Here is a 66584-nt window from a genome sequence, read left to right as displayed (position 1 = left end):
GGCTCCCTGCTGAGTGCAGAGCCCAATGTGAGGCTCAATCCCATGACCCTGAGATCACGACCTGCAATGAAATCAAGAGTCAGATGCTCAACCAACTGCACCATCATGTGCCCCACCTCCATTTTATAGACAGGAAAACCACTAAGCAGTCCAAGTGACTTGCCCACGGCCACACTAGTGGTGATTGGCGCAGTTATGATTTGTTCCCGCATCTGCCAAATGGTTGTGGGCACTCGTTTGGAGTCAGACCGAGGTCCTGGTCCTGACATTGCTACTGACCAACTGTGAGCCCTGTGAATGTTATTTAACCTCTAGAAGCCTCCATGTCTTCACCTTAGAATGGGACAACTAAGACCGACCCGGTGGATCATTTTGAAGATCACAAAAGATGAAGGCGCGTAGAATGCTCAGCATGTGCCCGAGGTGGAGTAAGAGTTTAAGAAATGTAAACCACCAAGCGGGCTGCGTGCTGTTTGCCACAAAGGCAAACGCTCAACCGTTCCTGAAAGCCAACCAGAGCTTGGACTGGGGCTTCTCTCGCTTGCCAAGTGCATTCCAACCTAGATGTCCAACTCCTTCTAGCGACCCGTACCGCGTCTGCATTGGCCCTCAGCCACGAGGAGCGTAGGTGGGGGTGCGCACCCTCCGACAGGTGCCCTGAGGAAGGGTGACCTAGGATCACTGTCAAAGACAAGGAGCGCGCTGTCGGCTCTCACCTGTTGTACATATCGGCCATCATCTCCACCTCCAGCTCGGCAGCCAGCTGCTGGGCCCTGAGCGGATCCATCTCAGCGCTGCGCCGTGGGAAAGATCTCCTGGCCTCCTAGTCCTGGGAGCGGACATCACCGTCAGCTTCGAGCCCTCCCGTTCCGTTTCCCATCCCAGGGGGACGTAGAGGATGCGGAACAATCATAGGACACCGGGCGGGCAGGGGTCACTGACCTCAGTGGGCTCAACTATCCCATCTCACAGATATGGAAACTGAGGCCCGGAAGGGGAACACAGCACGTCAATGGAGGGGCTGGAAATCGAGCCCTGGCGCCCCAGCCCCTCGTGGCCACTCTACCCAGGAAAAGATCTCGGGACCGGAAAGGAACACTGAACCGCGGGGCCTGAACCTCCAGGGCCCTGGGAATTCGATCACACGCGGTGCTAAAGGTCCACGGGTCCCGGCCCAGGGGCTGCACCTCTGACGTGGCGGCGAGGTGCATCGGGGTCACCTTGAAGCGAGCGGTCACTTACCACGGCCTGGGGCCAGTCACTGTGCCCGCGGTGTCCTCAACTTCGCGCAAACGCTAGACAGCCGCCGCACGCCCAGGTAGGCTAAGGCGGAAGCACGTGGGTCACTTCCGGGAGGGAAGTCCCGCCTCCCCTTTGATCGGACTCGCTTCCGGAGTGAAGCCCCTACGAGGCGGCGCGGGGAAATCGGCTACCATAGAGAGGAGCCGCCGGCCGTGCCCGAAGGCGACTTGCAAGGGCTAGAGGGGACGCCAAAATACCATAGAGGCTTGGGCGCAGTGCAGAGCGCCTGCAGCCTGGCGGTGCCGTCCCCAGGGTTTCGGCGGAGAGGTCACAGTGCGACTGTCTGTAGGCGGGCGCCGGAGGGCGGGGCTCCGCGAAGCTTGGCCGCAGCCCCCGAGGCTCGACGGCGGGTCACAGACCCCGGCGCGGCGCGGAGAAGGAAGGACGCCCTCCAAGGCCGTAGTGTCTGTGCTGCTCGTTACGGTCGCCCGGGCCGCTCCCAGTGCCCCGATGCCCATGCCTCGCTTCATACCAAGCAAATCAGAACCTCTGGGAGCAGGACGCAGACTTCAGTAAATGTTTCAGTTGACCTCGGGCGGTTTCTTGGTGCAGCCGAGGTTGCGAGCCAGAGCTCCCCGGACGGAGGGAGCGCAGCGGCCCGCAGGTGCTAAGCTGTCTCCGGGCTCGCAGGAGGACGAGCCGGGTCCGCGCAACTTCCAGACGCCCCGGCCCAGAGAGATGAACAAGAGCAACGTTGGCTGCCGCCGGGGCTAACCTAGTGCATCAGAGCGAGGAGGAGGAAGGGGCTGTGAGCTGCTCTCTCCAGACCCCGTGCGTGCGTTGCTCCATCTGAACCCCTACACCACAGAAACCCGCCCCCAATCCTTTTGTTTCTCAAGGGATTTCCCAGTAAACAAAGTGTACAAGATGCAAAGCGTCCGCTGCCCATTGGAGGAGGTGGGCCGGACGCTGTATGGCTGGTCACTGTATGCTTCCCTCACTGCCCAAGAAAGTCAGGATCCTAAATTCAGCCCTCATGTCTCCTCCAAGGACTCCTCTTTCGCAAACCCGGTGCCCCAATCCTTGAAAATTAAGCTAGAGGTGCCTGGGTGGCTCGGTCGGTTCAGGGTCATGAGACAGAGCCCTGCCCTGGCCCCCAGCTCAGTGCAGAATGGGCTTGAGATTCTCGCCCTCTCCCTCCTCTGCCTCTCCCCACGTGCACATTTGAGCGCGTGCGTTCTCTCTCAAATAGATAAAATCTTTTTTAAAATTAAGGTATAGAAAAAAAAAGTAAGGTATAGGTCTGCCCCAGTGGCTCAGCGGTTTAGCGGCGCCTTCAGCCCAGGGTGTGATCCTGGAGACCTCGGATGGAGTCCCACATAGGGCTCCCTGCATGGAGCCTTTCTCTCTGTGTGTCTCTCATGAATAAATAAATAAAATATTAAAAAAATAATAAAATAGGGGCGCCTGGGTGGCCCAGTGGTTGAGCATCTGCCTTTGGCTCAGGGCCTGATCCCAGATTCCGGGATGGAGTCCCGCATCAGGCTCCTTGCATGGACCCTGCCTTTCCTCTTTCTGCCCCCCTCTCTCTGTGTCTCTCATGAATAAATAAATAAAATCTTTAAAAATAAAAAAGTTAAAAACTAAAAATAAATAAAATAAATATTTCTCAATTCATAGACACACACTTTAAAAAAAATTTAAGGTATAACAGGGGCCCCTAGCTGGCTCAGTCAGTAGAGTATTCAACTCTTGATTCCAAACCTCCCCCCACCCCCCACCCAGCCATCCTCCTGAATTTGAGCCCCACCTTGGGTGTAGAGGTTACTTAAAAAAAATTTTTTTTCAATAAAATTAAGGTATGACATCTATACAGGAAAATGACTAAAATACATAAAATTTAAGCTTAATTTTTAAATATATATTTATGCTCATAAGCACCACTCAGATCAAAATACAATGTATTTCCAACACCCTTAAAAGTTATCTTATGTTCCTGACCAGTCAATACCGGCTCTCCCAAAGTTAACCAGTATTCTGACTTCTATTGCCTATTCTTGAACTTCAGGTAAATGGAGTCATACACTATTTGCTGGTTTGTGCCTGACTTCTTTAGCTCAATGTAGCGTCTAAGATTTCATCCACATTGTTGTGTGTAACCATTATTCATTCTTTTTTATTGCTGTCTAATGTTAGATTGTATGAATGAGCCACAGGTAATTTATCCATTCACTGTTGATAGATTTTTGGGTTGTTTCCAGCTTGGGGCTGTTAGGACAATGTTGCTGTGAATACTATTGTATGTATGTTTTAGTGGACACATGTTGTAGTGGTTTTTGCTTTTAATAATATAGTCAACATATTATGGAATATAATTGCATGGGAGGGACACCTGGGTGGCTCAGCGGTTGAGCTTGCCTTCAGCTCAGGGCATGATCCCAGGGTCCTGGAATGGAGTCCCACGTTGGACTCCTTGCAAGGAGCCTGCTTCTCCCTCTGCCTATGACCTTGCCTCTCGTGAATAAATAAATGAAATCTTTAAAAGAAAAAAGAAATCGCATGGGAAAACGAGTTCTTACAAGTGTAATCTGTTTCCTCGATAGGATTTTTATTAGAAAAAAAAAAGGATTTTTATTAGGTGTTACGAAAGCATACTATATAATTCCATTTAAATAATATTCTCAAAATGACAAAATTATAGAGACAAAGAGATTAATGGTTACCAAGGGTTAGAGCCATACAGGTGAGAAGAGGGAGGAAGGTGTGCCTATAAAGGGGTAGAACAAAGGAGATCTTTGTGGCAATGGGATGGTTATCCACCCAGATTGTGGAGATATTTATATGAATCTTTCTTTTTTTTTTAAGATTTCATTTATTTACTCATGAGAGAGACACAGAGAAAGAGAGAGAGGCAGAGATACAGGCAGAGGGAGAAGCAGGCTCCATGCAAGGAGCCCAACGTGGACTCGATCCTGGGACTCCAGGATCATGCCCTGGGCGGAAGGCAGGTGCTAAACTGCTGAGCCACCCCGGGGTCCCTGTTTATATGAATCTAAACATGTGAGATAAGATGTCATAGAACTATATACACTATTGTTCCAGTGTCAATATCTTGGCTTTGATATAGCATATAGTTATGTAAGATTTAACCTTCAGTACTGTCTCTGTACTATTTATGCAACTTCCTGTAATCCTACAATTATGTCAAAATAAAAAGTTAAAACAATCCTTACAAAAATGAAAAATAAAAAATGCACTAAAAGCCCCTAGTCCATGGCAGATGCTCAATAAAAAGAAATCATTGTTCTCATTCTTTTAATTTTTAGACTTTTATTAGAGCAAATTAAAAACATACAGAAAAGTGGAGAGCACAGTATACTGAATTTCCACATACCCATCACCAGACTTTAACAGTTAACATTTAGCCATATTTTCATCTGTTTTTACCTCTAACAGATAAAGTCCTTTTCCACAATGCCATTTTTTTCATGCCTTCAAAATTATAGTAATTTCTTAATATAATCTTATGCACATATACAATTTCTCCCAATTTCTCAAAAATGGCCCCTTGTGGGGCAATTGGATGGCTCAGTCAGTTAAGCATCTGCCCTGGGCTCAGGTCATGATCCTGGGGTCCTGGGACCAAGCTCTGCTTGGGAGTCTGCTTCTCCCTCTCCCTCTCCCCACAGCTTGTGCACATTTTCTCTCTCTCTCTCTCTCTCTCTCTCTCTCCCTCCCTCAAATAAATAAATAAATAAATAAAATCTTCTTTAAAAAATGGCCTCTCTTTGGGGACACCTGGCTGGCTTAATTGGAGAAGCATGTGACTCTTGATCTTGAGGTTGTGAGATTGAGCCCCATGCTGAGTGTACAGATTACTTAAAAATAAAATCTTTTTTTAAAAAAAGGACCCCTTTTTTTATGTGGCAAGAACACCTGACATGAGATCTACCCTCTAAACAAAGTTTTAAGTGCACAATACAGTTTTGTTAACTGTGTGCACAATGTTGTATAACAGATCTTGAAGACTTATTCATCTTGAACACCTGAGACTTTATTCCTATGGAATAATTCTGCACTTTCCTGCTCCTCCAAGTGCCCAGGTAATCATTGTTCTTTCTGATGATGATGTCATGGCTATTATCTACTATGAGATTGTGTCTTCCTTCCTATACTTACATGGTTGAGGATTTGAGAACCCATAGGTAGGAATTCCAATTATTCCTGTTAAGTTTCTTCTTATGAAAACAACAACAACAACAGTTTATACAGCCCCAGCTTCCAAGATCTCTTTGGAATCCAGATGTGTCATCTAAAGTTGTTGACCTCTGTCCTGAGCCTCTGGCCTCTTGCTCTACCGTGTTCCACCCCTCCCACCCTCCCAGGCTCCCAAAAGGGAGTTGTGTATTTGCTACTCACCATGGATCAGTATTGTCCTCTTGGATGGGACCTCAACCCCAAAGGAAAGGATGCAGGGTTGTCACCTAGAATCTTATATGGGCCCTGACCACTCATGAGAGACGTAGAGAATACAAAGACAGCCTAGGTGGACTCCCTTAAGAAGAGCAGGAGATAACAGAGCAAGAATGTCAGTGGCTTGAGCGGAAGGGTCATTCTAGTGGCTTGGAGACAAAGCTGGCACAGTCTTGATCACTGCCATCCACTATTACCATTCCTCACCACATCTCCTCACCTTCAGTGCTGACCATCCGGTCCAAGCCACCACCATCTTGCACCTGAGTTACTGCAGTAATGCCCTGACTGGTTTCCCTACCTCAGCTCATGCTCCCCCCTCAGTCTATTCTCAAAACGGCAACCAGAGTCATCTCGTCAAAAACTAAAGTTAGATCATGTCCCTTCACAACCTGAAAGGCTCCACTGGCTTCCAATCACAGAGCAAAAGCCAACATCCTTAGAGGGGCCTTAAGCCCCACAGGACTGTTTCTCCCCCACATGACTATATATATATATATATATATATATATATAGGCAGGATATATAGTATTTATATATATATATATAAAACCTCATATGAATCAGGCAATTTGCTAGGCCCTGGGCACATAGCCATGGGCATGATAAAAAAAAAAAGTCTCCGCTTTCGTGAAGCTTAGAGTCCAGTGAGAGTCAAGTAATAAGGAAATGAACAAGCTAACTTTGGATTCCAATAAATATTGTGAAGCAAATAAACCAGGCCGAAATGATGGAGAGGGACTGAAGCTGCGGAAGCCTCTCTGAGGGAACACAGTTTGAGCGGAGAGCAGGATGAGAAGGAAACAGTCTTGGAAAGAGCAGAAGCAAAAAGGTTACAGCCTTGAGTGTGGAAAGGAATCCATTTATTTCAGGAACAGAAAAGAGGCCAGTGTGGCTGAAGTGGAAGGAACTAGGGGAGGCAGCTGGGGGGGAGTCCCAGGCTTCGTAAGGGATAGGGGTTGTCCCCTGCACACATTCTCCCAAAGTAGTACCTCTCTGAGATCGCAGGACACATAAAGAAGATACAGATTTGTTTTTCTGGACAAAATCTCAATTCAGGGGCACCTGGCTGACTCAGCCCGTAGAGAGCATACAACTCTTGACCTCAGGGTTGTGAGTTCAAACCCCATGGTGGACATAACATAAAGATTACTTAAAAATAAAATCTTAAAAAAAAAAATCTCAATTCAGTACAACAATTTGTTCAGAGCCTCCTAGGTACCAGTCACTTCAGCTGCCCTTGTATTTTCTGAATGCTAAGCCCAGCGTTCCATCCGAGAGCCAGAGCCTCCTCACCTGTTCACGCCTCCCCTCCACATCTCTCTGCACTGTGTGAGCCCCCAGACATCCCCCTGTTGGCAGCTGTCCTGTTCACCCCCTCTGCAGCCCACCCTTCAGCAGCTGCTTCTGTCCTTGGAAGAGTAAAGGACTATTTAAAGGAACATGGGGTGAGGGGGGCAAAGGGAGCAGAAGAGGCCTAGCCTGGGCTCCGGCTGGGCAGGCGAGGCCAGAGAGCTGGTGACCATCTCCCACATGGGCCTGCAGGTGGTTTTCAGGGTCCCCAGGGCCAGGCGGGTACATTGGGAAGAAAGATGGCCACAGGATGGATACCGCTGGGGTCAGGGCAGGAAAGACGCGCTGTGATTGAAAGGTGCCACCTGTCAGATCTTCACGGGAAATCTGAGCCTCCTAGGCCAAGGGGAAGTGTTGTACCAACAGGGCGGTAAACAATGCTCTTCTTCGGCTGAAGGCTCTTGAAGTGGGGGTGGGGTGGAGTGGAAGGGGGGAGGGAGGTGGAGGCGGGCAGACGGAAGAGCTGGGGGCTAGAGGCCGCTGGCTGGGGCTAAAGGCAGCCCAGGAGTGAGGCCGGTCAGCAGGAAGGAGACAGCTCTGAGACCCCAGGCCGAGGCCCCGCAGGTAGGAGAAGCCCCGGGGCGCCTTTGTAAGTGGCCCCTCCCGCTGCCCATCCCTCTCCTGCCTTCCAAGGGCCAGAACCTCCATGTGGAGGCCCAGCATTGGGGAGACCGAGGCCCTCTGCTAATCCTCTCCACCTCTATGTCAGCTCTCTTTGGATACCAGAAGTCAGGGACCCAGCCCCAGGGTGCTGGGCAACTTGAGATCACCCACAGAGTAGCCTGCAGGTGGCCATCCACAGGGAGGACCTGGCAGGGGCAGAGAGGGCCTGGGGACTTCTGTCCCCTTGGGGCAGGAGGCAGACTCTAAGCAGTTGAGAGCGGTGTCTCCAGGGGAGGGTCACTGGCTGGGATGAGGGATGGTGGCAGCGTCAGGAGCACAGAAGACAGACTGGGGGTGGGGGTGGGGGGATCTTAACAGAACCACCAAGCGTCCTCTACACTATTCAGGGCTTGGAACTCAAGCTCCTGGGTTCTTGTTCTCCCAGCCAGCCAAGAGACAGGGAGAGGGAAGGGGAGCTGTGTGCAGCGCTGCTTTGGACAGAATAGGGTGCCGTAGGCTTCCCCTTCTCGGGAAGGAAGGAGGAGTAGAGGTGGTAAGGGAGGGAGGGCCGGAGGACAGGGCTTCCCGTGCACGTGGAGAGACAGCTGCCCTCCTCAGCCACCCCCAGCTGCCCCTGGGCATCAGTGGGGTGCCCCTGGGCCTGGGCTAGAGCCTCTGAAGGGGACACTGGCCGAAGAGCTGGTGGGAGCAGCATAGCATCTCTGGCACAAATGCCAGCTTGGTTGTCAGGAGCCCCAGATTCTGGGTATGGGTGGGCCCTCGAACCTTCCTGTGACTTTACTTAGGGGACTTCAACTCCCCAAGACTCAAATTCCTAATCTGTAAAATGGGTGAGATGTGCAGGGCACTGCAGGGTAAGCTGGCAACTTGCCGTAGAATCGCTGGTGTTGGGGTAGGTGCTGGTCTCCTGGCTTCTCACACTCTGGGGTTCTTCACTCTTTATCTACTAGGACAAGCGTGGGGGGTGTGGAAAGCTGAGGTGATGAACACCCAGGATGGCCGAGGAGTGTGTGTGTGTGTGTGTGTGTGTGCCCACGTGCACCTGCCTTCCCTCCCTCCCCCCCACCCTCTGCAGTGTGCAGCATGTAGACAAAGGCAGGATGGCTACAGCGCTCTGCTAAGTCTTAGCCAAACACCACCGCACTTGGAGGCATAAAAGGAGCCTGTTGTCATCTTACTGGTGTTCAGTCCTCTTTGCCTTGTCTTACCAACCAAATGCCCTCACGACCCCGTCAGGGCCAACATTAACAGACAGAGGCCAACCTGCAACTTCCAAGCTGATTTGTGCTAAGGGCTCCATTCGGGGGCGCCCGGCTGGCTCCAGGTAGGGCATGCGACTCTTGATCTCAAGGATGTGCCCATGTTGGGCGTGGAGCCTACTTAAAAATAATAGCAATTATAAAATAGAGTCCCAATGCTCCATTCATGCCAGGTGCGCCTCAAAATACTTTCTGTGCATTGGCTTCCCTAATCATCCAAGGGGATTTTTATCTCCAGAAATCACAACCCAGAGAGGACAGGATAACTTGCTCAAGGTCAGCACCGTGGGAGCTGGGATCTCATGGTGGGAAGACTCCAGAACTGATGGTTCTCGCCACTGCTCCACATCACCTTCCAAACAAGAGCACAGGGCAGGGAGGGGTTGTGCGGATCACTCAGGCCAGCACTTGCCACACTTTCCTCTGAGAACCAGGGCATGGTTCCAGATGGCAGTCGAGGTGTCTCAGGAAAAGCAGAGCAAAAAGAAAATAAGGCAAGAAAAAGCAAATCCATGATCAAATAGTTTCGGGGAACAGTGAGTTAAACAAAGCTAAGCCAAGTGAAGGCTTCTTTTACTGTGGAGTATCTGAAACCCACTTACGTGCCAACAAAGTTGTGTGTCTCTCAAGGGGTGGAGAGTAGGCTGTTGCTGGAACAGCCTCAGCCAGAGAATACATCCCTCCCCTCACCCCAGCTCCTATTAATGTCTTGGGAGACCCTAGTTTTCTGCAGAAGAGTTTGGATAAACCTGATCTAGACCAGTCCTGTCATTGTCAGTGGAGCCTGAGGATTCGGGAAGCCACGGGTCTGCTCAGGCCTCAGAGTGAGTGGCTAGGAGTTGGGGGTCAAGCCAGCTCCCGCCTAATACACTGCTGGGGCTGCTGAACCGTGAAGGGGCTCTGGCAGGAGGGGTGCAGTTGGAGGACGTCTTCGCACATCCCAGCCTGCTTCCTCGGAAATCCTGGGAGCACTGACTCCAGGACTCCCCGGGCCCTGCCCTGAGGGGCATGCCACCAGCCCGCCCATCGTCCTGCCTCTGCCCCAATTGCTCAGGTGCCCCGGGTGCCACCACCCAGAGTGATGGCAGAGGGCAGGAGGTATTTTTAGCCAGTGACAGGAGTACCTACTACTCTTACTGCCTGAGTCATGCCCTGAACACTATTTGAGGATTGTTTTCTTTGTAAACAGATACCCAAGAAGGGCAGGGGGATGAGGGAGCTGGCCCCGTCCCCCCACCCACCTGTTTTTCTAGATCCTACAGTATATACAGTACTCGAATAGGAGAGCTCGTGTCAAGGTACATTAATCTCCCTCTCCCCGCCTCACCCTGGCAGTTAGAGGGTCAGATTTCTCTGGCAGAGGTTAACGAGAGTACGTTTCTATTCTTCCCCCGAATAAACTCTTCCAGGTCCAGGCCCACCTTTCCTGAGAACCACAGATGGAGCCGCGGCAGCTGGCGGGGCTGACAGAGGCCCAGAGAGCAGCTGGCCCAGGGGTTCCCAAATTGCAGGCATTTTTACACCACCCCCGGGATTGAGGCACATCTGTACCACCTGTGCTCCGCTTTGGTGAATGTCTTCCTTTGAGTTAACTTATTTTTAAACCCGATGAATACATTTTTAAAAGAAGGTTTATATCACCATTAGAAATGGAAAGTCAATTATCAGGGGCCAGAAATAGAAAGTAACTGTAAAAATAAATACAACGGAAACAAAGCAGTGCATTAGATTCTCTCTAGATACTCCCGCCTGCTTTGGGCTCCGGGCCTGAGGCTAGCTACCTCCATTAAGATTTTATTTAGTTATTCATGAGAGACACACAGAGAGAGGGAGAAGCAGGCTCCCTGCAGGGAGCCCGATGTGGGACTCGATCCCTGGACTGGGATCACGCCCTGAGCCGAAGGCAGACACTCAACCTCTGAGCCACCCAGGCACCCCTAGCTACCTCCATTAAAAGGGGAGAAGGGCAATTGTTTCCGGATGGCAGGATCACATTGTAACCATCTCATTGGCATAATCAGAAAGAGGCAAAATCATTGAAAAGGCATTATGTGATCTAATGTTCTTTAGAGCCCAAGCCACAGCCTGAACACCATCTAATGTCAAGTCAACTTGGCCCAACACCTCACCCTGGGGGAAGTAGCGCTGCACCCCTTCATTTTACTGCAGGGAAAGTGGATGCTCAGGTCACATGTCCAAACGGTGAGGGACCCAGGACTGAACAGCAGGACTCCAGCCCCCCTCATCCCCCCACCCTCTGGGGCCAGCACTCTGTGAGGGAGGAGTCTTCACTTGATGCAGGGAGGGGGCATGACCAGGTTTGCTTGTCCCCACTTTCCAGAGATGGAGCAGAAGGAAGGGAAGCCCACTGAGGATGGCACCACCGTCTCCCCAAACACAGAGGCCCCGGAAACACTGGGAGGTGGAGCCTCTGCAGAAGAGGCCAAAGGCTCAGTGGAGCCAACAGTCAAAGAGACACCTCCAGTTGGAGCAGGAAAGCAGGAAAGAGCAGCAGCTGAGGACGGCACATCACCTGAACTTCAGGGGGAAGCAAACGGGTTGGATGAGGTCAAGGTGGCAGCCAAAGTGGAGGCTGAACTGCACAAGGAAGATGGCGGGAAGGAAGAGAGCACAGTGGCTCCTCAGGAGATGACTGATGGGAAGGAAGAGACCCAGCCTGGCCCCAAGGAGGCTGAGGAAGCCCTGGGGACCACGCTGGCCTCTGGGAAGCAGCAAGCTGACGAGAAGGAGGCCAAGCCTGAATCTCAGGAGGAAGCCCGTGTGAATGATGAGGCCAAGGCTGAGCCCACGCAGGCTGCTGGGGAGCAGGAGGCCAAGACCGGAGCCAGGGAGGCTGACGGGAAGGAGGAGGCCACAACAGCCTCTCAGGAGAAGAGCGACAAGACCGAGGAGCCCACGGCTGAAGCCCAGGAGAAAGCTGGTGCCCCGGAGGCTGGGTCAGATGCACAGACCAAGGCTGCTGTGGAGGCAGAGGCCGAGGCTGAACCTCGGGAGGCTGATGCGATGGAGGAGGCAGTGAGTGAGGCAAAGGGGAGGAGGGAGGAGGCCCCCACAGCATTCTGGAGTCCCCGGTACCCCAGGAAGTAAGCCCCTCGCCCCCACTGTATTCCTCTGGGCAAGTCCAGTCTTCCCAATGACATCAAGAGCCGGGCTGGGGGTGCAGCCGTGTGAGCCCGGGCTGCTTTCCAGATCTCCCTGAGGTCCCCCCAAAGCCTTGGGCAGGTGTCTGTGGGACCATGAACCCACACAGATCATGTTCATTCCAGGAGCCAGGTGGCCCCAAGGAAGAGCAGGACCAGGGCGTGGAGAGAGAGTCGGAGGAGGGCGCAGGAGCGGTCCCCAGCTCCCCTGAGGAATGGCTCGAGAGCCCCACGGAGGAGGGCAGCGGCCTCAGCCCGGGTGAGTGAGTCCAGGGGCCGGTGGGGATGGGGTGCTGCAGGGGCTGCCCTGAGGGGGTGTGCAGGCAGCTCATCATGGTTGCTCCAGCCTCCCTCCATCCTTCCCGTTCCCTCCTCCAGACGGGGTGGGTCCAGATGCGGCAGCTTCCGGAGAGACCAGTCCTTCAGCCAGGTAATGTCAAATTCTGGGCCCTAGTCCCCACTGCCTTGCCCACATGCTCCCTTCAAAGTCCACCATTGCCTGGACCTGACCTTGAGACTTTCCAGGACTCCTGGCATTCAGCCTCCATCCCAGGGCAGAGCCCAGGAAACCCAAGGAGCCAGGAGGATGGGAGCAAAGGGAGCAGGAGGCATACCTGGCCCGCTCCCTCTCCACTGCTAACGCCTCCTCCTCAGCATCCTTGGCAGATCGTCACGGGGCACCTCATCTTGTGGCTTGGCCTGTTTCCGTGGTGCCATCACTACCCACAGAGCATGAGCAGAGACCCTGAGTTCAGACAATGACTCTGCCACTTAACACTGTGTGACCTTGGTCGTGTCACTATTCTCCTCTTCTGTAACTGTCCCTACCTCGTAGGATCATTGTGAGGCTTCCATGACATAAAATATGGAAGGTGCTTGGGTGCCCGGCTGGCTCAGTGGGTAGAGTGTGTGACTCTTGATCTCAGGGTCATGAGTTTGAGCCCCACGCTGGGCATAGAGATCAATTTTTAAAAATGGTATAAAGTGCTTAACACAGTGCGTGGTACCTGGTGGGTGCTGGGTAAAGTGAGAGACTTCTCTTGCCATTACATAACTTAACTCATTGGAAGAATCAACCTATTTTGACCTGAAATTCACCTCCGTGCCACTTGCTTTCTTTTTTAAGATTTTATTTATTTATTTATTTGAGGGAGAGAGTGCAGCAGCAGAGAGGAGAGGCCGAGGGAGAAGGAGTAGCAGGCTCCCCGTGGAGCAGGCTTGACCCCAGGACCCTGAGATCATGACCCCAGCCCAAGGCAGAGGCCTAACCGACTGAGCCACCCACATGCCCTCTGTGCCACTTTCTTAGGGAAAGATAACAGGTCAATGTTCACTGAGCACGTGGCCGGTTACATGGCAGACACAGTTGGGTGCTCTCCACGCCCCTTCCTTCTCAAGTCCTAGAGCCACCTTGTCAGGTAGCTGCTCTTGTCCTCAGTTCACAGATGAGGGGGCTGAGGCTCAGAGAAGTGTCATGACACAGCAAATAAGAGGCAAAGCCAGGATTCAAACTCGGGCCAGACCTCAGACTTGTCTTAGCTCTGCCCACACATCTCAGCAGACCACACGCTCCCCAAAGCTAGACTGAGCCCCTTCTTCTGCCTCCAGCTCCTCCCAGTGCTGGGCACAGAGGAAATGTGTGCCGGGAGTGGGGGCCACAACTTCGTATGCCTCTTTAGACCGCAGGGAGCTCCCACCCTAGCCAGCCCCCTGCCCCCTGCCCCTGCCCCCTCCCCGTGCCCTGTAGGGGCTGCTCCCAGCCCCTCTCACACTGCTCTGAACCTCCTCCATAGTGAGTCTTCACCTAGCGATGTGCCCCAGAGTCCCACAGAGCCCCCTGCCTCCCAGGAGAAGAAGAAAGAGAAGGCACCAGAGCGCAGGGTGTCAGCCCCTGCCCGGCCCCGGGGGCCCCGTGCACAGAACCGCAAAGCCATCGTGGACAAGTTTGGCGGGTAGGGTGCTGGCTGGGCTGGGCCTTCCCCAGGAACCGTGGGCTGGTTGGTGGGGTGGGGAGGCCTGAGGGCCCGAGGGCCTGGGAACAGCCCAGGCCAAGGTAGGGAAGACTGATGTCTGGGGCTGGGGATCCTCCTTGATGGGGCCCCCTGTGGCCTGTCACCTGTCTGGTCTGGCTGTGTTCATCCCTCCCCTTGCAGGGCAGCCTCAGGCCCCACGGCCCTGTTCCGAAACACTAAGGCAGCGGGAGCAGCCATTGGCGGTGTCAAGAACATGCTCTTGGAGTGGTGCCGGGCCATGACCAGAAACTACGAGGTAGGCATGGAGCAGGTGGCTGGAGTGGAGCAGGGGACTCTTCTCAGGGCGGCAGGGCCAGGGAGGGTCTGAGTGGCACAAAGCCCCAGAGCGATGCATCCAGGCCGTCCGGCCGGAGGCTCACCGAGGCCTGCCCTGGGCCCGCTCTCCTGCAGCACGTGGACATCCAGAACTTCTCCTCCAGCTGGAGCAGCGGCATGGCCTTCTGCGCCCTCATCCACAAGTTCTTCCCTGATGCCTTTGACTATGCTGCCCTGGAGCCCACGCAGCGCCGCCACAACTTCACCCTGGCCTTCTCCACAGCAGAGTAAGCCTCAGCCACAGACAGCAGCCTCAGGGGGGTGGAGCTCGGGGCTGCCAGGGCGCAGCTGGGCTCGTGGGGGGTGGCTAGTGGGGTGGTCAGACGGCCACACGTTCGGGAGTCCAGCAGACACTTTTGGATCGCCAGGATACGGCAGTGGGTGAACCCGGCAAAGTCTCATGTGTCTACAGGGCAAGGCGGGTCATAAACACACACCCCCGTGTGAAGTGTAATGGGGGGCTCGGGGAGGTGCCCTAAAGGAAATGCAGGCAGGGTAAGAAAGAGAGAAGAGGCAGGCCTGCCATTAAACAGGGTGGTGACCGGGATTTGGGGCCATTAAACAGGGTGGTGACCGGGATTTGGGCCCATGGGCAAATTGGGGATTTGACTCGGCCATTTCTTAGCTGTGTGATTTTGAACAGGCTCTGGGACCTCTCTGAGCCTTTGCATTCTGATCTTTAAAATGGGCATGACGTTTCCTCTTCCGCAGGTGAGAAGTAAGTAAATAATTAGGTGAAGTCACTATCATAGCAAAAGCTCCAGAAAGAGAATCTTAGTGGTTGTTCCTCTGTGATGATGGAGGGTAGCACTGTTTTTATGATCATTATTAACCCCCTTGGAATCTGGAAGGGGATTTATTGCTGAGGCTCACAGGGCTGGATGCCAGGGGTGGTGGTGGGATGGAGACAGGGGTGGCTGTAAAAGCAAGATGAGTGTGAGGAACAGCGCGGCCCAAGGAGGAACCTGAGAGGGAAAGACCTGGCAGGTGGGAGCAGGTGCTCCCACCACCAAAGCACCGGAGCCGGCCTCAGCGAGAGGCCTCTGTCTACTGATTGGGGAGGCCTGATTGCACCCTGATGGCCTTAGGGCTCCCAAGGAGCACATGCCAAGGAGCACCCCTTCTCTCCAGCCCAGGGAGAGGCTCCTGAGCCACCTGGTAGAAATGGACAATGCATAGGATGCTGCCAGTGGGGTCAACTCTGATGCCCCCAGGGGACAGATGAGTGCACCTCCAAAGGCCTGGAACGGGGAGTGAGTCACTGGGGACATCAGCAACACTTTGGGCTGGAACGCTGAGCCCTCCAGTCTAGCCCAGGCCTGGCCACCGACCTGCGAGGAAGCCTAGGGTAGCAACGTTCCCCTCTCTGGGCCTGCGCGTCCCCCATGGGCAAAACGAGAGGTGCAGAGCAGAGCCGTGCTTTGCGGTGGGTTCTTTTTCAGCAGATTCCTCAAGCGAACGATTAAGTGAATGCTCGATGTGTAAAACAGATTACAGGGGGGCCTTTTCATTTTTATTTTTTTAGAACTTTAACCAAATCACACTTTTCTTATGCAACATAGATATTGCTTCAAACATTAGCTCATTTGTAGAGCTTGACGTTCGTGGCTCTAACTCGTACGTGATGAAACTGGCACAGCGGGCGCAAAGCGTGTCCTAACCCAAATGGTAATTGTCCGCAGCCTGGATGACATTGGACGAAGTGACCCGTTAAGAGGAATCATTACAACCCACTGGCCTTTTGGTCATTTGAGCTGATCGCTCTTCTCCTCAGCCACCTGCTCATGGTTATGACCTAGAGGTTTTGCCAATAATTGTACCGCCTTTAAAATCCTGGCTTCAGACCGTGAGCTCTCTCCCTGTCCCCACCCCTCTCCTCTAACTCACTTAGGTCAGCACCCCCGCTCCAAGCGATTTTTTTTTACCCTGTGGGGTCTTCTAATCCATTAACCTCACAATTTTCCACTTTCTGTCGCTTCCTTGTCTTCACTCCCCAGCTTGGAGTTCATGGGCTATCAGTGTCACCCCTCAAAAGGGAACCATTCTAGGCTGGGGGTGGTTCCTGGAGCGCACCAGCTCAGCGCCCAACACCCTTCCCAACACGTTCCCTGAGGCACATGCACGGGGCCCTAGGGCACCACGGATGCAATTAGAAAACCACCAGGCTTGCTATTCCAGAAGATTCCTTCCAGTTTCACATTTTCCCACCACGGGATGAAGTGAATGCCCTGGGGTGGGCAGCCGAGGGGGTCAGGAGGGCCTTGTCCTGCTCTGGGTTCAGAAACACCTTTAACGATGATGACAAGCCCCACGAACCATGGGTCATTAGGTGCCGGGCCTCCTGCTAAGGGCTTTCCTCGGGGCATCTCATTCTGTCCTCTTGGCGGCTACGAGTAGTGAGGTCCCTCGACACCCCAGGCTCCCCCAGGAGGGTCCTGGCAGAGCCGTGGCACAGAAGTGGGACTCCCAGCGGGCGCTGAGCACTCTAAGTGAGCAGTGGGAACTGAGTGTCCCCGGCCTCCCACAGCTGCCCTGCCGTGGTCCCAAGCCAGGCCGAGCCTTGTGCAGGCAAAACGGATCATTGGGTGACAACAGGCTGCCAGGAGGCCTGGGGCGGCAGTGAAAGGGAAGGAGGCGGGTAGGGACGCAAGTGGTGCAGGATGGTGCAGGATGGAGGGGCTGACCTGCTGGATTTGTGTCTTGCCCCTCCTCCCTGGCTCTGGGACTCTTGGCAGCCACTTCCCTTCTCTTCGGGTTTTATGTGAAGATAACGTGTGCAAAGTAAGGAGGCCCCTGCCACGGCCATCACCCCCTCTGCCCCTGTTCTCGAGCCCACCTGATTCCCACGGAATCCTGGGAGGTGGGAGCACAGCACTCGCCCCTCGGTGGGCTCAGTCAGCCGTGCTGCCAGAGGAGCCCGGCCCTGCCCCTCGGGCCCGGGGTAGGGAAGCTGCTCCCGTGTAGGGCGACAGCACCCTGACCCCCAGCAGCAGAAATCAGCACACTGGCTGCGGCCAGCGCGTCCCGTCCTTGGGGATCCTCCAGCGTGTGCCGTCCCCCGGCTCTCAGGCCAGTCCAGCGCGGGTTTCAGCCCAGCTGTCTCTGCTCCGAGACAGGGTTTCCGCCAGAACCCTGGACCCTCCTACTGCCAGGCACCCGTTGAAGTTTGACAGGCTGGGAGGCCCTACTTTGGGGCAAGGACCCCAGAGGCAGGCCTGGGATTGAGTCCCAGCTGTGAGGACATCACCAAAGTGCTCTGAGTCTCCAGCTCCTCTTCCACTCGTTAGGACAGAGGATAGACGTAAACGAGACCACTCAAGGGCAAGAAGGTGATAAAGCACCTGGCATGTGGTGGCAAGGCCCGACAGTGGTTTGCTCGGGTTATGGGCCTCGGCAGAGCCAGGAGCAGCACGCGGCCCCGAAGAGCAGCTGGGAAGTTACCAAAACAGAACTGGCTGCTGAATTCCATGTTCCTCACACACACCAAGCAATCCTGCCTCAGGACCTTTGCACATGCTGTTTCTTCCATCTGGAATCCTCTTCCCCTAGACACGTACATGATTCACTCTTTCTAAGAGGTCTTCCTTGAGCTCTCTGCTAGAAAATGCCCCTTAACACAGGGACACCCTTTCTCCCTTCCATGCCTTACTTTTCTCCCTAGCACCTCTTGCCACCTGATATACCATCCATAGCACGTTTGATTACTGCCTATCTTCCACTATGAGAATGTCACTAATCTGAGAGTGGGGCACTTTTGGTTTTGTGTGGTGCTGAATCCCCTCAGAGAGTGACTGGCACATAGTAGGTCCTCGATAAAGAGGCAGAGACTGAATGAAGGATGGAGACCGTGCATCTGCTGACTTTGGAGATGGTGCAGCTGCAAGCTGCCCTCCAGCCAGGATTGGAGCTCCATCCTCTAACCACCCCCCGAGGGGGGTGGGCTGGCCTTCCGGAGGGCAGATGGGACGAGCACATGGGAGGGGTGGGTTGATCTAGACTTAGAAACCAGGGGTCCCCCTCCCACATGAGGACACACGGTGCACTCACAACTCGGGCTTTGGGGTCAGACCAAGCTGCTCTGGAGTTTGGACTGTCGGGGGCTCAGTTACCTCATCTGTACAGTGGGCCGGTTGACCTAGACGACCTCTCGGCTCTAACAAACACGATTCAGTGGGTTTCACCCTTGGGCCGTCCCCCCGCCCCCCTTCCCCTGGCTCCCACATCCTTCAGCTTTGGCTCTACTGCTCAGCCACCCCACCTCTGCCCCTCAGGAAACTGGCCGACTGCGCCCAGCTGCTGGAGGTGGACGACATGGTGCGGCTGGCAGTGCCCGACTCCAAGTGTGTCTACACCTACATTCAGGAGCTGTACCGCAGCCTTGTGCAGAAAGGACTGGTGAAGACCAAGAAGAAATGAAGAGCTGGCTGGCCCTGTGGGTGGAGGTGGGCAGGGTGTCCAGCTGAGCAGCCGTGGACAGGAGGCAGCGGAGCTGGGGCTGGAACAAGGGCAGGTGGCACCGGAGTCTTAAATGCATTAAAAGTACTTTTATGGGGTCACTTGGGGGACTCAGTGGTTGCGCACCTGCCTTTGGCTCAGGCTGTGATTCCATGTCACAATGGGATTGAGTCCCACGTTGGGCTCCCTGCAGGGAGCCTGCATCTCCCTCTGCCTATGTCTCTGCCTCTCTCTCTCTCTGTGTCTCTCATGAATAGATAAATAAAATCCTTAAAAATAAATAAATAAATAAATAAATAAATAAATAAATAAATAAATAAAGTACTTTTATAAAACCCTGTCTGGCCCCTCAGTGCACCTCCATCCTCCACCCAGGAACCTCACTCACTCTGGAATGATAAACCCCGGCCACTGGGGCTCCTCACCCAACTCAATCTTCTCACAGTCAGGACAGACATTCAGGAAAGGACAATGGCCCGGGTCCCATGGCTAAGCAGCTATGTGACGTTGGGCCAATGAGTTAACCTCTCTGAGCCTCAGTTTACCATGTGAATAGGGAAAATAGGAGGTGTTGTGAGGGTTGAATGAGATAATGAAATGAGCAAAGGGCCTTGTCCGGCCTTTTCTGGTGCCTGTCACTGAAGTATTCCATAGGTGAGGCCAAAAGTCAATGCATTTGTACATTTCAAGCCTTTGGTGGCGCTTTTCCCAGTTCTCTTCCCTTTCCACACTTCTCTCAGATTAGAAAATCCAGGGCAGGTGCTAGAATAGAAGATTCTCTAGAAATCTCAAACTAGGTTAGCAGGGCCTAGGGTGAATCCCTCACCCCACATTCTGTCTCTTGCAAGCAGCGGCCTCCAGCGGCTTAGCACCACCGCCCGCGGAAAGTCCCTCCTTCAGGTTGTTAGTCCCTCCAGTGAGGGCTGAAGTTCTGGCTTGTTTTTGCTTTTCCACTGTTCATTAGAGATGAAGCCTTGAGCTGCTTATAATTTCCTGCTAATAGTCCTGTCTCCCTCTGCCAGCCATTTGGAGCTCATGGGCTGGTAAGAACAGCTCATGAAAAACACAGAAACAAAAACCAGCCAGCTCGGTACTGTGGCAAGAGGTGTGGGCCCTGCCCTGACTGGCAGAGCAGACCTGGGCTTCCACGGAAGCACCGTGTGCCTCAGTAGTCTCATCGGCAAAACGGGGGCGCTACCCCTGTGGACGTGTTACCAGCCTAGTCCCTCGTGGCCAGCCTTCCCCATGGTATTTGGGGTTACACAAGGCTCAAAGCCCAGCGAGCCAACGGGGTCACACTTTTTAGTAGATGGGAGCTAACCCTCAGCCTCACTTTCTCCTGAGGAGACCACTCCGTCCTCTCAACAAACACTCAGCCAGGCTCCAAATTCATCCTCGACTTTGATGAGTGGACAGCAGATGGTTCCTGTGGTCTCTCCAGACTGGATGGAAGGGGACATTCCTCCCAGCGTGAAGGCTAGCCCCTAGGAACTGGCAACCGAATGGGATTGCAAGTGGTCTCAAAGCCATGTAGTCGGGAGCGTCTGGGTGGCTCAGCCGGTTAAGCATCCGACTCTTGGTTTCAGCTCACAATGATCTCGGGGTCGTGGGAATGAGCCCCGCCTCAGACTCCACATACGGCCTGGAGTCTGTTTGAGAGTCTCCCTCTCTCTCTGCCCAGCCCCCTGCCCACATGTGCTCTCTCTCTCTCTCAAATAAATAGTCTTTAGAAAAAAAAAAAAAAGTTTAAAACCACGTTATCAGGAGCGCCTGGGTGGCTCAACTGGTTGAGCATCCAAAGCTTGGTTTTGGCTCAGGTCATGATCTCAGGGTCGTGAGATCCAGCCCCGCCTCGGGCTCTGCGCTAATCAGGGGGTCTGCTTGAGATGCTCTCCCTCTCCCTCTGCCTCTCTCCCTACTCATGCTTTCTCTCTCAAATAAGTAAATAAATCTTAAAAACAAAAACAAAAAAACAGAACCATGTAATCAGATTTCCAGGATCGAGATTCTTTATTTTGTGATTTATCAGTAGAAAAGGAAACATTTAATACTGAACCTAAACATACAGTACACCTATTAGCGGTCTGACTTCAATCACTCAACAAATTGCTCAACTGTAAAGACAAATCCTTCTCCCATGCACACTCCCCATGTCCCCTCTGCCCCCTGGGATGCCAGGGCCCCATGGAGATTCTAGTTGCCTTCTGGGCTTGTTTCCTGCCACCTGGCCCAAAGGTGACCTGTGTCTGTAAGACAGAGCAATTAGTGAGACCAGATTTTCAGGCCACAGAGTGCTGGAGAGCTGGCCTGTCACTGCACAAACGTGAACTCCTCTGGCTCTGGGGTAAAAAAGAGAGCAGGAAAGGCTCACCTGTGGCCAGGTGAACCTGGGAATGGGACCACACACCACACACACACACAGACTAATGATTAACAACCCATGAAGGAAAACATGAAACAAACGAGAGGGGCTCTAGCACCCAGTCTGTCAAACATGTCGTCCATCACACAGAGGACCCAGCAACAGAGAGGGGTCAGAACCAGTTAGGAGGGCCGGTCCACTCCATACTGGAGGGTGAACTCTTGGGCCTTTCTGTTGAACAGCTCTGGGTCCCGCGTCAGCAGGTCGGCGAGCTCCACCCGAACTGGCTGCCCCAGGTCTGGTCTATTCACCAGCACGCTGAGAGCCTCCAAGACTGGGGAGAGAGGCCAGATCAGGACATTAGGATGAGAGAAAGACCGTGGGAAGGAGGCGATGGCAGCCCACCCCTAGGTCCCCCGGCATCCCATACTCACTCTGTGGAGGACTCCCAAGGAGGTTCCATCTCCTTGGATGGAATGACCATGATAACTCTATGACCAAGTCAAATGGCCCTCATTCCTCACTGATGGGGCCCAGAGCCCTGACCGGCTGCACCAGTGCTTTCAAACCACGTTCTGTGGCTTCAGAGAAGCTTCCCATCATGGGGGTTGATGAGATAAATGGGGTTTCTGAGTCTCACCCCCTTTTCAACAAGAACCACTCTGTTTTTCTGTTTGATAGGATTCTAAATAAATCAACTTTTATTTGGGAAAAAGGGTTCTGATTCTAAAGACTGGAAACCACGACTGCCCAGTGGCCTCCCAATCTTTCCTCTGGGAACCTGGTGAAGGGAGTGGCCCATCACTTGAGGCATGTGCACATGCGAACATACACAAACATGGGGTTCTAAGCAAAGAGCGCTCTACAGTCCCCCTGGACACATCTCCCCTCCCCTTTTCCCCCCAGGGATCCTTGTTCCTAAGGCTAAGAATTCTGAGCTGGTCGTGGAGCCTGGGTGGCTCAGTTAAGCATTTGACTCTTGATTTCAGCTCAGGTCCTGATCTCAGGGGCATGAGATCAAGCCCAGCATCAGGCTCCTTGCATAGTGGGGAGTCTGCTTGAGTTTCTCTCCCTCTCCCATCCCCTCAGTTGCACCCCCACTCAAGCGTGCACGCTCTCTCTTTATCTGTCTCTTAAAAAAATAAATGAGGAAAAAAAAAAATGAGGGACGCCTGGGTGGCTCAGTGGTTAAGCGCCTGCCTTCGGCCCAGGGTGTGATCCTAGAGTCCTGGGATCAAATCCCACATCGCGTTCCCTGCATGGAGCCTGCTTCTCTCTCTGCCTGTCTCTGCCTCTCTCTCTCTCTGTGTCTCTCATGAATAAATAAATAAAATCTTTAAAATTAATTAATTAATTAATTAATTAATTAATTTTAAAAAAGAAGAACTGAGCTGGTCCAGAAGCAAGACAGACTCTGCACACAGATCACACTCATGGAGTCTAGAAACACACTGTCCACTATGGTAGCCACTAGCCATGTGCAGATACATAACTTGAAATGAATTAAAATTAACTGCAATTAGGAACTCAGTTCCTCAGTCACATTAGCCACATGTCAGGTGCTCAAGAGCCACACGTGGCTACTGACTGGGGAACCGCACTGTGCGGCTATGGAACATTTCTTTCTCTACAGAACGTCTTCCTGGGGAGCGCTGTCCTAGAGTCAGCCAAGCCTGGCTTTGAAGCCCAGCTCGGCCACTTGCCAGCTGTATAACAGCGGGCGAGCGCTTGACCTGTCACATGCCCCAGGGTCCTCACCTAGTTAAACAACGGGGCGACAGGGACACCGCACATGGGGCTGCTGGGGATTTGGGCAAAGCCAGCGTGCGAAGCTCCCAGCATGGTCCTCCAAGGGCTTAATCGACGTGTACTGCCATCATTGGGCCAATCCCCTCGACTGTCATTATGGCACCAAGCCTGGGGAGGAGCAGACCTCACCAAGGTCCGCAGACAGAGCTCCAGAGTGCTTCCCCCTAGAGCCTACGGCTTCTCTCTCCCACGACCCCTAACCATGCTGCTCTGTTACACCTGCCCAGGTAGACGAGCAGAGGCAGCACCAGGCCAGCCAGCCCAGGATCTCAGGATGCATCCCTTCTGCCCAAAGACAGGCTGAGACCTGCAATCTTTATTTCCCCTTCTTTGGGCTTTCCTGCCTCAAAACCAGTCCCATAACCCTGAATCCAGGATCAGTCCGTCCTGTTAGGGGAGACCCAGTCCCACCTTGGCAGGCCTTGGTGTGAGGATTCCAGTTCTCCTTGCTGATGATGGGCAGGCAAACATCTCCGTCATGGCCCACGTTGGGGTGGTAGATCCTGGTGGTGAAGGTCACCGTGGGGGGCTTGAACGGGTAGTCCTCGGGGAAGCTGATGCGCAGGTGGAAGGCCTTGAGGTTATAGGGTGGTTTCTCCTGTGCAACAGAAGGTTAAGCTCTGTTTTAAGACATGTCTCCTCCAGAAAGATGGTTTTCCTCCTAGGGCCTTGGTCTGGCTCCCCTCCTCCCCACCCTACCCTGGGTTCCCAGCATCCTCTGCTATACCCCCAGGTAGGACCATGAATGGATACAGATGGCACCTGCACGCACTTGATGACTGAGCCACAGATTCGTGGAAGAGTCGAGTCACAAAACAACACTGGCCTGGGAGTTACAAAAATCGGACCCTGGTTCTTGCTGGGCAACTGACTGCAGGCCAGCCACCCCCACCTCTGAGTCTGTTTCCTCATTCGAAAATTGGGTCAAGTTTGACTAGATGAGCTCTAAGAACCACCTCCTTTTTTTTCTTTTCCCCAATAATGAACTTTTTTCCAGTTCTACTGAAAAATAATTGACAGATATCACCGCATAAATTTTAGGTGTATAGTGCAAAGGTTTGATTTACATACACAGTGAAATGAGCACGATGGGCTTAGCTAATATCCATCTTCTCATAGAGATACAATAAGAAGAAAAAGAAAAAAGGTAAAAGTTTCTCCTGGTGATTAAAACTCTTAGGATTTACTGTCTTACTTTCCTGTGTGCCACACAGCAGTGTCAGCTACTGTCCCCATGCTGTGTGTCCTCAGCACTTACCTATCTTATAAATGGAAGTCTGCACCTTTTTTTTAATTTTTTTTTTATTTTTATTTTTTTTATTTTTTTATTTATTTATGATAGTCACAGAGAGAGAGAGAGAGAGAGGCAGAGACTCAGGCAGAGGGAGAAGCAGGCTCCATGCACTGGGAGCCCGATGTGGGATTTGATCCCGGGTCTCCAGGATCGCGCCCTGGGCCAAAGGCAGGCGCCAAACCGCTGCGCCACCCAGGGATCCCTGCACCTTTTTTTTTAAAAAAAAAAAATTTGATTTTTGTTTATTGGAGAGAGCACACACAGGGGGAGTGGCAGGCAGAGGGAGAGAAGCCAGCTCCCCCCCAGAACAGGGAGCCCGATGTGGGGCTTGATCCTAGGACCCCGGGATCATGAGCCAAGCTGAAGGCAGACACTTAATTAACTGACCCACCCAGGCACCCCTACACATTTTATTTTTGAAAAACATTTTAAGTAGGTTCCATATCCTGTGTGGATCCCAACATGGGGCTTGAACTTAGAACCCTGAGATCAAGACTTGAGCTGAGAGCAAGAGTCAGATGCTTCCCTGACTGAGACCCTGAAGTCTATACCTTTTTACCACTTCCCTCCATATACCCCCCTCTGCCTCCGATAAACACCAGAACCTGATCTCCTTTTCTGTTAGTTCAGTTTTTTGGGTTTTGTTTCTTTAGATTCCACATATAAGAGACCACATGGCATGTCTTTCTCTGCTTGACTTATTTCACTTCACATAATACCTTCAAGGTCTTTGCATGTTGTCACCAATGGTCATCTGAGAATTAGGGGAGGAGGAAGGACAGATATCTTCTCTGTGGGCACAGTGAGCAAGTGATGGAGAACATCATTATTAGTGGTGAGAGGACATGGAGAAAATGAAATGCTAAGATGTCAGGGGCTCGGGGATGTAAAATGGTGCAGCTGCTGTGCAAAACTACATGGCAGTTCCTTAAAAATCAAAACATAGAATTAGGGGGATCCGTGGGTGGCTCAGCGATTTAGCACTGCCTTCAGCCCAGCGCGTGATCCTGGAGACCCGGGATGGAATCCCACGTCGGGCTCCCTGCATGGAGCCTGCTTCTCCCTCTGCCTGTGTCTCTGCCTCTCTCTCTCTCTCTCTCTCTCTGTGTCTCTCATGAATAAATAAATAAAATCTTGAAAAAAATATATAGAATTAGCATAAGATCCAGCAGTTTCAGCTCCAAGTACATACCCAAAGGAACCGAAAGCAGCGACTCCAATAGATACTTGTACACCTGTGCTCACAGCAGCATGATTCACAGGGGCAAAAAGTTGAAAGAACTGAAATGCCCCTCAATGAATGAGTGGGTAAACAAAGCGTGGCCTATATGTACGATAGGATGTTGCTCACCCTTAAGAAAGAATGGTAAGGGACTCCTGGGTGGCTCAGTGGTTGAGTGTCTGCCTTTGGCTTAGGGTGTGACCCCAGAGTTCTGGGATCGAGTCCCATATCAGGCTCCCTGCAGGAGCCTGCTTCTCTCTCAGTCTGTGTCTCTGCCTCTCTCTTTCTGTGTCTCTCATGAATAAATAAATAAATAATTTTAAAAACCTTAAAAAAAAAAAAAAAAGAAGAATGGTAAAGTGCCACAATGTGGATGAACTCTGAAAACATTATGCTAAGTGAAATAAGGTAGAAAAAAAGAGAGCAAATACTATAGGACTCCACTCGGGGGAGGTACCTAGGAGTCAGATTCACAGCCATAAAATAGAAAATGAGTTGACAGGTGCTGAGTGGGGTGGGGAGCAGGAATGGGGAGTCAGTGTTTCATGGGTACAGAGTTCCAGAAGGGAAAGATGAAAGTGTTCTGGAGGTGGACCATGGGGATAGTCGCACAACAATGGGAACATACTGAGTGCCGCTGACTATAAACATGAGGGTTAGAATGGGGGGCGCCGGGGTGGCTTGGTCGGTGAGGCAGTTAAACATCTGACTCTTGGTTTCAGCTCAGGTCATGAGATGGGGGACCTGGGATCGAGTCTTGAGTTGGACCCTGCATTCTTCATTGAGTCAGCTTGTCCATCTCCCTTGCCCCACTGCTCCCCTCCGCCCTCTCAAATGGATAAAATCTTTAAAAAGAAAAAAAGGCTTAGAATGGCAAATCGTGTTATCGTGTACTTTTACCAGAATTAAAAAAAAAAAAATTCTTAAAGAAAGAAATCAGGGGCTGGAGTGACTGGGGGTTTGGGGTTGCCAGGAGCCAGACCCTCCAGACTCTGAGCAACCTAAAAGCTCTCCTGAGCATCTACTCTGTGCCACCTTATGTGAAGGGCTTGACACACATTAGTCCACGCAGCGGAAGGTAGGGATTACATGGCCTTTGGAGCCACTCTGCCTCAGGATGAATCTTGGCTCTGCTATCCCCTTGCTGTGTGATCTTATGCAAGTAACTTAACCTCTCTGTGCTTCTATATGAGAATAATAATAGGCTTCTTCACAGAGCTTATGTGAGTAGTAAATGAGTTCATTTATGTTAAGGCCTTAGAACAGGGCCTTCACATGGGAAGCACTACCTTTGGAGAATACAGGAAGTATTTTTTTTTAAGATTTTATTTATTCATTTATTTATGAGAGAGAGAGAGGCAGAGACACAGGCAGAGGGAGAGGCAGGCTCCATGCAGGGGGTCCGATGTGGGACTCGATCCTGGGACCCCAGGATCATGCCTGGAGCCAAAGGCAGACACTCAACTGCTGAGCCACCCAGGTGTCCCAATACAGGAAGTATTATGAAAACTCACTGCTACTAGCATTTATATTATGATGAGGAAACTCAAGTTCACTGTAGCTTGCCAGGGCCACAGTGGTGCGCTGGCCAGGAAACTAGCACGGTCGTCCCTACATCCCCACACATAAGCACTAGGTCTACGCTCCCAGAAGTGAGCAGCCTGAGGACTCAGGTGACCCCAGCACAAGGGCACAGGGGCTCCCTGCTGGTTCCAAAGCTCCAGCTCCTTTCAGAAACTTCTACTGAGAAGACAAGACAAAGACAGCCAGAATGACCTACAGATCTAAACCCAGGGTCAAGGTTTTAAAAGAGCTCCTCTTCATTTAGCAGAGGGCAAAACTGGAGCCATCGTGGTCCTGGGAGGGTCTGAGATAGAAGAAGGGATGGCCTAAGGGCTGATGAGGAGAATGTCTCAGCATTTCTATTCTTTGTTTTTTTTAATATTTTATTTGTTTATTCATGATAGACAAGAGAGAGAGAGAGGCAGAGACACAGGCAGAGGGAGAAGCAGGCTCCATGCAGGGAGCCCGACGTGGACTCGATCCTGGGACTCCAGGATCACGCCCTGGGCCAAAGGCAGGCACTAGACCACTGAGCCACCCAGGGATCCCCTCAGCATTTCTATTCTTGATAAGAAGAGCCCTGGCAGGTGCTGGGGATGGTGTGGGGGGTGGCGCTCAGCTGGTTACGCGTCTGCCTTGGCTCAGGTCATGATCGGGGGTCCTGGGATGAGCCCTGTATCAGGCTTCCCAGTGAAGAGTTTGCTTCTCCCTCTGTCCCTGCTGCTCCTGCTGCTTGGTGCAGGTGCTCTCTCTCTGTCAAATAAATAAAATAAAATCATTAAAAAATAAAAAAAAGGAAAAAGAAAAAAAGAGCCCTGGCCTGTGAGGTAGAGACAGGGCCAAGGGTGAAGCCTCAGGACAGGATGGAGAACACTGGTGTGTCCTGCCTGCAGAGGTGCATGCCAGCTTCCAGGGCCCTAGTGGGGAAGGAGAGCGGAGCCCTGGAGCAGCGGTCCCAGGAGCTGCCCCAGCTCTGCCTCGGGCCTGCGGTGTGGCTGGGAGCTCCTCAGGGAATCAGGTTCCCATCCGTGACATGAAGAAGTTGGACCACCCGATGGCTTCACACCGTACCTTGGGGTCGGCTGAGAAAGTCTGATTTCCTTCTAAGTTTTGGGTTTAGAGAAAGTGCGTGGCTATCCCCAGAGCCCTGCCACCTTACCCTGTGCCACCTTCTGTGTGACGAACCACTCAGCCCCCTCGGCTTCCATTCCCTCTCATCTCTGTAAAAGATGCCAGGCTTCCTGGTGGGGTGGTTGAGAGGACTGCAGGATGACTGCTCAGGCAGTATCCTGGAAACAGTGCTCAGGCCACAGGGGCTCTCAGTGAATGGGAACTCTTACCAGGAGCTCCCAAGGCTCGTCCCACTGTCAGCCTCCCTGATATGAAGTGACAAGGGGGGCCACCTTGGTAAGCGTATATACTGAGATGGAGGTTTTGAAGGGCCATCTGTCTGCTTGCCCCACAGACCTTTCTGGATTCTCTTTCCCCTGCCTCCCAACCACGCCTCCTTTATGGCTTCACCAGACACTTGGGGGCCCCCTTAGCTAGCTGTTCTGCATCAATCTTCCCAACCAATATGCTTGTTCAGGACCTCTGCATGGATGGAAGGTCTCTGGCTAGTTTCTGGGAGCACACCTACTGTGCTACTGTGATTTATAAGAAATATATATTTGAGGGGCACCTGGGTGGCTCAGTGGTTGAGCGCCTGCCTTTGGCTTGGGTTGTGATCCCGGCCGGGGTCCTGGGTAGAGTCCTGCTTCTCCCTCTGCCTGTGTCTCTGCCTCTCTCTGTATGTCTCTCATGAATAAATAAATAAAATCTTTTAAAAAGAAAAGAAAAAGAAATATATATTTGGTCATTCAGACATATTTCTCAGGTTTGTCCATAGCTCCCCGGCTCCCAGCTCTCAAAACCCTTAGAATTTCCCAAGTGTTGAGAGTGACCCAAATGTTATGTTAATGAGATAGTTTTTGGAAGCACCTAAGGATGGGGCTGGAGCTGGGGAGCCAACCACAGGGTTGGACGGTTGGAGGGGAGAAGGACTACAGTTCAATCGCCAATGGCCAATGACCAATGACTTCATCATTCATGCTTATGGAATGAAGCCTCCACAAAAACCCAAAAAAGACAGGTTTCAGGGAGCTTCTGGGCTGGTGAACAGGTGAAGGTTTGGGCAGAGTGGTGCACTTGGGGAGGGTGTGGAAGCCCCGTGCCCTCCCCCATGCCTGGCCCTGTGCATCTCTTCCATCTGGCTGTTCTGTATTATACCCTTTCAGAAAATACGCTCATCTAGTAAAAGGAAAATGTCTCTGCATTCTGTGCACCACCCCAGCAGATTAACTGAACCTGAGGAAGGGGTCATGGGAATCTCTGATTTATAACCATTCGGTCAGAAGCAGCTGGACTTGCAACTGATATCTGAGAGGAGTTTGGAGAGTGTGTGCAGAGGGGACAGTCTCGTGGGACTGGGCCGTAATCTGTGTGATCTGACGCTATCTCCAAGGGAGATAGTGTCAGAAGGGAGTTAAAGAGGAAGACACCAGCTGGTGTCCTGAGAACTGCTTGCTGGTGAGGCAGGGCATGCCCTCCACATACTGGAATTGTGCTCAGACCAGAAAACCAACCACTTTGTCTTGCCAAACAATAGGGCCTTCTGATTTCACAGTATCCACTGCAATGGGACCTTCCCCGAGTATCCCTGTCATCCACCTTCTTCCTTCTGACCTGCTCCCCAACTTTGACTCATCCACCTCAGAGCTAGCTTCCCTGGGATCTAATCCGTCCCTGGAGCACCTTCTGGCACCTTCATCCTCTGGCACCTGAGGTCCAGAGCAGGTGTTCTTACTCCAAGCCAGGTAAATGGGTTGCTTGAACCTAGCAGCCCACAGGACACAACAGACGTCCATATGTGGCCCCGACTCCAGCCTTTCTCCCCTTTTCAAGACTACAGATCAGTTAAAGAGAAGATGGCCTAAATCAGGACACTGCGTTGTCCAAATCCTAAAGAAGTAAGAAGTAAGAAGTCCTAAATAAATAATCCAGTGAATTGTTCTCTTTATATTCCAAAGAGCTACCAAAAATGTTCACTGTTTTAATTTTTATGTTCACAAAACTAAAGGTGTGTAGATGACTGTCCCGTAGAAAACACTGTCCATCTATTAATGATAAAATAGAAATCTTGGCAGTCAGACAGGTCCTCTAGAATATGGTTTTCAGGGGAGATTTTATTGAGAGAGATCTCATAAATGGAGAAAAATCAAAATCAGAGAAGAGTTACCTACGTAGTCACACCTAACAGTAGTTGTCCAATCCCTACATTGCAAACCTGAAACTAACATATCGCTGTATGCAAACTACACTGGAATTAAAAAAAAAAAAAAAAAGTTGTCTGAAATATGATCATTAAAAGAAAGCAAAATACATTGTAGGTTTGAGAGGTCAAATTCCGCCAACTGTGAAAAACAGGAAGTTTATCCCTATCCCTTGACAAAGATCCAAGGGATCTGTTTCCTTCTTTCGATGTCATTTGTTTGCTGACACTTGTGTGGCGGGCTTGGTGACTACTGGTTTGAGGAAAGAGTCTCCTACTAAATCCAGAAGTCTTTCAGCCTCTTCATCAGCCTGCTTCGACCTCAGAAACAATCAACCCAGAGACCTCTGCCCATGACTGGTCTCCGGGCAAGAAAAGGATTCTAGGCAGGGTAAAGTCTGAAGTAGTCCTAAGCCACCCTATGTCCTTGGCCTGTTATCCCAAACAAAAGCCATGGTCCCCAGGAACACTCACGGGCAGGAGGAGCACATGCCACACCAGGACGTCCGCATCATCACTGAACAGGTCCCGTAGGTAGGGGGGAAGCTTTGCCTGAAGACTCTCCAGCTCCTGCAGGGGGCACAGCAGTGGGCAGAGGGTTAGCCTCCCCTACTTCAGCCCCCCATCTGCCTGCCTGTCCCAGCAGCAAGCTGTCCCAAGTCCCAAAGGACACCCTCTGGGACAGGAGCTGGCAAAGAGTCCTTACTGAGCACCTAGAATGTGCCAGGCTCGGGGGCTCCAGGGTGGCTCAGTGTCTGACACTTTTTTTTTTTTAAGATTTTATTTATTTATTCATGAGAGACACAAAGAGAGAGGGAGGCAGAGACACAGGCAGAGGGAGAAGCAGGCTCCATGCAGGGTGGGACTCAATCCCAGGCCCTGGACCAAAGGCGGCGCTAAACCGCTGAGCCATCTGGGCTGCCCAAGTGTCTGACTATTGATTTCAGCTCAGGTCATGATCTCAGGGCCCTGGGGCTGAGCCACACATCCAGCTCCCTTCTCAGCGGAGAGTCTGCATCTCTCCCTCTGCCCCTCCTCTGCTTATACACGCTGTCTCACTCAAAGAATAAATAAATTTTTTTTTAAAAAAAGATTTTATGGGACGCCTGGGTGGCTCAGGGGTTTGATGCCTGCATTCGGCCCAGGATATGATCCCAGAGTCCAGAGATCGAGTCCCATGTCAGGCTCCCTGTGTGGAGCCTGCTTCTCCCTCTGCCTGTGTCTCTGCCTCTGTCTCTCTGTGTGTGTGTCTCTTATGAATAAATAAAATCTTAAAAAAAAAAAAAAAAAAGAATGTGTCGAGCACAGTGCTGAGTGTTTTAAGTAACTTATCTGCCTTAAGCCTCACCAATCTCTTTAGGTACTAAGTGGAGGGGGGGATGCATGATCCTTGTTTCCAGACATTATGACCACTCGGAAATAAACTCTATCTGGAGCCTTTCCTCCTAAAACCAAGATACTACATACGACACCTCTGTCCTCTCGCTCTCTCCCTGGAGAGACACAAGGTCCTCATTTTCTCCCTCCCTCCCTTCTTCCCAAGGCATCCACTGTGTGTCCAGCATGACAACAGGCCCTTATGTGCTTATGACAAACTCCTCCAGACCAGGGCCAGGCAAGGGAGATGGTTCAGGCTGACTGTAGCTCAGGATAACTCTACACTCCAAACAGAGAAACAAGGGAACAAGGAGTGACTCACACCCCTGCCCCAGCCACGCCACCCCAGGATGTGGCCCAGGCGCCTGCATATCACTGGATTCGCCCTCCAGCCCGTTACAGGGCATCCTCTACTGACACTGGAGTGGGAAGGGCCCCACCCTCAGAAACTTCCCTGTGGTACTGGCAGAAACATGAATGTGACTGTGTGAGGAACATGTGTGCACACACAATAGGGAAGGACAGGACAGGGGAGCAGGAAGGTTTTGCAGACGGTGCCACTGAGCCAGGCCACGCAGAGTACACAGGAGTCCGCCATGCAGAGAAGGGGACAGGCACCAAGGCAGAGGGCCCAGTGAGAGCAAATGTGTATGGTGTGCCCCATGCTTAAGAGTTATGGATGGAAAAGGGTTCTATGGTCAAGTACATTGGAAAACACAAAGTTAAACAGATTTCTTTACTGCAGGACTTCCCAGAACCTTTAATATGCTTTTGTGCATCGTGAATCTCCAAGATGTGAGCCCACAGCACGCAGTTCTTCTCAAACATATCTGACCAAAGGACAGCCTGGGTGGCTCAGCGGTTTGGCGCCTGCCTTCAGCCCAGGGCGTGATCCTGGAGACCCGGGATCGAATCCCATGTCAGGCTCCCTGCATGGAGTCTGCTTCACCCTCTGCCTGTGTCTCTGTCTTTCTCTCTTTCTCTCTGTGTCTCTCATGCATAAATAAATAAAATCTTTTTAAAAAATCTGACCAAAGAACCCTGCTCCCTTTTTGGGGTCCATCCTGTAGGATAACAGACCTTTTTTTTAGAAAGCAAAACAACAAGAATAACAAATAAAAAGACATCCAAGGACATGTCATATTCCTCTGGAACACCAAATGGTTATTATAAACCATCAGTTTTCTTTTCTTTTAAAGATTTTATTCATTTATTTATTCATGAGAGACACAAAGAGAAAAGCAGAGACACAGGCAGAGGGAGAAACAGGTTCCCTGTGGGGAGTTGGATACAGGGCTCAATCCTGGGATCCTGGCCTCACGACCTGAAGCCAAAGGTAGACACTCAACCACTAAGCCACCCAGGGGTCCCAAACCATTGGTTTTCAAACTGGTGCCAATTTGACCCCACCCCTCCAGCGGACACTGGGCAATGCCTACAGCCACTTTGGGTTGTTGCAGGAAAGTGCCACCAGCATCTAGTGAGTAGAGGCCAGGGATGCTGACAGACATCATACAAGGGGTTACCCAGCCCCAAATGTCAATAGTGACAAGGCTGAGAAATGGTGGTACAAACAAAAGGAAGACAGAAATCTCAAACTTAGTCCACAGCTTGGGAGGGGCTCTTCAGGCTGTGGACCACGTGAACTTTCTCTGCACCCCCAACATCTAAACGCAACCCTGGCCTCATCGCCTGTGTCTCAGCCCATACTCCGTCTCTGTTCATACCAACAAACTGCTTCTTGTGCCTTGTACCCAGAGTCTATGACCCCTCAATTATATTTTACTCCCCAAGTAGAAGCACCTGCTACCATGAATCCTAGCTCCAGTAACATCTATGACCCTCTGGCAAGAAGGAAGCCCTAGGGACACCTGGGTGGCTCAGTGGTTGAGCGTCTGCCTTTGGCTCAGGTCGTGATCCCGGAGTCCTGGGATCGAGTCCTGCATGGCGCTTCCCACAGGGAGCCTGCTTCTCCCTCTGCCTGTGTCTCCTGCTTCTTTCTCTGTGTCTCTCATGAATAAACAAATAAAATCTAAAGGAAAAAAAAGTGAGGGCCATCACCTCACAGACATAGTTTAAAAAAAAGAAAAAAAGGAACGAAGCCCTAAGCCAAACAGAGAAGCTCTGGAATGGACATCTTCCTGACTTTACTATAACGGGGATCACTTGGACCTTTCGGTTGTAGAAGAGTTCTGCCAAAGATGCTGCAAGCCTGAGGATAGTGAAACTCAAGCTAAGACGCCCCCGTTTTTTCCTGAGGCCGGTTAGGAAACCACCTGACTCCGAGGAACAGAAAATGAAAGTAAAGAAGCCATTGGAAGAGCCTGCAGGTTGAGAGCCACCTACCTGGGCTCCACGTCCAGCCCTATCCCTCCCTCCTGGGTGACCCTGGACAACCGAGTTATTCTCTTTGAGCCTCAACTTCCTCATTTGTAAAAATTTATCTCACACAAAGTTGTTGTGGGAACTTCACGAACTAATGTAAATAGCCTGGCACTTAGTCGTGTCAGTGTGGCAAATACTGGCTCCCAGCCCTTTCCCACTTGACTAGAAAGACCTTCCGCGTCCTTTTGTTGCTAACCTCCAGATTTCAGCTCTTCTGGGCTTGGCCAGCTCTAGGCCCCAATCTGAGACCTTCTATTTCTCAAAGGTCCAGAGGAGCCGGCAGTCCTCTTCACCCCCCTTAAACCTGCCCCCACCCTACACACTGGAGGGGCACTTCCAAGACAAAGTCTAGGGCATGTCAGACCCACCTCACCACGACTGCTCCTGCTTCCCCACCTCTGCCCACATGCAGGCTACACCCCAGTCCTTCAAACACCCTGGGCTTTCCCACCCTTAAGTTTGCCCGCTTCCCATCCTCCCAGACCTCACTTTAAATAGTGTTCCTGACTGGAGGGGCCCCTGGGTGGCTCAGTCAGTTAAAGATGGACTTTTTCTTTAAGGATTTTATTTATGTATTCATGAGACAGAGAGACAGAAGCAAAGGGAGAAGCAGGCTCCCTGCCGGGAGCACGATGCAGAACTCATCCCAGGACCCTGGGATCACGACCTGAGCCAAAGGCAGACGACGCTCAACCACTGAGCCACGGAGGAGCCCCAAGCATGGACTCTCTGATTTCAGCTTGCTGGGGTCCTGATCTCAGGGTCGTGGGATCCAGCCCCAGCCCCAGCTCAGGCTCTGTCCTCGGCATAGAGTCTGCTTGGGATTCTCTCTCTCTCTCAAAAATAAGTCAATCTGCAAACTGTGTCCCTGATTGGAAAGAAAGCTCAAGGAGGGAGGGGCAAGATTTTTGCTCATCTCTGCCTCCCGAGTTCCTAGCACAGGAGCCAGCACATGACAGGCTTCCGACGACATCTGTAGAAGGACGAGCGCGCGCCACCTCCTCCAGGACGCCTTCCAGCTCCGCCTTGGCAGCGTTTCCTCCGTTGAATACCCAGGGGACTTTGTGCCTGACCCCTACTCAACACCCCGTACTTCCCCGGACTCTAGAAACGTAGGTGCCTCATCTCCGGCCGGGGCATGAGCTACTCCAAGGCAAAGGTCTTCTCCCCGTTATCTCTGCGCCTAACCACCCCCTCACCCCAGCGGCGCGCCCGGCTCTCGGAACCTTTCCAGCACCCCCGGGGGACGCGGGCCATCGCCAGGCCAAGTTTCTGGCAGAAGAAACGAAACCGAAACCAGTTTCGGCTCCACGGGAGCCGGCGCAGCCCCATTCCCAGCACAGCCCAGGACCGCAGCGGCAGCCCCGCTCGACCCGCGCCCCCGCCCCCCGCCCGCCCTCGCTCCCCCCGGTCCCGCTCCCGCCCCTCCGGGAGCCCGCTCCTCCGACGCGGCGGCGGCGACGGCGACAAATGACGGCGCTCGGAGAGCCGGGGCGGGATGCAGGGGGCAGGGAGCCGAGGGAGGGGCCGTCCGACCGCCGTTACCTTCGCCACCCGTTTGCTGGCGGTCATCTCGGACCCAGCGTCCCGGCTTCCGCGGCTTCCCCCGCTTCCCGCCGGACTGCGCTCTGGCCCGCCCCCCGCGCCCCGCCCACTCGCCGCGCCCCGCCCACCCGCTGCGCTCTAGCCCGCCTCCCCCCCCCCCCCCACTGCGCCCTGCCCACCCGCCGCGCCCCGCCCCCGCCGCGCCGAAGACTCCCGTCCCCGCGGTCCCGCGCGGGGGCTGGATCCGAGGACCCGCGCGCGTGGCGTTGCTTGCCGAGCCCCCCGCGCCCGCTGGGGGGCGCCGTGCACTGGGCGGAGAGCACCGTGGGGCGCGGCGCCGGTCCGCCCATCCGGGTTCTAGCTGCGGCTCCGGCTCCCGCGACCCCGCATCCCCACGGCCGCCTGGCGCCGCCCGCAGGACCCTCTCCGTGAGTCAGCACAGGCTGCGCGCGGTGCCAGCGCCGCCCCGCTGCAGGTCGGCCCCGGCCCCCGCCCCGGCCCCCGCCGTCAGACCCCGCCGTCAGACCCCGCCCTGAGCGGCAGGAGCGCGTTCCCGGGGCCCCGGGACCAGCGGCTCCCTCGCCCGGGCGCGGCGTCAGGACTCGAGATGGGTGGGAGGCGGCGTGGACGCCGAGCCGTGCCCTCGGGGCGCTTCTTCCCGGGCGCGGCCTGGGTGCAGAGCACCGCAAGGGGGCGCCGGGGGAGCCGTTCCTCCCGCTCTGGGGTCCCCGGCCGCAGTTCGTTCGGTCCCTGCTGGATTTAAGGCTTAGGGAGGGCCACTCTGAGAACCTACGTGGGAAACGGTTGGGGGAGCCCCATGATGGACTTGGGGAGTCTCTCTTCAAGAGGCCCTCATTTTCCCCTCAGGATGTTCCTGAAAGACACTGCTTGGCCTCAGTAGCCAATACTTAACAAGGATCAGACGTGGGCTCAAAGGCCTTTGTTCCCTCACCTTTGGGACAGGTTCCTATTCGTTTCTAGCATACAGAAGATGCTCGGTAAATTTACTGAATTGAACTTAAATAGCATTAATCATTCTGCAAATGCATCCCACCTCTGAGCATTGAAGTTACTTGGCTCTAACACACTGGGATAAAAACTATGTGGGGTACAGAGCTCGGAATTCAAAACATGTGCCCCAAATACTCCGATTGAGGACCGGGAGGAGAGTCGCTTGGGCACAGGCGCAGAGGTTTCCTGGAAGAGATAAATATCCACGTGAATTGTGAAGTAGCGGAGTTAGCGAGAGTGAGAACGTGGGGTTAGGGTGTATGAAGAAGGAACAGCATGAGCAAAGATGCCGTGGGTGTGCATGGAAAGTGGAGGCGCTTGCCTAGCGTGGGATGAAGTCTTTGCTGCTCTGAGGTTCTTCCTCCATCTGAAGAAGCAGGAAATTCTGCTCTGCCCTGTGTTCCCTGAGAACGTCTCTGGGCTGAAGGGAGACAGAGGACTAGGGCAGTGTCAGGTTAACCCTCCCTGCCCCAGACGGGAAGCCTGCAGAGACTCACTAGGCCAGGCCTAGGGATATGTAGGTCCTGATCCATGACCTGAACAAGCCACTTCCCCTGACTGGGCCCATTTCTCATCCGCGCAGTGGGATGTGGCCCAGAGTGAGGTGCTTAGACAACACCTCCCAGACCAGAAGAAGCCCAGGGAGGGGCCCTAGGGGGATATGTGGGCTCCTTCTAAACCCACTCCTCCCCTCACAGACGCAGTGAAGGCTCACCTTCTGCACAACTTGAACCTTGCAGCAGAAGCAGATAAAGTACATTCCGTATCCACCAAGTACTTGTCACGGAAATTATTGCATTTTGTCTTCACAACACACAGGCAAGACTTAGAGTTGGCAGAGCTGAATCTTGCGAAAGTCAAGCCTACAGGCCCTTCTGCAATTTTTTGTTGTTGTTGTTTTTAAGATTTTACTTATTTATTCATGAGAGACACAGAGAGGCAGAGACACAGGCAGAGGGAGAAGCAGGCTGCATGCAGGGATCCCGATGTAGGACTCGATCCTGAGACTCCAGGATCACACCCTGGGCTGAAGGCAGGCACTAAACCCCTGAGCCACCCAGGGATCCCCTCCTGCAATCTTTTGAAATCCACAAGATATGCGCCTCTTCTGCTCAATGGTGAGGACAGAGTCAGCCCCACCCGTCCACACCTCATGGTGCTCAGCCCAGGGCCTCACGTGGTGAGTGCTCAATACATTTTGTAGAATGGACAAATGAAATGCCAGTGACTAGATCGGAGGGAAGTCAAAAGGGTTCCCCTGTTTGGGAAGATAGTGTTACCATTGCTGTCAGGGAACAAACTCAGACATCTCTGTTCTTCCAGCCCAGCACATTTGCTCCTGGGCAGACATCGGACAGCATTTTAATATTTATTAGTAGTATTTTTACTACTATTAACATTGTCTCTTAAAAATTTTGCTTATCTAAGTCATCTCCACACCCCTGGACTGTTGTTTTGCCATCAAAGATAGCTAGTATTTAGGAACTATTTCCTGGTCCAGAATTGGGGTATGTTGAGTTCCATGCTCAACCATGACTCTGGTCAATGCAATTTACAACCTCCCTACCTTTGTCTTCCCATCTATATTCTTATGACTAACAAATATGGTAAACTGGGGGGTGCCTGGGTGGCTCAGGTGTTGAGCATCTGGCTTGGGTAATGATCTTGGGGTCATGGAATTGAGCCCCACGTTAGGATCCACACTTGGCATCCAGTCTGTTTACCCCTCTCCCTCTGCTCATCCTCCCACTCTCCCTGTCTCTCAAATAAATAAATAACATTTTTATTTATTTCTTTTTTAAGATTTTATTTATTTGCTTGTCAGAGACAAAGAGAGCACAAGCGGGGGAAGGAGCAGAGGAGAAGCAGACTCCGCCCTGAGCAGGGAGCCCAATGCAGGACTCTGTTCGAGGACCCTGAGATCATGACCCAAGCCTGAGACAGATGCCTAACCAACTAAACCACCCAGACACCCCCGAAGTATGTGACTCTTGATCTCAGGGTTGTGGGTCTGGGTCCCACACGCAGAGATTACTTAAAAAAAAAAAAAAAAAAAAATCTAGGGCAGCCTGGGTGGCTCAGCGGTTTAGCCCCTGCCTTCAGCCCAGGGCCTGATCCTGGAGACCCGGGATTGAGTCCCATGTCAGACTCCCTGCATGGAGCCTGCTTCTCCCTCTGCCTGTGTCTCTGTCTCTCTCTCCCTGTCTGTGTGTCTGTCATGAATAAATGAATAAAATCTTTAAAAAAAAGAAATCTAAAAAAAAAAAAGTGAAAAAATCAGCAACTATGTTTACAATAGGAAGAGTGTATATCTGAAAAGCACACCAAAGTACTTTTTCACCTATCAGATTGGCAAAAAAAGAAATCTTGAAGTTGAATCATTAATACATGTCTTTGAGAGAGTATGGGAAATAGGCACTCGTATTTTGCTGGTAGAAATGTAAATCTGTACAGTCTCCACCACAAGCAAATTGTCAGTAACTGGTGAAATCATAAATATGCATCTCTGATTCATCAGTTCTGCTTTTAGGCATTGTATTCTATAGGTATATTTATCAACATTTGAACTAACATAAATACCGATTTACTTATTATAGCAAAACTTTGGAAACAATCCCTATCAAGAGGGACCTGGTGAAATAAATTATGGAACACGCATACAAATAAATACTGTGCAGCCATAAGCAAGAATGAGGAAGCTGCTTATGTATTGATGGAGAAGGCTCATAAAGATAAACTTTATGGGAAAAAAGCAAAATATGGTACAATGTGAAAAGTATGCTATAATCTGTGTAGGTAAGGGAAGAATAACATTTGCCTCCTTATGTCCACAGCAGCCCGGGAAGGATGCTTGTATCTAGTGAGGATAATTAGATAACTGGGTATGAGGGGCAGGGGGGGGGGGGGGTCTTTTCACTATACACTTCATTTCCTTTAAAATTTTTTTTTCCTTTTAAATTTTTGAACAATGTGAATGAATTACCTGTTGAAGCAAATGAACAAACCTTTTAGAATGTCCAAAAGTAAAAAAAAGAGAGTTTTCCTCCAGCCAAAGTTAAGACAGATGCTTGGGGAAACACGCTCTTCACAGGGAAGAAACTGTCCTGGAGAAGGAATAGATTTTACAAGGTTATGTACTTCTTGTGTCTTGTAGAAGCCCCAAAGATTATAGATTAGCGTTTAGGCAGGAATCACGAGTTCTGTGGTAAAGCGATGAAGGAAATAGGAGCATTGAGTGGTAGCTCAAGGACGAGATGGTTTTCCTTTAGGTGACTCATTCACAAAGCAGATGTGAAATGCATGTGTGATGGGCCATAAGTCCGGGTTTGGGTTTGAATAAAATTTCTATATAGTCATGTTGACTTAGAAAGATATCTGGGGGGATCCCTGGGTGGCGCAGCGGTTTAGTGCTGCCTTTGGGCCAGGGTGTGATCCTGGAGTCCCAGGATCAAGTCCCACATCAGGCTCCTCGCAGGGAGCCTTTTTCTCCCTCTGCCTGTGTCTCTGCCTCTCTCTCGTGTCCCTCATGAATAAATAAATAAAATCTTAAAAAGAAAAAAAAAAAGGAAGGAGGCAGCCCAGGTGGCTCAGCGGTTTAGCACCGCCTTCAGCCCAGGGCATGATCCTGGAGACCTGGGATCAAGTCCCACATCAGGCTCCCTGCATGGAGCCTGCTTCTTCCTCTCCCTGTGTCTCTGCCTCTCTCTCTCCTCTCTGCGTATTCTCATGAATAAATAAATAAAATCTTAAAAAAAAAAAGAAATCTAAAATGGTTTCCCTTGTGTATCACGCCTTTAGACGGTTTTTCTCTCAATAGCCTCTTCAAAAATGAATGACATTTAAAACTTAAAATATTCTCTTTTAAAAAATTTTATTCATGAGAGACACAGAGAGAAGCAAGGACGTAGGCAGAGGGAGAAGCAGGCTCCATGCAAGGAGCCCAATGTGGGACTCGAACCCTGGAATCCGGGCTCATGCCCTGAGCCAAAGGCAGGGGTTCAAGTGCTGAGCCACTCAGGCATCCCAAAATATTTTTTCTTTAGAGGGGCCTTGGCTGGCTCAGTTGGTGAAACATATGACTCTTGATTTGAGGGTTGTGAGTTTGAGCCTCATGTTGGGTGTAGAGATTTCTTAAAAATAAAATCTTTAGGGATCCCTGGGTGGCGCAGCGGTTTGGCGCCTGCCTTTGGCCCAGGGCGCGATCCTGGAGACCCGGGATCGAATCCCACGTCGGGCTCCCAGTGCATGGAGCCTGCTTCTCCCTCTGCCTGTGTCTCTGCCTCTCTCTCTCTCTCTCTCTGTGACTATCATGAATAAATAAATAAAATCTTTAAAAAAATAAAATCTTTAAAATATTCTTCCTTTAAAACTGAAAGGTCTTGGGTTACCTGGGTGGCTCAGTGGTTGAGCATATGTCTGCCTTTGGTTCAGGTCCTCATCCCAGGGTCTTAGAATCAAGTCCCCCATTGGGCTCCCCACAGGGAGCCTGCTTCTCCCTCTGCCTGTGTTTCTATCTCTTTCTCTCTCGTGTCTCTCATGAATAAATAATGAAATAAAAACAAATAAATAAAATTGAAAGGTTTTTACATTAAAATTTTTATTTCTGCCTTATTTCGGAAGATGAGACACTTGGCAATATCAGCCCATGTTTGGTCTTGGCGATGGTTGGCTAGAGCCAAGTAGGAACTTTCCCCTTAGAGCGGAAATTCATGCTGCTGCTTACTGTCCTCACCACGCTCTTTTTTCTCCTGACCTGGGCAGCTTCATCTGCTTTTTTAGCTACTTGGCACTGTAAGGAACCCCACTCTGGAGTCTCTTTGTACTTGCTACCGTGGGGAGCAAATTTTGCCACCCCAAGATGCGGCTCTTTGGCATATCGATTATTTTAAGCTACTTATTGTTTTTAAGATTGTAAAGAAAATCTTTAAAAAAATTTTTTTTTTCCTCCCCAATACCGTATTCCCATCTGCAAAGTCTTCTTTCTTCCCCAGCGTCAGGGTTTTTCTTGCTTCGTGATGGCTGTCACCTTTGCAGATATGTACACAGATGGAGCCTAGTCCCTGCTCAGGACCCTTCCAGGGGCTTCAGGGTGGAGAATTGTCACCTTCCACCCTTAGATGAAGCAAAAACCTCCCATTGTGACAGCTTTGTCACTGATTGGGGGGTGGATTGTCTCAGAAATCATCTGAAAAGGACTTGGGAAAAAATACTTTTCTCAGACACCATGGACAGGATAGTCCCGAGTCTGTGTGTTTAAAGACTACAGAGTATATGTTTATGTTTGCTTGCTAGAGAGGAGCTTAAGAGCCTAATAGAGTAGTCCACCTTCAGCACACCTTTTGTTGTTGTTGTTAGATTTTATTTATTTATTAAAGAGAGAGACACACACAGATAGGCAGAGGGAGAAGCAGCCTCCATGCAGGGAGCCCAATGTGGAACTTGATCCCAGGTCTCCAGGATCAGCCCCTGGGCTGAAGGCAGCGCTAAACCACTGAGCCACCCGGGCCACCACCAACACACCCTTTCTAAACTGCCAGCCTTTCCTTGTCTTTGAGTTCTTATATAACTCTGTAAATTGTAGTAGTGATAGCGTGCAAAATATCCTTATAGACATGCAAATTCTTTGTGTCCAATAGAGGTCTAATTGACTTTCCCCCACCCCATCGGAAAACCAGTTTGCCTTTATTTGCATATTCATTTCAATACTCTTGATCTATAAATGTGTCTATTTATAGATTCTGTGATTCTTTTTTTTTTTTTAAAGATTCCGTTTATTTATTCATGAGAGACACCCAGAGAGAGAGAGAGAGAGAGAGAGGCAGAGGGAGAAGCAGGCTCCATGCAGGGAGCCCGACGTGGGACTTCATCCTGAGTCTCCAGGATCACACCCCAGGCCGTAGGTGGAGCTAAACTGCTAAGCCACCGGGGCTGCCCAGATTCTGTGATTCTAACATCTGCCTGGTTCCTTCATTGATTAATGGATAGAATGAGATCTTTAATATGTGTCCAGTTTATACCTCTATGAGTCATGATTTTGCCTTTTTCTAGAAACTACCTTTAAACAGTTATAGGGACATCTGGCTGGCTCAGCGGTTGAGCGTCTGACTTTTTTATGATTTTATTTTATTTTTTAGAAAGAGAGAAAACCCACACATGTGCAAGTGGGGGGAGGGGCAGAAGGAGAGGGAGAGAGTGTGGGGCCCAATTTGGGGCTCGATCTCATAACCCCAAGAACATGACCAGAGCCAAAACTAAGAGTCAGATGCCCAACCAACTGAGCCACCCAGGGAACCCTACAATGTATTGTTTTTTTTTTTTGTTTTGTTTTGTTTTGTTTTGTTTTTGTAGAAAACTAATGGAAGAGAAGGAAACAAAGATAGGAATTGTAACCTAGGGATTAAGAACATGAGATTCAGAGCCAATCAGCCCTGGATTTAAAACTCTGACATTTTCTAAGTGATTCTGGGCAAGTTACTTAACCTCTCTAAGCTTTAGTTTATCTATAAAATGGAGATAATAGTCCATGTTCCCAATGTCCTTGTGAGGATTATGTGAGATTTGAATATGAAAATTTTTAGCCCAGGGCCTGAAATACAGTAAGCAGTCATACCAAACCTAGACCACAGGAATATGATAACCAACATTAGCATCATCATCACTATCATCATCATCAAATCCAGTGTCTCCCCAGTACAGGATGAGCCAACAGAAGGGTTGTCAAGCAATTTTGGGTGTATAGATAACAAAAAATTACAGACTGAGAAAGCTTTTCCTTTTTCTTTCTTTCTTTCTTTCTTTCTTTCTTTCTTTCTTTCTTTCTTTCTTTCTTCTTTTGTTCAAGATTTTATTTATTCATTCATGAGAGAGACAGAGACACAGGCAGAGGGAGAAGCAGACTCTCTGCAGGGAGCCCCGTGGGACTCAATCCTAGGACTCCAGGCTCATGCTCTAGGCCCAAGGCAGGCGCTCAACTACTGAGCCATCCAGGCACCCCAGCTTTTCCCTTTTCAATTTCTTTTGATCCTGATTTCTCAAGAAGAAAGTATTAATTTGGTGCTAGCATGTCTCTACTAGCTAAATACCTAATACATGTGAATCTCCTTTTTTTCTTTTAAATCAAGGTTTTATTTATTTATTTGAGAGAGAGTGAGAGTGAGAGAGATCACAGAGGGAGAGGGAGAAGCAGACTCGCCACTGAGCAGAAAGCCTGATTCGGGGCTGGATCCTAGGACTCAGAGATCATGACCTGAGCCTAAGGCAGATGCTTAACCGACTGAGCCACCCAGGAGCCCCGTGTTAATCTCCTTTCTTAACAAGGACTGAAGAAGCACAAAAATGAGATAACAGAAATTTCAGCAGGCAGGGGTGCCTGGGTGGCTCAGTTGGTTAGGTGTACAACTCTTGATTTCAGCAGAGGTCATGATCTTGGGGTCGTGAGATCAAGCCCCACATCAGCTCCCTGCTGCTTAAGATTCTCTCTCTCCCTCTACTCCTCCCCTCCACCCCAGCTCACCCTTTCCCTCTCTCTAAAAAAAAAAAGAAAACAAATTTTAGCAGGCAGTATTTGCTAGAAGTTAGTAGCATCGTTCTGTTTCCATTGTGTTTCTTTTATGCGTACATTCATTCCGGGGCTGCATTCTGACTTTCATGGGTCCCAGGCACTTTTGCTCCGTGCACCCTTTCCTTTGTTAAGGGAAGGAAGGAAAGAAGAATTAAAAATTATATTTTATAACTGCATTGATAAAAATAAGATATAATCCAGGCTGGATTCATTATTGTATTTCTTTTTTCTTCTGATTTTATTCTTTTAAAGATTTTATTTATTTATTCATGAGAGACCAACAGAGAGATGCAGAGACAGAGGCAGAGGGAGAAGCAGGCTCCCTGTCAGAAGCCCGATGTGGGACTTGATCCCAGGACCTGGAGATCATGCCTTGAGCAGAAGGCAGACCCTCACCACTGGCACCCTTTTCTTCTGATTTTAAAAGAAATTTACATTAAAGCATTTTCTAGGCCCCTGAATATTCTGGGCTCAAGGCTCTGGCTGGGCTCAAGGCTCTGTGCCAGAATGACTCTGATTCATTCTATTTATGGTGAGTGCTACCGATTTTCCAATTACAAAGGGAAAGTCAAGTTTCCTTTTTACATAAGTGTATTTAGGTAAACAAAATGAGTCTTGGGCAGCCCGGGTGGCTCAGCGGGTTTAGCACGCCTTCAGCCCAAGGCATGATCCTGGAGCCCCGGGATCAGGATTGAGTCCCACATCGGGCTCCCTGCATGGAGCCTACTTCTCCCTCTGTCTGTATCTCTGCCTCTCTCTCCCTCTGTTTCTCTCATGAATAAATAAATAAAATATTTTTTTAAAAATGAGTCTTAGGGGATCCCTGGGTGGCGCAGCGGTTTGGTGCCTGCCTTTGGCCCTGGGCGCGATCCTGGAGACCAGGGATCGAATCCCACGTCGGGCTCCCGGTGCATGGAGCCTGCTTCTCCCTCTGCCTGTGTCTCTGCCTCTCTCTCTCTCTCTATGCCTATCATAAATAAATAAAAATAAATTTTAAAAAAATGAGTCTTAAACATATTGCATGAGTCAGTTCTGGCCGCCGTAACAAAATACCGTAGACTGGGTGCCTTAAACAATAGGGGTGTATGTTCTCTCAGTTTCAGAGGCTGGGAGTCTGAGATCCGGGTGCTGGCAGAGTCGAGTTGGGGTGAGAGCCCTCTCCCCGGCTGGTACACAGACTTCTCGTGTCCTCTCCTGGAGTCTCTCCTCCTCTTAGAAGACTTCCACCCCGTTAGATTCAGGCCTTGCCCTTACGACCTCATTAACTTTGACTGCCTCCTAAAGACACCATCTGTAGATACAGTGACATTCGGGGTAAGGGCTTCCACATAGAAATTTAGGGGGTGGGGGGGACACCGTTCAGTTTACAGCTAACGTGAAAGCACAGAGGTGTGTGGGAATCTGGCAAGAATAAAAGCTCTTCATTTCAGAGATGAGGAGACTGGGGTCTAGAAATTCAAAGCCCCCTGGAGCCAGGACTGGAATTCCTCAAGCTTCGGGGTCTTCAGGGTGTCTGGTGATGGGCACCCGGGTTCCTCCAGCACGCTCGGGAGACTAGGGTGCCCCTCCGGGTGGCTGTGGGCCTTCCCCAGGGGGCCCTACCCAGGCCGGCCCTAGGCCCCGTGAGGACACTACTGCAGATGGGGGTTTTGTTTCAATCAGAACGCGGCTTTAAAGACCATTCAGAAAAAATAAATAAAATAAAATAAAATAAAATAAAATAAAATAAAATAAAATAATAAAATAAAGACCATTCAGAAAGGCCAACAAAGGACAAAGTCTCTTTAAATGCGGGCGGCAGCACCTTGTTAAAGAAAAATAATAAAGAAATGAGCTTTGAAGAAGAGTAAATTAGCATTCTGGCTGGGGTGGGGGGGCCTCTGCCAAGGCCTGAGGACGACTCCTGTCACCCAGGTAACCAGGTCCTGATCAGAGGCCACCTCCCAGGGTGGAGGGAAGCCCCCATTCCTCCCCTCCCCGACCTGGCCTCCCTCTCCCCCCAGGGTTTTGTTCTCTCATTTCCATTTCAGCCTCCAAGGAGGAGAGGCTGAGGAGAGAGGCCGAGGCGGCCCGTGGGCCTGCTTCCCGGGTCAGCTCTCCCGGCAGCAAATGGGGATGGTGGTGGGAGATGAAAATGTAGCTTTGGAAAAAACGTGGTCAGGGTAGAGTTCTGTGACCTGGGAGCTTTTGCCACTTGTCTAAGCTGCTCCGTGGCCCGAAGCGTGGCCCAGAAGGAAGGTCCTAGACGGCTTCCGACTGAATGAAAAGGTGGTGCTCGCTCGTGCTCTCTCTCAAAATAAATAAAGAAATCTTTAAATGAAAAGACTGGACCGGGTTTGAATCCCAAATGAATCCTAAACCGAGCCAGGTGAACCCAAGGATAATATTAAGCGATGATAGAATACAGTGGGTTTGGATAGGAAGCATCAGTCCAGCCCTGTTTTTGGTTTTGTTTTGTTTTGTTTTTTTTAATTCATTTGAGACACAGAGAGAGGCAGAGACACGGGCAGAGGGAGAAGCAGGCTTCCTGCGGGGAGCCCGATGCGGGACTCGATCCCAGTACCCTGGGATCACTCCTTGAGTGGAAGGCAGATGCTCAACCCCTGAGCCACCCAGGCATCCCTGTAATATTTTCTATTTTATTTTATTTTATTTTTATTTTTTTAAGATTTTATTTATTCACGAGAGACACACACACACAGAGAGAAAGAGAGAGAGAGAGAGAGAGAGGCAGAGACACAGGCAGAGGGAGAAGCAGGCTCCATGCAGGGAGCCGGACGTGGGACTCGATCCTGGGTTTCCAGGATCAGACCCTGGGCTGAAGGTGGCGCTAAACCGCTGAGCCACCCGGGCTGCCCCTATTTTCTATTTTAAAAGAGATTTTTCTAGGATGCCTGGGTGGCTCAGCGGTTGGGTGTCTACCTTTAGCTCCAGGTGTGATCCTCGAGTCCTGGGATTGAGTCCCACATTGGGCTCCCTGCATGGAGCCTGCTTTTTCTCTGCCTATGTCTCTGCCTTTCTCTCTGTCTCTCATGAGTAAATAAATAAAATCTTAAAAAAAAAAAAGATATTCTTTTTAAGATTTTACGTTTAAGTCATCTCTACCCCCAGTGTGGGGCTCGAAGTCACAACCCTGAGATCAAGAGTCACACGTTCCATCAACTGAGCCAGCCAGGCGCCACCCCCCATTTGTAAGATTTAAAAATTTTTACCAAACGATCATTTTCGTGCCCTCTACAGGTAAATGTAGGCAAAATGTCTTATCTATTTAATGAAGTGGTGTTTTTAGTAGGAAAATGAGAATAACCCAGGACTAGCAGTCGCTAAAGGAAAGCAGGACTGGAGAAACTATTGGGGTGGGGTGGGTGGGGGAAATAAAGAAACCGCCTTGACCTTGAATTGTTAATGGGCTCCTGGCGCAGCTGTTTGTCTGGAATTTGGGGGAGGGCTTGCTCTCCCCCTCCCCACGTGTAATATCTCTGTGTCTGTCCTCTTCTAGTCTTATCAGTTCTTTAGAGGAGGTAACAGGCACCACCAGCCTCCTGGTAGCAGCTGCCAGAAGTGACTGTCTGGATGGGTGTGTAGGAGAAAAGAGCTGCTAGAAGGCACGGTGGGACAGTTTAATCTGTGTCCTTGATGGCCTATATCAAAGAACCTTGGTCATTCAGTCATTCCACAATTATCTATCGAGTGTCTGCTGTGTGGCAGGTGGTAGGCTGAAAGGAAACTGCATGGGCCAGAAAGGGAATCTGAGCTTTTCACAAGGCAGGCCAGAATTCTGACTGAAGCCCAGGACACCTCCATGCGTCCTCCTCATCAGCCCCCAGCCTCAGCAGACATTAGCAGGTGACCCTGGTGTGCAATTGATGTGCTGCTTTTCACACCTGCTCTCTTCCTGTCCGGGGTAATCTTTTTCCTTTCACTCACTTAGATGAAGGATGGAGAGGGATGGAAAAGATGGAATTGTTAGGGACCGACAGATGGGAATCCCAAATGGCCTCTAACTGGGTGAAGAGCTTGTACTGAGTTCATTTCCAAGTAACCCACAAGAGATCAAGAGTTGTATGTTCGGGCAGACTGGGTGGCTCAGTGGTTTAGCGCTGCCTGCAGCCCAGGGCATGATACTGGAGACCCGGGATTGAGTCCCACGTCGGGGTCCCTGCATGGAGCCTGCTTCTCCCTCTGCCTGTGTCTCTGCCTCTCTCTCTCTCTTTCTCTGTGTCTCTCATGAATAAATAAATAAATATTTAAAAAATAAAAATAAAAATAAATTTAAAAATATTTAAAAGGTTTAGATAACAAAACCAGAGAATACATTCTTAACCATAGATGGAAAAGTTTTATGAACAAATGCAAAATCGCACTAATCATAAAGGAAAAGAGTGATAAACTTTATCATATTGCAATGAAGAATTTTCATTCTTTAAAACATAGTATTGATAGAATGAAAAGGTGTAGCATGGGCTAGAATGAATTTACAGCGTATATAACTGACAGAAGGCTTGCATCCAAAAAGAGCTCCTAAATCAAAAGAAAAGGCTTAATTTAAAAAATGGGCAAATATTAGAATGGATGAACTGTAAGAGCAGCCAAGGATCACAATTGTGGAACTTTTTTCTTGCTCAGGTAAAGTCCAAAATTAATGTTCCTGATCAGGGGAGGTTCTGCTCCACAAAGTCATCCTAAACATGAGCATCCAGCCAGCAGAGGAGGGAGAAAAGAGACTTTCATGGTGGGGGCTTTTTCAAGGCCAGGCCTGGAAATGTCTTGTGTCACTTCCGCTTGCATTCCATGAGCTTGATCCCCACCACGTGGCTCCTATGCCTGCAAGGGAAGCCGGGAAATGTGGTCTACCTATACAGCCAGGAGAAGAAAGAACTTGGATGAACAGCTAATCAGGTTGGGTTTTTTTTTTAAGATTTTATTTATTCATGAGAGACATAGAGACACAGGTAGAGGGAGAAGCTGGCTCCATGCAGGGAACCTGATGTGGAACTCAATTCCAGGACCCTGGGATCACGACCTGAGCCGAAGGCAGATGCTCAACCACTGAGCCACCCAGGCGTCCCGAAGAGCCCATTACTTTATGCCCCAAAGTATTTCATCAAAGAAAAAGTCTCAAGTGGACAATAAGTCTGACAAAGTGCTCAATCTCATTGGTAATCAAGAAAAGAAAAATGAGGGGTGCCTGGCCTGGCATAGGCAATGGAGTGTGGAACTCTTGATCTCCAGGTTATGAGTTCAAGCCCCATACTGGGTATAGAGATTACTTACAGGTAATATATTTTAAAAATAAAATAACATAAAATCTTTGGGGTGCCTGTCTGGCTCTGTTGGTGGAGCATAGAACTCTCTTGATCTCAGGGTCATAAGTTTAGGCCATGTGTTCAGTGTGGGGCCTATTTGAAAAAAAATCTTTTGGGGGACATCTGAGTGGCTCAGTGGTTGAGCCTCTGCCTTTGGCTCAGGGCATGATCCTGGAGTCCCGGGATCGAGTCCCACATCAGGTTCCCTGAGTGGAGCCTGCTTCTCCCTCTGCCTGTGTCTCTACCTTTCTCTCTGTCTCTCATGAATAAATAAATAAAATCTTTCAAAAATATTTTTTAAAAAAATAAATAATAAAAACAAAATTAAAAATCTTTGGGGCACTCAAGTGGCTTAGTCAGTTAAGCATCTGACTTTTGGTTTTGTCTCTCATAGGTGGTAAGATTGAGCCTTGTGTCTGGCTTCACACTCAGGGGGAGTCTACTTGGATATTATCTCCCTCTGCTCCTTCCCCTGCTCTTGCTCTCTCTCTCTCAAATAAATAAATCTTTAAAGAAAAATCTTTAGTGGTAACTGGGTGGCTCAGTCAGTTAAGCATCTATTTTTTTTTTTTTTTTACTATTAATCTCAGGGTCATGAGTTCAAGCCCTGTGTTAGGCTCCACACTAGGCATAGAGCCTACTTAAAATATATATATATATTTCTTTTTTAAAAGATTTTATTTATTCATGAGAGACACAGAGAGAGAGAGAGAGAGGCAGAGACATAGAGGGAGAAGCAGGCTCCCTGTAGGGATCCCAATGTGGGACTCCATCCCCAGACTGGGATCATGCCAAGTCGAAGGCAGACACTCAGCTGCTGAACTACCCAGGCATCCCCTCAAAAAAAAATCTTTAAAATATGAAATAAAATAAAGAGAAGTAAGGAGCTGGTTACCATCTCATTTGAGTCACAGCTTCATGTAGGGAATAGAGTTGTGATGAGGAGAACAGGATGCTTCTGGCCCACCAGCCACATTCTGTTTCTTGACCTGGGTGGTGGGTACATAGATACAAACTTTACTATCTTTTGTTAAATTGTATATTTATTTTATGTAATTTTCATTATGAATTATCTCTCACTATAAGTTTTTTTTTTTTAATGTTACAAAGACCAGAGGCAGCCATGGCAGATTCTTAAGCATCACATCAGAAGATGAAAACAAAAGTCTAGGGCCTTACAGGCACACTCTGTTCAAGAAACAAACCCGCCCTTTATGTACAATTGTGTCCATGAACAGCCAGCTTATGACCATTTTTTTTTTTTAAGATTTATTTTCTTTATTCATTCAGAGAGACCAAAGAGAGAGGCAGAGACACAGGCAGAGGGAGAAGCAGGCAGAGGGAGAAGCAGGTTCCACGCAGGGAGCCCGACGCAGGACTCGATCCCGGGTCTCCAGGATCACACCCCAGGCCGCAGGAGGCGCTAAACCGCTGCGCCACCGGGGCTGCCCTGACCATTCTAATGGAAAGGAAAAATGGTGCTTTTTCTGGACATTCCAAGAAATCAGCCATCACCCTTCAAAAGCTGTTAGTAAGCATCTCACCACAACTGTCATTTTCAAACACCTCTTAGATGCTTTTCAAACCTATCTTACTTCATCCTCAAAATGACCCTGTGGGAGAGACAGTACAACCCCCATGTCAGATTTGGAACTATGACTCCTCCCAGAGGTTAAGGCCCCTTGGATAGTTAGTAAGCAGAACAGAGGGATTTTTTTTTTTTTGAAGATTTTATTTATCTATTCATGAGAGATATATAGAGAGAGGCAGAGACACAGGCAGAGGGAGAAGCAAGCTCCATGCAGGGAGCCCGACATGGGACTCGATCCCGGGTCTCCAGGATCATGCCCTGGGCTGAAGGCAGCACTAAACTGCTGAGCCACCCGGGGTGCCCAGAACAGAGGGATTTAAATCCAAGTTTGTGTAACTCATGCACATGCGCCTCCCCCTGCCTGCACTGCTGGGTCTCGTCACACATGATGCTAGGGAAAAGGTATAGCCACTTCTTCTATCTGAAAAAAATGACCATTTGTTACAGATACATATTTGGATGATGAGGTTTTTTAAGAGATTATTTGAGAGAGAGAGAGAGAGAGAGAGAGAGCATAAGCAGGGGGAGAGGCAAAGGGAGAAGGAGAGAGAGAGAGAGAGAAAGAGAGAGAGAAGCAGGCTCCCCATTTAGTGCACAGCCCAACTCGGGGCTCCAGGCTTGATTGCACAGCCTGGAAATCATGACCGGAGCCGAAATCAAGAATCAGTAGCTTAGCTGACTGAGCCACCCAGGCACCCCTGGATGATGAGATATTTACATGGCTTGATATCTCGTAGGCCAAGAGCAACTGCATTTTTGAGGCTGAAGCCAAGAACAGTTTTTAACCTATCTCTCTACCTACCTACCAATATCCCTCCATTTATTATTTTTATGATTATTTATTTATTTTTTATTTATTTATGATAGTCACACACACACACACACACACACACACAGAGGCAGAGACACAGGCAAAGGGAGAAGCAGGCTCCATGCACCGGGAGCCCGACGTGGGATTCGAACCCGGGTCTCCAGGATCACGCCCTGGGCCAAAGGCAGGCGCTAAACCGCTGCGCCACCCAGGGATCCCCCCTCCATTTATTTTTAAGTAAGTTTTATATCCAGTGTGGGACTTGAACTGACAACCCTGAGATCAAGATTCATATACTCAACTGACTGAGCCACCCAGGCACCACCCCCTCCCCGAATAGTTTTTAATTGGGTAAGTGACCATATGGGCTCCATGTCCAACTTAGGCAGGGCGAGGATGTTGGCTCCCTGTGCCCTGTCAGACACAGGTGAATGAGGGATGGGTAAGGCTAGACAGCTCCCCTGGGACTGGGGAGGCATCGGGCAGTGCACGGAAACAGAAGCAGCAGGTCAAAATGAGAAATCACGATCTGGAAGGGGACCAAATTCACAGCTGAGCAAATGATCCAAACGTTGGTGTTCTATCCCAAGAGGTGGCAACAGAGAGCTGGAGTCAAAGGTTAGAGACAGAAATGTGGCAGAGAGACTACTAGTTAAGCTGCTAACAAGTGTAAAAGTGGGCAGGCAAGAGAGCTTTCTGGAACTAGCATGCAGTCAGTGGGGGTTTGGGAATCAACCCATTTGTCCCAAAAATACTGTGTGATACGTCCATACATGAAGTACCGTGCAGCCGTTAGGAAGAATAGGTAAAGCTGCCTGTAATGACATGGAACAAAGTCCATGATACTTAACTGAGTAAGAAAAGAAATTATGGAGAAGTAATCATGATGTATGTGGGATAAATATATATATATATTTATTTATTTATTTATTATATATATATAATCTTATATATAAAATTTTTATAAAATATATTTTTTATACATTTTTATAAAATATATATATAAAAGTTTTAGAGAGTAGAGTCTGGAATAATACACTTGGAACTGTTACCAGTGGTTGTATCTGGAAGAACTTTTCATTTTGTCTTGTTTATTTATTTTTTAAAGAATTATTTATTTATTTGAGGGAGAGAGAGTGTGGTAGGGAGGGGCATGGGGTAAGGGAAAGAGAATCTTAAGCAGACGCTGCACTATTAGTGTAGGACCCTACCTGGGGCTCAATCTCACAACCCTAAGATCATGACCTGAGCTGAGATCAAGAGTTGGATGCTTAGAGCAGCTCCGGTGGCTCAGCGGTTTAGCGCCGCCTTCAGCCCAGAGTGTGATCCTGGAGACCTGGGATCGAGTCCCACGTCAGGTTCCCTGCATGGGGGCCTGCTTCTCCCTCTGCCTGTGTCTCTGCCTCTCTCTCTCTCTCTCTGTGTGTCTCTCATGAATAAATAAATTAAATCTTTGAAAAAAAAAAAAAAAGAATTGGATGCTTAACCCACTGAGCCCCCCAGGTGTCCCCCAGGAGTGCTAGTTATGAGAAGAGGGTCTTTGGAAGAAGGGTCCTGTGAATGAAGACTCGCTCGTGGGTTCCCAGGGTGGCTGAGTTGTTGGAATGGTAAGCAGGAAAGAGCCAATGTGGGGCCAACTGAGAAAGGGAAGATATGAGGAGGGGTGCACCTACAGTAGGGACCCCCCCTTTCACTCATGGCTGCCACCCTGTGCCTTCCCCCAGAGAGAACTGTATTTGTAGGAAATATGAGACAAGGGTCAGTCAATGGTCCATCTTTACTTATAAAGCATCAATAACCCCACAAAAGGGAAAGCCACCACACAGATTTCAAAATGGTAGAAACATCATTCTCAGACAAATACACAGTAAGAATATTAAAGAAACTAACATCAGGATGACAAAGGTGGTTCAAAGAAGGATGCAACAGGCACCAGTCAGGTGGCTGAGTGGCTCAGTCAGTTGAGTGTCTGTGTTCAGCTCAGGTCATGATCTCCTTGCTCAGCGGGAAGTCTGCTTCTCCCTCTTCCTCTGCCCGCCCCCCACTCCTTCTCTCCATCTCTCAAATAAATAAATCTTAAAAAAAAAAAAAAAAAAAGATGCAAGAAACTGTGTGTGTGTGTGCGTGTGTGCACGTGCTCAGTGAAAAAGAGAATTCTGGAAGAATACGGCTAAGTTAGCAATAGAACTGGCTACTGCCTTACAATGCAAGAAGACCACAACCTTTGGGGTTGTCGTTATTGCTCTTCCAAATGTTTCTATTTTACTTTCATCAGTGCCACACAGAAAACATTTGCATCTTATCCATTTTGGCGGGTCAGCATCTGACATTACAGACTCTGGGCCCTGATCCGTAGTAAATAAGAAGTCAAAGCAAATCTTATTCCCCTCCAATAGTATTTCTCAGCCAATGTTGTGAAGAGAGGCTGGAGCCCTAATGCCCAGCGCATTCTCTGTACGTAATCAATTCACTTTTCTCTGCATCTAGAGTGGTACTAGCTGTCTATGGGAGAGCGGAGTAAATAGTCCCTCGAACAATTCTCTACATTCTGAGAATAAAACGACCCTGATTCTTCTGCCCTATTTCCGAGTTTTGGGTCACTTTCCTTCAGAGGAGAAACTACAGGTGTATAGATCTTGAGAAGGAGTTCACCCACATAGGAACTTGTACTTGTGCTACCTGAGGACCAACCTGATGAAAAAGGCTCAAAGCCTGATAGAATGTTCTCAGTAGAGAAAGCTTTAATGAGAACTTGGATCTTGTCCAGGAAACCCACAGTGGCGGAAGCCATGGATACATCTCACATGGGGAAAGAGGTCTCCACTAGAAGAGAAGGTTCTCGTGGCAGAGAAACCCTAGATCTGCCCCCAGGGTTGAGGGAAGGGCTTAATTCATAATCCTAAATCGATTGACTATCTGAACATGCATACTAGTGAGAAATTCTGCAAACCTCATAATTAAGTCAACCTCAGGCCATTCGTGTTGGGGAAAAATGCTAATGTCCGCAGCCAGAGGAGAGCTTCAGCTGCAGTACCAGCTTCACCAGACAGGAGAGTCTCTGCAAAGCAGAAAGAGACACCCTCTAAACGTCCAGAGTGGCCAAAGAGCTAAGGTGGCTGAAGGAGGTAGACCCACAGGCTGGGCAAACCTCTCTATTGGGCCTTGTCCACCATGAGCCTAGACTGGTCCACAGACCACCATACTCCTGCCGCTGGGCACAGGATGTTCTCTCTGGTAGCTGCTTCCGGTTAGCCTGTGGTGTCTACCAGTCATTTATGGGGGTTCATACAGGATTTTAGCTTGATCCACATCCTGGCTTGTCACTGACTTGTTATGTGGTGTTGGGTATATCAGTTAATTTCTTTAAGTCAAAAAATAAAAATAATAAAAATAACAATTTCTTTAAGTCTCTCTATTTTTTTAAGAGGAGATTTATATTAGTGCCCATTTCATAGACGTCATGAGAATTAACCAGGATGAATGAGATTGCCTTCCACCACCTTCTTTTTGTTTGACTGACCCATTTCCCAGAAGCCTCAAGCTCAGTGTGCCTTCCAGGCCCCCAGCTTAGGCCTGGGGATGGGGAAGTGGCATTGTGTATGCCCCTGTGGGGAAGGAGCTTTCCCAAGACTCAGAAGGTTTCCAAGTAGGGCGTGAGGAATGGAGCACTTGCAAAGCCCTTGCAAAGCGGGTGCAGAGTCTCTATGGATCTTTTCCAATGACCCCCAAGGAGACGCACAAATTTTCTCCCACTCTGTCCTTGGTCAGTCCCTTAAGATAGTTCTGAAGCTAGCAGCCAACTTTCCTGACTGTTCCAAACAGGACCGGTCCAGTAGTGAGATGGGCATAGAACTTCAGAGCTATATTAAGTCATGAAAGACCTCCTCATTTTGCAAAGGAGGCAGGGTAGCCAGATTTAGCAGAGAAGATACAGAATGCCCAGTTAATTTTGAATTTCAGATAAATGACCAAAAAAATTTTATAGTGTGTTCCAGTATTACATGCGACATCCTTCCAAAGAATTTTTTTGTTGTCGTTTATCGGAAATTCAAATTTAACTGGGCTTCCTGTATTTTATCTGGCAACCCTGAGAAGAGAGTTAGGTGCTAAAGGGGGAAACAATTAGGGGTCACCATCCAGCCAGGCAGACCTGGAAGCCACGTCTGCTGGGTTCCAGAGACTATCCCCCTCCACACCCCACAAGGCATCTGCCCCAACTGTTAGTTTTTTATGTAATGCTTGCTGGGCTGGGTGCCTCAAATTCCTTGTCTGCTTTACAAGGGAAGAACCACTGGTTCCAGGTCTCCAACAGGAGAAGCAGAACACCCACACAGCACAGAAGAGAGCAGGTGGCCGGTAGGACTTCAGGGGATTTCGTTCAGAGTCCAGCTGTTTTCCAAGTGAGGGTGATCACCAGCCAGACTTTTAACTGCTCTAAGGCTCGGGTATTTTAACTCTCAAATGGGCACAATGGGACCTGTTTCCAAAGAGTCACTTTGAGGATGAGATAAGCTGAGTGATTCCCAAAAAGCTGGTTGCTTGTCAACCCTGGAGCACAGTTTGGGTCTCTGCGGCTTTTATCAGGACCAAGCTTCCCCACCCCTGGCCCCCAAGGGGCTTGGGGCAGAATTCTGGCCCCGCACCCAGAGCCCCACCGAGTGGTCCGTCCCATCCCGGTTTACGGGAACTCACACCAGCGATCAATCATCCTTAATTTGTAACTGGGCAGTGTCCTGGGCCAGCCAATAGCCAAGACCGGCCCCCCCCCCGCACCCCACCTCCCTGACCTTGTGGGACTGCACTCAGTCTGCGCTGGAGCTGCCCAGGGACCAGGAGTTTGGAGCAGGTTTGGTGACGGGGGTGGGGGCGGGGGTTTGGGGAGTGGGGTGTCTCCAGCTCCTTCTTTCCCTCCCCCGTTTCCTGCCCCCTCTTTATCTCTGACGTCTCCACTGGCTGGCTCGCACTGTAGACTTCAGCGCCCCCCCGCCCGTGCCCCCTCCCCGGGGTGTCGCCTGAGCTGCGGTGCGCAGCCCCCTGGCCGTCCCCTGCTCCCCCTGCCTCGCGGCGGCCTCGTTAGGCTGGAGCAGGACCCTCCGGGGGAACAGATGGATGGACTGGGCTGGGAGGGGGAAGGAAGGGCAGCGGGTGCCGGGAAAGGGAAGCGGTTTGGGGAAAACAAAACAGGGGGAGGAGCCTGAGAGAAGGTGGCTGGGGGCGGGGGGGCGGGAATTCGCGCCGGGGGACCGCGGCCTGGAACGGAATGGGGGCGGGCCCGGGGTGGTGGGCGGGGGGAGGGGGAGGGGGCCCCGGGGTGGTGGGCGGGAGGAGGGGGCCCCCGGGGTGGTGGGCGGGGGGGGGGAGGGGGAGGGGCCCCCGGGGTGGCGGGCGGGGAGGAGGGGGCGGGGGCGCCCGGGGTGGTGGGCGGGAGGAGGGGGAGGGGGGGCCCGGGGTGGTGGGCTGGGGGGACGGCTGGGGGGACGGCGGGGGGGGGCCGGGGTCGGCACGCACTGCAGCGCTGGCTGTCTCCGCAGGTCCGGGCCGACGCCACCGCCCAGATGGCCTCCAGGCTGACCCCGCTGACCCTGTCGCTGCTGCTGCTGCTGCTGACTGGGGTGAGTGGCCCCTTCGAGGGGGCGAGGAGCTGAAGATGAACCGTTCTGGGCCTGCCGAACGAGGAGAGCTCCTCTTGGCACCAGCAAGTGTGGTCCTGGCCCCGGGGGTCCGGAGAGAGCGAGGCGCGGGCGAGCGGGGTTCTCCTCCCCGCCCGCTGCCCGCCAGTTGGGGTGGCCTTGAGCGGGTGCCGGTCTGTAGGGTGGAAGGCTAGAGAGGGCCGGAGATGGGCAGTACTTTGTGTTCTGCAAAGACCAGGAGTTTTCGTGGCTGAGCTGGGGGGGGGGGGGGGGGGCTGGAGACACAGGACCGGCCGGGGCTGCTCCTGCCCCACCGCCAGGAGAGGCAGCAGACACCCCTGGGTCCGGGTGGGGCCCATCGCAGCCGCGGGTGCCAGCCGCATGGGAGGCTCGAAGGTGGCGCCTGCTTTGGCGTGTCTGTTCACAGAGTCTGTGGAGGTGGCATCGGGGGTGCCCTAGGCAGTCAGGGGCTCTGCGGGGTTGAGCAGGGGATCTAGAATCACGAGTCGAGTCACCAGCTTCAGTGAGGCCCTGGGCCAGTTCCTGAATATCTCAGCATCAGTTTCTTTTATCACTGACATGGGATAATTTTTTTTTTTTTTTTAATGATAGTCACACAGAGAGAGAGAGGCAGAGACACAGACAGAGGGAGAAGCAGGCTCCATGCACCAGGAGCGTGACGTGGGATTCGATCCCGGGTCTCCAGGATCGCGCCCTGGGCCAAAGGCAGGCGCTAAACCGCTGCGCCACCCAGGGATCCCTGACATGGGATAATATGTGCTTTCTCAACCCAGAAGCCAAGACATTTGGGGCTGGCTAATTCGTTGTGAGGGGCTAGCCGGGACATTGTAGGATATTTTGCAGTATCCTGGTTCCTACCCATTGAATGCCAGTACCATCTCCACCCTATTTCCCCATCCCTTTCCCTGCCCTATGATAACCAAAAATGTCTCCAGACATTGCCAAAATCCCCAGGGATTAAAGTGGTCTCTGATTGAGAGCCACTGGTCTGTACTATTTCTTCCTCCCTCCCTTCTTTCCTCCCTCCCCCCTTCCTTTCTTTCCTCTTTCTCTCCTTTCTTCCTTCCTTCCTTGCTCCCTTCCTTCCTTTCTTTTGGAACGCTGATGGCTTGCAGCCCGCAATCGGAAAAGCCACTTCTCACACAGAGGTCACAAGCTCGAATATCTCTGTACTGGCCTGGCAAGTGAACCAAGACAGGCAGATACTTAAAGAAATTGCAAGAACATGGATAAACGGCCATTGACCCTCAGCTCCAAAGTTTTGGAAACAGCTTACCTTGTGGGATCAATTCCTCGGAGATAACAGAGTCCTAGCTCCTTACCTCTGTGGAGACTATCCTGTCTCCACCACCACCAGCTCCTGCACTGCCCCTCCTCTGGAGGACGTAGTGGTGGCAACTCCAAGGCAGGCCTCTTGCCCACCAGGCTTTCCTAGGAATCATTCTCCGGTCCAGGACATCTTCCACATCCCCACCTTCCCTTCCTGCTGTGAGTGTTTGAGGGGGGAGCTGTGCCTCATAGTAGGAAAAGTGAAACTCAGGTTCTTGAACCACAGGTTAGAGCCTCCTCAGATCTGAATGTTACTAGCCCCAACTCCATGGCAGAGAGCTGGCAAGGGGGAAGCGAAGGACACATCTCGGAGGGAGCGATCACCAAGAATGTATCCACTCAACACACCGTGGACTCTTCTACCTTGTTGAATATCAGCTCAACCATCGTAACAGCCAATACCACTCTTGAACCCACTACTCAGCCTTTCATCGGGTCCACTGTTCAACCCACCCAGCCCACTACTGAGCCATTCTGCCCAGGGCCTGCCACTTCCTGCTCTGACGCGGAGAGTCACTGGGCAGAGTCTGAGTTGAGTGAGGCCTTGATAGCCTTCTCTCTGAAGCTCTACCATGCCTTCTCAGCAGTGAAGAAGGTGGAGACCAACATGGCCTTTTCTCCATTCAGCATTGCCAGCCTCCTGACCCAGGTCCTGCTTGGTAAGAACCTAAGTCCTCTCCAAGTTGTATGTTGGACCCTCCTGTAAGGGTCCCCAACCCATCTGGCTGCAAAGCCGTGCCTTGGGGAAAGGCTATAAAACTGGGTTATGTCTAGGGGGAGGGTGAGCATTCATTTATTCCTTCATTTTTTTTTTTTTTATTCCTTCATTTAACAGTGATTTAACACACACTATTGCTTATAAAACCCCATGGACTAAGCAGGAATATATAAAACAGGTTCTCAGTCCCCAGCCATGTCTCAGGGTAAGGCAACAAGGAAAATGAAACCATGAGCGATAGACATAGAGTAGAATCATGCTAATCCTGTTTACTGGCTGTGGGACATTGGCAGGTTACTCAACTCCTCTGAGCCTGAGTCCTCACATGAGAAATGGAGATAGTTGTACTTACTTTAAAAAAGAAAGCAGAGAGCTTGGTGGCTGGCTTAGAGGGAGGTCAAAACACGTTAGTCCCTTGCCTTCCCGAGAGATATTGTTAAGTCCCATGGGGTATACAGCTATGTACACTCCCCAGTTAGGACAACCAAAACTGCCAGATGTCCGCTGGGAGACACATTTCAGTTGATTGGCTTTGGCAGATTTCTTTATTGCCCAGAATCTTTTTTTTTTTTATTTTTTTTTTTATTTATCTATGATAGTCACACACAGAGAGAGAGAGGCAGAGACACAGGCAGAGGGAGAAGCAGGCTCCATGCACCGGGAGCCCAACGTGGGATTCGATCCCGGGTCTCCAGGATCACGCCCTGGGCCAAAGGCAGGGGCCAAAGGCAGGCGCCAAACCTGCTGCGCCACCCAGGGATCCCTATTGCCCAGAATCTATGGCTTGAGTCTTCTCTCCCTTTTCTGCCTAAATCTGTGGTCTTGAGTAAAGTGGATCACTTAATCTGTCTCTCTCTTTTTTTATATAAGATTTTATTTATTTCCTTGAGAGAGAGAGAGAGGGAGGGAGAGTGCACAAGCAGAAGGAGTGGCAGGCAGAGGCAGAGGGAGAGGGAGAAGCAGACTCCCCGTGGGGCAGGGGAGCCCGATGTGGGACTCGATCCCAGGACCCCATGATCATGACCTGAGCCCAAGGCAGATGCTTACTTAACAGACCCAGACCAAGTCACCCAGGCACCAGATTGCTTAATCCCTTAAACTTCAGTTTCCTCATCTGTGAGTAGGGAGAGTAATGACCCTGATGTGAAAGGATTATTGTGGAGATTCAGTGAGCTAATATGGGAGCCAGTATGTGATGCCTGGAACCCAGTAAGTGCTCCATACATTTTATCTCTTACTGCAGGGAATATGTGCACAATAAATATTTAATAATGAATAACGAAAAGGGTATTGAACATCTCTCCTCTTTATGATCCTCTGATTTCTACTTTTAAAAGTGAGCTAGTGTCCTGCCTAGAAGGTTAAACCTTCATACACCCAAACCAGCCAAATCATCATTCATGTGCAATAGGCAGTGAATTGGACTGGGCTTTCAGTGCTGTGTGGGGTTAAAATTAGGTAGAAAGTGGAGAAGAGGATTCAAAGCCCTGGAAAAGCCTAACTGTGATGATTCCTAATTGCCCCACCCCTTTCATTCTGACCTATGGATGGTCTTCAGAAGCAGTCATCCCTGCTCTGTTGATTTGTGATCCCCTCCATAGCAGGAAACGACCTTCCCAAATTCCAGCCTGGTCCCTCAATCCTAGTCCTGAATGGCAGGCCCCCCATCTCGATCCTACAGTTTTTCCCTATTTCTGCCCTTTGTTGCAGGGGCCGGGGAGAACACCAAGAGAAACCTGGAGAACCTCCTCTCCTACCCCGAGGACTTTGCCTGTGTCCACCAGGCCCTGAAGGCCTTCACATCCAAAGGCTTCACATCAGTCTCTCAGATCTTCCACAGCCCAGGTGAGTGCCCCGAGAAAGAGCAGCAGCTGCCGAGCAGCATTCTGAGAGAGTTCTGGGGCAGACTCGACCCTGGGCAAAGAGGACAGAGGGAATGTTAGAGCTACAGGTTAGGGATGGGCTGCAGAGTAGGTAAAGGCCTCAGCAGGAATGTCCTTTGGCTTCAGGAGCTGGATGGATCTCCTGGTGAGACCTTGGGCAATGGGTCTCCTAGTGAGACCTTTGGCAATGGGCCTCCTGGTGAGACCTTGGGCAATGGGCCTCCTGGTGAGACCTTGGGCAATGGGCCTCCTGGTGAGACCTTGGGCAATGGGCCTCCTGGTGAGACCTTGGGCAATGGGCCTCCTGGTGAGACCTTGGACAATGGGTCTCCTGGTGAGACCTTGGGCAAGTCATTTCCATTCATTAGCTCTGGTTAGAATAAGAATGTCCTTCTGCATTTATTCATAGACAGTACCAGAGAGCTCAAGAGAAACAATGTTCATCTGGGCCAGGGGAGTCTTGAGACATCTAGTTTTTTGTACTTTTGTGTTCTATGAATTTGCGGTCATTTACAAATGTTGCATTATTGAATATGTAATAAGAAGAATAAGCTTCCAAAATGACTTGATACCATAATTTTCAAATTTTCTTCCCCAGAGACCTGGGTTTCTGCTGAGCTGCTTCAGGAGTCATGGTGGGAGTGGAGAGGGATCAGGGAGGTTGAGTGGGGTATGGGGTTCCCACTCCTCTGGGAAGCAAATGGAGCCAGCTGGCCTCTGAGCCCTCACCCAGCCTCAACAAGAACCATTTTATTTTATTTCTTTAAAGATTTTATTTATTTATTCATGAGAGACACAGAGAGAGACAGAGACACAGGCACAGGGAGAAGCAGACTCCCTGCGGGGAACCCAGTGCAGGACCCAATCCTCGGACCCCGGGATCACAACCTGAGCTGAAGGCAGATGCTCAACCACTGAGCCACCCAGGTGCCCCAACCAGAGCCCTTTTAATTGTGGGCTTCAGATGTGACTGTTTCAGGATAGTTCAGGTCCTTAAAAAGCCTTGAGAGTGACAGATCTAGTCTGCCCCCTTCCTTTATTTTTTTTTAAGATTTATTTATTTATTTATTTATTTATTTATTTATTTATTCATGAGAGACACACAGAGAGAGGCAGAAACACAGGCAGAGGGAGAAGCAGGCTCCATGCAGGGAGCCCGATGCGGGACTCGATCCTGGGACCCCAAGATCACGCCCTAGGCCAATGGCAGGTGCCAAACCACTGAGCAACCCAGGGATCCCAGTCCCCTTCCTTTAAAGGGAAAAAATTTTTTCCCATTTTTTTAATCTATAAAAACGATATTCATTCATTGTAGAAAACAGAAAATACAGGGAAGAAGAAGAAGAAACAAAGAAAGGAAACTCACCTATCAGCCCATTCTCTTAAAAAAAAAAAAAGAAAAGAAAGAAATACCCTCTTTTTTAAAGATGAGAAAAATCTTTGTTGAAGGTGTTCAAGAAACACCATGTGTACTTATTTGCTATCCATCAACTTAATCGTCAGTCTTGCTAGATTGGTAGAAAATAACTGCATTCAATATTATCTATTTAATCCAGGAAAAAATTTTCTCTTTCAAACACTGTTTTCTTTAGTGGACTTGACCTTTGGAGAACAAAATCCAGGAAGTTTTGCCATGAACTTCCACCGAAGCCGAGAAGCAGAGTGGGTTCCCTGCTGAATTAAGGGAAGAACCAAGGGAAAACCCTGGCAAATGGAAGTTAGTTATTTCGCCAAGCCACAGGTGCATGGCAAGGAGAGGTAGCCAGGGCCTAGCAGGCGTCCTCCTAGGGGCCTCAATTGCCATATCTGTAAGAGGAGTGGGCTGGGCCCTGTCTCCAACCTGCTATGCTTGCCCCAGCAAGCCCAAAGCAGTAGGAAACATGCTCCCTCCCGAAGCCTCCCTAGAAGGGAGAGGATGTTCAGGGGACTGATGCCTCCCTCTCTCCACCTGCCCCCCATCCTCCAGACCTGCCCATAAGGGACACCTTTGTGAATGCCTCTCAGAGCCTGTATGGCAGCAGCCCCAGAGTCCTGGGAAATGACAGCAATGTCAACGTGGAGCTGATCAACACCTGGGTGGCAGAGAAGACCAACCACAAGATCACAGAACTGCTGGAAAGTCTGCCCTCGGACACCCGCCTTGTCCTCCTCAATGCTGTCTACCTGAGTGGTAAGGGAGCCCTGGACCCAGAGGTCTTTCCATCCCGTGTCCTTTCTCTCTTCCTGGCCTTGAAGCCCATGCAGCCCCAGGTTCCACAGCTGGATCCCATTGTGCCCGTCCCACCCTCGCCAACTGGGCTTTAACTCCTCTTCATCCTCTCCTGCCTGTGTTAGAGTAACCCTCCTTCCTCTTCCCTCTAGCCAAGTGGAAGACAACATTTGATCCAAAAAGAACCTCTCTGGAGCCCTTTTACCTCAAATCCTCTGTGATAAAAGCGTTCATGATGAACAGCAAGAAATACCCTGTGGCCCATTTCACTGACTCAACTTTGAAGGCCAAGGTATGTTCTTGGTCCTTCCCATTCTTGTTTCTGAGGCTCTGGTGGGTCCCGATGTCTTTTCTGCTATGGCCCCATCAATGTGGGGTGGACCCTTATGAATTCATCGTTTCCACTCCTTCCATCTGTATTTCTACCCTGTCTTTTCTGCTTTTCCCCTCTGTAGCTTGGCCGAGGCAGGCATTGTTTATTTTAGGCTGGGAAGCGGGATCCTAAAGTTTCTTCGTCTCTACTGCATCGAATGGCAAAACGTGAGTCTGTTCATAGGTATCTCTTTCCCGTCAGCCTGGTGGTGAGACAACCTCCTGGTGACTTAGTAAGTCCTGTGTGTACATGTGTGCCTGTGTAAAGCATGCATATGTAGGTGTACACATGTCCGGGTAGGTATAAACGTGTGCGTAGGTGGGGTAGGTGCACAGGTGTGCATGTGTTAAACGGCTTACATACCTTTGCAAAAATTGAACAGTAGAATTTCAATGGATGGGAAGGAGGGAAGATTATATATGGATCCCAGAAGATTCTAATTATTTCTAGCTATTTCTACCTTGTTAGGACAGCAAGACACAGATTTATGAAATAGAATACAATGAGAGAATACCCGGTGACTTAGTGCCAGGCTTGTTTCCACCTTGGGAACTTTCCCTAACTTTTCCCTCCGCTTTGACCCTTTTTCACTCAAATTTTCTTTTTTTTTTTTTAATTTTTATTTATTTATGATAGTCACATAGAGAGAGAGAGGCAGAGACACAGGCAGAAGGAGAAGCAGGCTCCATGCAGGCTCCATGCACCAGGAGCCTGACGTGGGACTCGATCCCGGGTCTCCAGTATCGCGCCCTGGGCCAAAGGCAGGCGCCAAACCGCTGCACCACCCAGGGATCCCTCTTTTTCACTCAAATTTTCACGTAACTTATTCCTTCTGCATGTCTAGCTATCAGTTCAAAGCTCACCTTAATGGCAAGAACTTCCCCCTTCTTAAAGGAACTGCCTCCTCATCCTGAAACATTGCGCTGGTTTATTATATCCAGGGTACCTGTCACTATCTGAAATTAGGTGGTTCATTTGCTAATTTTATTACAATATTATTTGTCTCTCTGAAATATTGTCTTTCTCCTTGGGACCAGAAACCTTACCTGCCCTGTTTCCTGTCCCCAGGGCCTAGAACAATGCCACATATAATAAGTGCTCGTTATATGTTTGCTGAATAGATGAGTGAATTCATTGGAGGGTGGTAAAGGGTACAACCCACTTCTGGATGGCCAGGAAGGCTTCACAGAAGAGGCTACCTCTGACCATTCTTGACTATTTGTGCACCTTTCCACCCACCCATCTCTGCCTATCTAACGTAGTTAACCACTCATGGCTGACAGAACCAGAATGGCATGTGTAAATTTGATATACTTGATTTTCTTTTCAAGCATGTCAGCTACCCGTCAAGGCTGAGTTACAACCCTGTTTGGCTGTATCTTCCAAGCGCTGAAAGCCCCCTGTGAAATAAAAATTAAATTTGAAGCGCAAATCAGCTTTCCACCAACACCTCAATATCCTTCTCACATTTAATTATCCTACACCTCTTGACTTCAAAGCCTAAAACTAGTATGTCTGACTCTCTTAAAAATTGCAAGCACTATTTTGAATAATGGACGCACAGATTACCCTCAATTTACCCTAATGTTAATACTGTGGAGTTGGTTTACTTTGTCATATCCATATTTAATTTCTAAATCTTTCTGGGACTTAAGAGCACTTACCCAGCTAAGGGGGTTAGATTTACCAACTCCGGCATAGGAGGGGTACTGGTTTGAAAAGTCAAGACCAGGGGCGCCTGAGTGGCTCAGATGGTTAAGCATCTGCCTTTGGCTCAGGTCATGATCTCCGAGTCTGGGGATCTAGCCCCACGTTGGGCTCCCAGCTTAGTGGGGGTCTGCTTCTCCCTCTGCCCCTCCCCCCTGCTCATGCTGTCTCTGTCTCTCTCTCTAATGAATGAATAAAATCTTAAAAAAAGAAAAGAAAAGAAAAGTCAAGACCACAGCATGGTGATACTTTGGTCAGAGATTCAGCGTCTGTACACAGGACCTAAAGGGTACACCCTGCCCACTGAGTCTGCCCTATTCAGTGCCTATGCCAACAGAGACCCTTTCTTTGTCCATGTTCTTCAGTTAATATTGGTTTACAACCATTTTCTTTTGGGTAATTATTTTATATTCCAACAATGATTGATTTCCATTAATCTCTTTATTGCCCAGTTGAATTTTGCAATCTAGTTTCTTCTTATCCCTGTCCCAATTCTAACTGTGGTGCCATTTTAATGATAGTCTTTTACATCCTATTACACTATGGTTTCTCTACCGTTAGTTAGGGGTTAGATAACTCTTTGTCAGGGGGACTATCCTGGGCATGATGTAGGGGTTAGCATCATCCCTATCTTCTATCCACTAGATACCAG

General features: G+C 50.2%; 4 protein-coding genes across 5 annotated transcripts in view; 2 read left to right on the top strand and 2 right to left on the bottom strand.

Moving 5' to 3' along the window:
* Window positions 1-1743, bottom strand: part of TIMM10 (translocase of inner mitochondrial membrane 10) — a 3353-nt gene extending 1610 nt beyond the window's left edge. Inside the window, exons 1-2 of the mRNA XM_038562460.1 lie at window positions 1243-1743; window positions 717-829 (exon numbers count right to left, since the gene is read on the bottom strand). Of these exons, the coding sequence (XP_038418388.1) occupies window positions 717-787 (71 nt within the window). The 5' untranslated portion in view covers window positions 788-829; window positions 1243-1743. The remainder of the gene's footprint in view (window positions 1-716; window positions 830-1242) is intronic.
* Window positions 1744-7473: 5730 nt separating this feature from the next.
* On the top strand, window positions 7474-19250 carry SMTNL1 (smoothelin like 1). The gene is made up of 8 exons (XM_038563234.1): window positions 7474-7632; window positions 11293-11987; window positions 12239-12371; window positions 12491-12542; window positions 13906-14064; window positions 14266-14380; window positions 14536-14687; window positions 18732-19250. Exons 2-8 carry the CDS (start codon window positions 11295-11297, stop codon window positions 18874-18876), a joined length of 1449 nt encoding a protein of 482 aa, XP_038419162.1. The 5' UTR covers window positions 7474-7632; window positions 11293-11294; the 3' UTR covers window positions 18877-19250.
* A 1651-nt stretch (window positions 19251-20901) lies between these two features.
* UBE2L6 (ubiquitin conjugating enzyme E2 L6) lies at window positions 20902-35893 on the bottom strand. Of its 2 annotated transcripts, XM_038563232.1 has the most exons (4): window positions 35783-35893; window positions 30950-31045; window positions 23498-23684; window positions 20902-21611 (listed from the first exon to the last, which is right to left on the bottom strand). In XM_038563232.1, the coding sequence occupies exons 1-4, from the start codon at window positions 35807-35809 to the stop codon at window positions 21460-21462; spliced, it is 462 nt and encodes a 153-aa protein (XP_038419160.1). In that variant the 5' UTR covers window positions 35810-35893; the 3' UTR covers window positions 20902-21459. The 2 variants fall into 2 exon arrangements, with proteins under 2 accessions (XP_038419160.1, XP_038419161.1); XM_038563233.1 differs by lacking the exon at window positions 30950-31045 and having other exon boundaries at window positions 35783-35882.
* A 20932-nt stretch (window positions 35894-56825) lies between these two features.
* Window positions 56826-66584, top strand: part of SERPING1 (serpin family G member 1) — a 12769-nt gene continuing 3010 nt past the window's right edge. Inside the window, exons 1-6 of the mRNA XM_038563231.1 lie at window positions 56826-56908; window positions 57594-57674; window positions 59269-59701; window positions 61471-61605; window positions 63610-63813; window positions 64005-64144. Of these exons, the coding sequence (XP_038419159.1) occupies window positions 57618-57674; window positions 59269-59701; window positions 61471-61605; window positions 63610-63813; window positions 64005-64144 (969 nt within the window). The 5' untranslated portion in view covers window positions 56826-56908; window positions 57594-57617. The remainder of the gene's footprint in view (window positions 56909-57593; window positions 57675-59268; window positions 59702-61470; window positions 61606-63609; window positions 63814-64004; window positions 64145-66584) is intronic.

Source organism: Canis lupus, chromosome 18 (genome assembly GCF_011100685.1).
Source record: "Canis lupus familiaris isolate Mischka breed German Shepherd chromosome 18, alternate assembly UU_Cfam_GSD_1.0, whole genome shotgun sequence".
NCBI lineage: Eukaryota > Metazoa > Chordata > Mammalia > Carnivora > Canidae > Canis > Canis lupus.
The sequence above is the reverse complement of the archived record's forward strand: the minus strand, read 5'-3'. Positions and strand labels throughout refer to the sequence as shown.

Bases quoted from the DNA above. Each gene is read 5' to 3' on its own strand.
- UBE2L6 (XM_038563232.1), bottom strand. From the start codon at position 35,809: ATGACCGCCAGCAAACGGGTGGCGAAG. The intron at 31,046-35,782 runs GTAACGGCGGTC...TGCCCCCTGCAG, and splicing joins CCAGCAAACGGGTGGCGAAG to GAGCTGGAGAGTCTTCAGGC. The intron at 21,612-23,497 runs GTGGGACTGGGT...CTCTCTCCCCAG, and splicing joins TCACACCAAGGCCTGCCAAG to TCTTGGAGGCTCTCAGCGTG.
- SMTNL1 (XM_038563234.1), top strand. From the start codon at position 11,295: ATGGAGCAGAAGGAAGGGAAGCCCACTGAGGATGGCACCACCGTCTCC. The intron at 11,988-12,238 runs GTGAGTGAGGCA...TGTTCATTCCAG, and splicing joins CTGATGCGATGGAGGAGGCA to GAGCCAGGTGGCCCCAAGGA. The intron at 12,543-13,905 runs GTAATGTCAAAT...CCTCCTCCATAG, and splicing joins GAGACCAGTCCTTCAGCCAG to TGAGTCTTCACCTAGCGATG.